We start from the raw sequence: 72,089 nt of genomic DNA, 5'->3' as shown, positions 1-72,089 counted from the left end.
TGAGGGAAAGGGAAATGGAAAGGGATTATCAAGGATGGTGGAATGTGATAGACATCATCATCCAAAGTACATGTATAAAGACATGAATTGGTGTCAACATACTTTATATATGACCAGAGATATGAAAAATTGTGCTGCATACATGTAATAAGAATTATAATGCATTACACTTTTATTTTAAAACATTTTTAAATACTGTTAAAAAAAGAAAAAGAAAATGAGATAGGTGTTGATGGAAGAGTGCAAAAAAGTTGTTTTCTTCAGCAGAGAGACTCACAGGATATTAGGTTGGAAATATTGAACAGGAAATAAAGGAACAAAAATACCAAATCTATATTCTCTGTATAAACCTATCTAAAAAGGTGTCAGAAATCAGAATCATTTCATTGTCATTCCTTTTATGTTTCTATTAGCACATTACAGTTATACATAATGTTGGGATTCATTTTGACATAATAATATATGCCTGGAACACGACTTGCTCCATTTCAGTTCCTAGTACTTCCTAATCATTCCCTCTTCCTTCCCTTTGTATCCCTTATTCTAATCCTCTTATATACCTTTGAGGATCATGAGATCCCCCATTTTTGTCCTCATTTTGGTCTAGCTTCTCTACATAAGAGGATACCTTTGACCTTTGACTTCCCAAAACTGACTTATTTCATTTAGCAAGATATACTCCAGTTTCATCCATTTACAAGCAAATGCCATAATTTCATTCTTCTTTATGGCTGAGTAAAACTCCATTATGCATCTATCACATGCTATCTTTATCCCATTCATCTATTGACTGGAACCTGGGCTGGATCTATAAATCAGCAATATTGAATTCACAATGATCTAAAAATAATTAAATACTTGGAATAAATCTCACCAAGGAGGTGAAAGATCTTTACAAAGAAAATAGAACACTGAACAAAGAAATTGAAGACCTTAGAAAATAGAAAGACCTCCCAAGTTCTTGGATAGGCAGATTCATATTGTCAAAATGACCATACTACCAAAAGCATTATACATTATACATCAATGCAATCCCCATCAAGATTTCAATGACAGTCTTCCCAGAACTAGAAAAACAAAACAGTCCTAAAATTCAACTCAAAGAATAAGAGACCCAAAATAGCCAAAGCAATCCTGAGCAAGCAGAATGATACCTCAAATTATATTGTAGAGCTATAGAAATAAAAATGAAATGGTACTGGTATGAAAACATACATGAAGACCTATGGAATAGAAGACACAGAGCCAAATCCACATAGATGCAGTGACCTGCTACTTGACAAAGGTGCCAAAACCATACATTGGAGAAAAGACAGCATTTTTAAAGGAAAATGAATATTCCTAAGGAGAAGTATGAAACTAGATGCCCATATCCCACCCAGCACAAAAATCAACTCAAAGTGGATCAAGACCCTGGAATTAGACCAACACTTTGCAACTGCTAGAAGAAAATATAGGTTTAACACTCCAACATATTGGCACATGCCCTGAATTTCTTAACAAGACCCTTAAAGTGTAAGAAATAAAACTATGAAGCAATAAGTAGCACAGCTTCAAATTAAAAAGCTGTATGGAAAAGGAAAAAAGTATGAAAAGATTGCATAAAAATGGGAGATTTTTGCCAGTTGCTCCTTCCACAGGGGATTAATATCCAAAATATATAAAGAACTCAAAGCAAACTCCCCAAAAGCAAATAATCTAATCAAAAATAAGCAAAATAGTGGAGCATGGTGATACATGCCTATGATCCCAGAAATTCAGGATGCTGAGACAGAAGGATTGCAAGTTCAGAGCCATCCATCTTCAGCAATTTAACGAGCCCTAAGCAATTCAGTGAGACCTTATCTCAAAATGAAAAATAAAAAGGGCCAAGAATGTGGCTCAGTGGTTAATTGCTCCTGGGTTCAATCACCACTTCCCACCCCACACCTGCAAAAAAAAGCCGGGGAGGGAAATGGGCAAATGGACTAAACAGACACATCTTAAATGGAGAAATACAAATAGCCAACAAACAAATGAAAAAAAAAGTTCAACATTTCTAGCAATCATGGAAATGCAAATAAAAACTACATTGAAATTTCATCTCACTCAGTTAGAATGGTATTCATTGGGGATACGAATAATAAAAAGTACTGGCAAAGATATGGGGGAAGGATACACTCATACATCGTTAGTGGAATGGCAAATTAGTACTGGAAAGCAGTATGGAGGTTCCTCATAAAACTAGGAATGGAACCACCATATAACCCAGTTATCCCCCTCCTGGGTATTTATCCAAAAGAACTGACATAAGCATAATACAGTGATACAGGCATATCAATGTTTACAGCAGCACAATTCATTGATATTATTTTTTTAAAAAACATCAGAAATTTATTAGTTGCTCAAAACATTACATTGATTTTCTTAATAGAGATTAAATCTATGCAAGGATGCTCCTTACAGCTTCATCTTACAATTCTTGAGGTGCTAAGCAAACAATTCACCTCCATAGATTACTAAAGCATCTTTGAAGATGAATTGCTCAAGGTGTGAACAGTTGTGTGTCATTCACCTTGACTGGGATGGTGAAAGAGGAAGAACAACAACAAACTCATTATTCTCTTCCGTAGTTGTTTTGTTCTCAGGCCATAGATAATGGGGTTCAAGGTGGGTGGAATGACCAAATACAAGTCAGCTAACATCACCTGAGTGTGCAGAGGGACTGAGTCCTGTCCTAGCCAGGCTACATAAATGGATGCCATCCCAGGTAGGTAGAACAAAGCCATGACCCCCACATGGGAGCCACACGTGTTTAATGCCTTCCACTGAGCATTCTTTGAGGAGAGACCAAACACTGCCCTGAGAACTAAGATATAGGAGGCAGCAATGAAGACCACATCAGAGCCAACAATAATGGAGGTACAAATCAAACTGTAGAGACAGCTGGGCATGGGGTCAGCACATGCTAACTTGGCCACAGCCATGTGCTCACAATAGGAATGGGGAACCACATGGGAGCCACAAAAAGGTAGATGACTAATCATCCAACTCAATGGGGTCATGGATATAATAGCTCTGACGGTGATGGCCACACTCATCCCCAGCATCACTCTGGGTGTGAGAATGCTCTTGTAGTGTAGGGGCTTGCAGATGGCTACACAGCGGTCAAAAGCCATGGCCAGCAGCAGCCCTGTCTCCACAGCTGTGGCTGCATGGACAAAGTACATCTGAGTGAAACAGGCCTGGAAGCTGATGGAGCTGTGTCCTGAGGAGAAGATGCTCACCATCTTGGGGACCACAGAGGAGGCCATGACGATGTCCACAGCAGCCAGAATACACAGGAAGCAAAACATGGGCTCTTGTAGAGTGGAATCCATGCAAATTACCACCATGATGATGCCGTTTCCTACCAGGGCTGTGGTGTACATGGCACTCAGTGAGACAGCCAGCCAAAGGTGTGAAGACTGCAAGCCTGGAATGCCCACAAGGAGGAAGGTGGCAGGGGTTTCCACTGTGTGGTTGTAGGGTGGCCCCAGCATCACAGGTGAGAATGGTTTTCTATTCATCTAAAAAGTAGTATAAGAAAGGATATAGTCATAACATATTTATTTCACTCTGTGGTATTGGTGAAGTATAATATAGAACAAACCTGCATACATCATAGTCAACAAAACATAAGCTATTTCATCTAAGATAAATTTATTGCATAATTGCTATTTTAAGATACATGTCTAGGTCTTTTCAGTCGTGATTCCAGGAGTTGAATTAAGTAAATACCATGATAATCAGGTGAATAATTATGGATGCTTACCAAAAAAAAGTGTTACTGCTTTACTTGGACAGTTTTTAATTAATTAATTTATTTTAATTAGGTATATATAACAGCAGAATACATTTTGATTCATTGTACACCTTGGACAGTTTTGATAAGGAAAAAAGAAGCTACCCATCTGCACATCCAGAATCTGAGCTCCAACACTTGGTAATTTCAGTTCATTGCTGCTTTTGTTTATATCTCCTCATTCGAGTGTTGCCATGTAATTTGGATGACCTGGTAGGATAAACTAAAAGGTTCATCATGAAGTCATTCTCTGTTCATCTACAGGCTAACTCTCGAGCGTAGGTTTTTTGTTTGCTTGCTTGATTACTTTAAAAAAAATTGTCAGTTCTGTGAAAATGTGTCTTACATTTACTTATATCCCATCTCTAATAACAAATTCTTGGTAAGAGTAGTTGACACCTTTGCTGCCATAGTTTTTACAAGATGAAATTAAAGATAAAATGGAAGTGGGCAATATGAGCATCTTTGATTCAAACTGAAGTGATGCTTCAACTGTTTTCCAGTTACTCTCAGATCATTCCACTCCCCAGAGAAATGGGTAAGTAGCTCAGTCCCAGAAGTAGACTTAATATCTCAAGTGTGGATCAGGACATCTTATGTCTCTTTGATCTATTATGGCAAACACTCATTGCCCTAATACTGCTCTAATACTCTCAAGGCCTCAGCTCAGTAAGCCAGCACGCCAATTGTGTTGACATTACAGCAGTCAGATCTAATCCAAGAACTGTTTCCTCGGTTTCCAGGCAAGCTTCAATGATGGAGGCTTATTTGCTAAGACTGGGGACTAGCCTGAATAAAGTACCTGGACCTCCCTGCAGTAAAGGGTTTCCAGGTTGAGAAGTTGCCACATCCTTACCCTTGAATATTGACTGTCTCCACTCTCAATTTAGACATTTTCCCTGTGAGCCAGGCACTAGAGAAACATTCACCTGACTCAGCATCCCAACCATGTGGCGTACACTTGCCCCTTCCATTTGCTTCTGGGGCTGATCAGTGATGACTTATACCCAGATGCCCTCAGGAGCCTTGTGGGGAGTCCTCAGGAGTTCTCAAAAAAGCCCAATGTCTGAGACCTGAATTCAAACTATGGTCCTCACTTAAACAAATAACAACACAAAAACCCTTAAGAATAAATAAATGCTATATGATACGACAGACTAAATGAAATAATGATCTCTTCAGAGCAGGTCATGAGAAACTTGCTGTGTATCACCACATGATGAGATGCTTTCAGTGATAGATCAGAAGACAGGGGAAGCTTTGCAAGAAGAATACTGGTGACAAATAGAAAAAAATATATATCTGGATGTCCTTAAGACTGCTATGTGAATGATGAATGCCACAAATTTAGAGCTGAGCCTCACTGCCTGAACAGCTGGAGAAGAGCAGAGGTTTCAGAATGCCTATTCTCCATCCACCTCTGATCCAGGACATCCCCTCCTGGATGCTCTGTATAAACACACCTTTCTTCTGAGGGCAGCCACAGTTTACGCCCCACCCCATCCTTCCTCTCTCCAGCCCTACCCAGTGGACATTCCTTTTATGATGTTTGGAGTGTTTTTTTTTTCCTCTTTGTACTTTTGATCTTCATCAGCACTGCTAGAGGTTCACCCATGTCTTAATTCTCCTTAAAGAACAGGGCATTTGGTTTGGTCAGTATTATCTTTTAAACTTTTTATATTACTCAACCTATTGCCACTAAAAATTTTCTAAGATCTCACTACTAAGATCAGCAGTGAGCTCCATCAAAGATCTGTTGCCAGTCTAGTAGTTTCTTTTAGCATCACTGAGTGCTCCCTTATAATTTGGTTAACTCTTTGAAGCATGACATGCATACTTTTAGATGCAGAAATTAAAGGTATACAGCATGATAAAACGTCATAATGTAAACATATGAACACACTTGCTGAGCCACTATCCAATTCAAGATTCAGACACAATGTTTCCTGATTGTTGAGGTCTCTCTTTTCAGAAAGCTCTGGCCAACCTTAGTCTCCTAAGCACATTCCCAGCTCTGTTTTCACCTCTGACTCCAACCCTAAAGAGATACTCACATGAAGACCCAGAGGGTCACTAAAATCTAGCTTAGAGAAGTCATTTAAAAAAATAGGAACTCAGAGTATATATGAGATTTTCATTCCTATTTTAAGGATGGGAAATTCATGACTCAAATATTTTCTTTAAAGTTGAAATACTAATGCATAATTCATTTGAATGGAGCCTTTCTGTTTATATAACCCTGTGCCTCTACTCTCCATCCCAGTAAGCTCCCAATTATCCCTAACTTTGGTTGCTTTTCTCATAGTTCATCCTGAGACCTAAAAAATGTCTGTCCACCATCTCAAGTTTAGACTTACCTCATATTGTCTCTGCTTTCAACCAAAGTTGTCCTATGTTCCTGTCTCCTCTCCCACATTCTTCATCCTTCATCCTCCCATCATTTCCAAAAGAATCTGTTGATGTAGGCCTTACTCTCCAGACCTGGAGAGTAGTCTATAATTGTGTTGTCCACTTGAATCCTCCTTTCCAGGGTAGCCTTCGCCTTAGGACTCCATCGACCCAACCTTTAATCCCCAGGTCAATCATCTGTATCCCTGAAGTTTTCTCTATTCAACTTTCTCTGGTGGTCTATGTCTGGTAGACTACATTTCTGACACCCAGTAGAGGGAGGATTTATACAAGGCCCATTCAGAAGGGGAAGAGCAAGCCAAGGAGATCAAAGATGACAATGCAGAGTCATAATAAGTATTGTCCTTTACAGACCTCCCCCTGGGAACCTTCTTTCCCTGCCAGATACTCTGTTATCCCACCTATTCCCTCCATACCCATTTTTCCTTTACCTCCGCTGAGCAGCCAAACACTGACTCCTGAGACTAGTTCATCCCTGCACCCTGCCTCTGGGGCTTTCTACAATATAGGTTGCAGAAGATGCTTAGTGAATAAAGTGTCTTTGTCTCTTCAAGTCTTCAGAGAATAACTAAATATCAGAGTAATGATATACAATGCATCCTGAAAGGAAAATAAAAGGTTCAATGTTGGTTATGTTTGTTAATGTCTGCTATATGCTTCTCATAGATTGTTCTCATTCAGTTTTCACATCCCTCTGATGTGAGCCATCAGTATATCTACATTTCATAGATGAATGTGAGGTACATAGAAGGTCACATAGCTAGCAAGCCAGAGAATCAAGATTCACATTCTATCATGACAAATTTCACTGTTTTGTACAACTCTTGTACTTAATTGCTACTGTGAAAATGAGTATGTCTCGAAGATCCTGATTGAATGCTTTGAATATATATCCATAAGTAAGATTCATGCATCATATTGTAGTTCTATATTTTTTTATTTTTTGAGGAACCTTCACATTCTTTACCAGTGGTGGCACCATATTATATCTGTATGACACTATACAATTTATTTATATCTTTGCCTACAAGTTTCACTGTTTTCTCTGGTAACCTCTGACCATTTTTTTGTTTCCTATTCCCCAAGGGTTCCCTGCTTCTGCTACCTCAGTGACATAGTACTTTGGTATCATTGGTCTCAGACACCATTGTGGGGTCTACAATCCCACAGGTGGCAGTCCTTTTAATATTTCACATAGAGTTGCTGCTGTGTAGGCCATCATTGACATTGAAGTCCTTCCTGACTTCCAGCAAGCAGTGGGAAGGGGCAACATCAGCCTCCAGACTGACCTTGATGTTCAGCAGGGCTTTGTATGTCCTGGGTCTGGCCTGCCTTTCTGCCTGTGTCTATGCCAGCTCTGATTCCAGATGCAGCAAGACACCATTACGTTATTCTATATAGAAGGTGTAGGAAGTTTACAGCCCCTCATACTGTTCTTGAAACTGGACTTCAGATTTCTCATGGCATCCAAGTAGATCTCCAAGGACTGGGCTATGCATCTCAGCTCTGTGAACATTATTTCAGCTGCTCCAATCTCAGCACACTGCAGAGTCACCACTGTGGTGCTCTCCTTGATGTGCTGGAACCAGTACTTGTTCAGCTCCTCTCAGTTCTTCTGAGCCAACTCATCATACTGGGCCTGGATGTCTGCCATGATCTTGCTAAGGTCCTGAGATCTGGGGGCATTCACCTCTTGGTCAATCCACAGCTGGCAATTTTTTCCATGCCTCCTGATGATTCTTCTTCATGAATAACTCCTCCACCTTTAGAGCCTCAGTTTCCTCTAGTTGAAGTCAAGTGGTACTAGTGTCTGCTGAGAGCCATTGCCAAGTAGGAATGACGCATGGCAATTTCTTTGTCAGCCTACTCCATGTTGCTTAGAGGAAGGACTCTCCATTGTGGAAATGGGCTTGCCTTTGGACCCAGGTCATTTGCAGTGACATTGCATGTATGCTTGAGTAAGGTGACCATGCTCAAGGACCAGGGCGGATCCAGGTTTAGGGTGTATCCTGCTGGGATTAGGGAGTAACCCACTCCTTGGGTTTAGGGTGGTTCCAGGTTTAAGGTGTACCCTGCTGGGAATAGGGCATATCCTGCTGCCTCGGGCGCGACTACTCCTTGAGTTCCAGTTGAGTTCTCATGGGATTCAGAGAGTATTTGGGATTCAGAGCCTGGTGGAGTACGTGGATTTTGCCCAGAACATGGATTTCCCGAGAACATGTATGTAGAGGGCCGGTGAGAGTTCGGGAATAAAGAATTGCTGTTTGAACCTACAGGTGTGAGTGGCTCATGATTTTGTGCCCATCCAGACTGCAGCAAGTGTCATCAATGACCTTGAGGAGCCCATGGATGTCACTGTCTATCAACTGGCACATGGCCATCTCTGTCTCAAAATTGACTCTAATGTCCTCAACAGCAAGATGAAAGTTGCAAATCTGCAGAGAATTCAGATATTGTCCACAAAATTTGCCAAGATCTGAGCCTAAAGCTCTTGATCTTGTAGTAATGCCCCCAGTCTTTTACTTGGGGTCCCTTCTCCAGATGTTCCCAGAGTTTGCTTTCAAGGATCCTCACTCTATCCAGGTAGGAGGGCAGGTCTTGCATGGTCTCTATACTCCGAATTCTTCCCATTTCTGCCAGACCCTTGGTCATCCTCACCACAAGGAAATTGGAACCCCAGCCTCCCTGGAAACTAGGAAGAATGGGAAACAAGCCAAAATCCCTAAACCCAAAAATATCTAATGAAGCCTTAAAAATAATAATTATAAGGAAACAATGAGGTTCAAGAGAGAACAGAAAGACAGATGAACAAAATAGAAACAAAACTCATGATATGAATCAAAAATTTAGCAAAAAGATCTTTAAAAGGAACCAAATAAATTTTTCAAAAGAAGAACTCAGTAATTCAAACAAAAATGTATTTGAAATAGCTAAAATATGAAATCAACACAGATGCCCTTCAGTGAATGAACAGATAAACAACATATGGTATATATGCACAATGGAATATTATTCAGTCACAAAAGTAATGAAATTCTGCCAGGCACAGTGGTGATTGCCTAAATGCTAATGGCTCAGGAGGCTGAGCTAGGAGGATCACAAGTTCAAAGTTAGCCTCAGCAGCTTAGCAAGGTCCTAAGCAACTTAGCAAGAACCTGTCTCTAAATAAAATATAAAAAAGATGGGAGATGTGGCTCAGTGGTTAAGTACCCCCGAGTTCAATCCCCAGTACCAAAAATAAATAAATAAATAAAGTAGAATAAGAAAAAAAAGAAAGAAAGAAATTATTTTATTTTTCATTTTAAACAACATCAATAGAACTGAAGGTCATTATATTAAGTGTAATAAGCCAAAAACAAAAAAATCTGAAGTTATCAGGCATTCTTGTAGAAAACAGAGAGTAAAGTGGTCATGAGAGACTCAAAGGGCAGATGGGAGGGGATCTAATCTGTTAGTCTATGTCTTTTAAAAAAAAAATATTTAATTTTTTAGGTGTAGATGAACACAACACAATGCCTTTATTTTTATTTGGTGCTGAGCATTGAACCCGGTCCCGCCAATGCTAGGCCATCGCTCTACCGCTGAGCTTCAATTCCAGCGCCTAGTCTATGTCTTTTGATTGGTGAGTTTAGGCCATTAACATTCAGGGTTATTACTGAGACATGATTTGTATTCCCAGCCATTTTTGTTTATATTTTGGTATTTAACGTGACTTAGTTTCTTCTCTGATTAGATTTTCCTTTAGTGTAATCCCTCCCTCTGCTGATTTTATCTTTGTTTTTCATTTCCTCTTCATGGAATATTTTGCTAAGGATGTTCTGTAGTGCAGGCTTTCTAGTTGTAAAATCTTTTAACTTTTGTTTATCATGGAAGGTTTTTATTTCATCATCAAATCTAAAGATGAATTTTGCTGGATATAAGATTCTTGGTTGGCATCCATTTTCTTTCAGAGCATGGTATATATTGTTCCACGATCTCCTGGCTTTGAGGGTCTAGGTTGAAAAATCTGCTGAGATATGAAATGGTCTTCCCCAATATGTGATCTGATTCCTCTCTCTTGCAGCTTTTAAGATTCTATCCTTATTCTGTATGCTAGGCATTTTCATTATAATGTGCCTTGGTATAGATCTGTTGTAATTTTGTACATTTGGTGTCCTGTAAGCCTCTTGTATTTGGTTTTCCAATTCGTTCTTTATGCTTGGGAAATTTTCTGATATTATCTCATTGAAGAGATTGTGCGTTCCTTTGGTTTGAAACTCTGTGCATTCCTCTCTCCCAATAACTCTTAGATTTGGTCTTTTGATGCTTTCCCTTAATTCTTGGATGTTCTATTCATGATTTCTTACTATCTTCACTGTGTATTCAACTTTATTTTCCAGATTGTATATTTTGTCTTCATTATCTGACGTTCTTTCTTCCAAGTGATATATAGTCTGTTGGTTATGCTTTCTATTGAGTTTTTTATTTGATTTATTGTATCCTTCATTTCAAGGATTTCTGATTGTTTTTTTTTTCCAGGATCTCTATCTCTCTCTTGATGTAATATTTTTGCTATCTGCATTTGGTCTCTTATTTCATTGTTGGAGTGGTCAATTTTTGCTTGTATTTGCTCATTTAGGTCATTCTTTAATTCACAAATCATTTTAATTATGAACCATCTGAACTCCTTCTCTGACATTTCATCAACTTTGCTGCCTGTGGGTTCTGTTATTATAGTGTCCCGGTTTGTTTGGGGTACTTTCTTCCCTTGTTTTTTCATATTGTCTATGTGTCTTCCTTTCTTGCTATATGGATCTGAGATATTAATTTCTTCCCTATATTCTTGTAGTATCTATGTCTGTACCTCACCTTGATGTTGGGCTTCTAGACCCTGCTGGTGTCCCTCAATGGATGCTACCGCATCCTGTGTCTGAGACCTGCTTAAGTTGGAGTGGGTGGATCTGGGCCACTGGGCTTGAACCCTGCAGTAGTCTGCTGATAGGAAGGGGTGGTCCTGCACCAAAGGCTAGGCTCTGGCAGTGTCTGCACCACCAGGGGAGGGCTAAACCAGGCCTACTGAAATCCTGGATACTGCAAGGGCTCTTGTGAGCTGTCTGGGCTGGATCTTGGCTCTCGCGGTAGTGCACTGGTCAGAAGGGGTGGTGGAGACACTTTAAAACACACACACGCACACACTTTTAAGCCCAACACCTTTAGTGAACATACAAACAAAAGTTCTCAATAAAATAATAATAAATCAAATACAAGAGCATATCAAAAAGATCAGTCATCTGAATCAAATGACATTCAAGATATGCAAATATGGTTCAATACGAACAATAAGCATAATACCCTACATCAACAATCAAAGGACAAAAATCATGATCCTTTCAATAGATGGAGAAAAAGCATTTTATTCAACATCCCATTCATCTAAAATCTATTCTATATTTTATGAATAATGAGAAGGGAGGAGCTCAAAGTTTCCACACATAAAATGATAAGAATAACTAATATTGTCAGCTTCTTATTTGATCACTACACATTATAGGTATGTATTAAAATATCACACTGTACCTCATAAATATGAACAATTTTATGTTAATCAAAATTCAAAAAAATATTTAGGTAGAAATGCTAAATACACTGAATTTAATGACTACTCATACTGATCATGACATGTAATGAATTATCACACTGTATCTCATTAAAATGTACAATTAAAATTATTTTTTAAAGAGAGAGAGAGAATTTTTTAATATTTATTTTTTAGTTTTCAGCGGACACAACATCTTTGTTTGTATGTGGTGCTGAGGATCGAACCTGGGCCGCACACATGCCAGGCGAGCACGCTACCCCAGCCCAAATTAAAATTATAATAAATTAAAATAAACCATTAAGAAAAAAAATTTTAGTTCATAATTTCTGTTCTTGAGGGGTTTTTGTTTGTTGGTTTTAAAGTGTTACTCTATTCTTATTGGATTTACATGCTGCTGTCAAGAAATGCCCACCCACAAGAATGGGGCCCCAATCAGAACAAGATATATCCTATGCTTGAATGATTTTATCAAAGTAAATTCTACTGTCATGTACAACTAAGAAGAACCAATAAAATAAATTTTTTTTAAAAAGCAGTTTAAGCCTGGTTTTACTTTACTTGAACATGACTTAGGTTTGGGGTGTTTTGTTTATTTGCTTTCTGTTTTTGTTCAGTCTAAAGACCAAAGGCAATTTTTGTTATTTTAAATATTTGACAGACTCAAAAATATTATTATCAAGAGTTGACAATTTCAGATAAATATTTCCAGGTGAGTTATTTGAAAATACATATAAAAATAATCTTTAAATTCCTTTAATTCTTAAGTCCTCTTGAGGGATTCCATGGACATAAAAATCTAATGCATATTCATTACACTTCTTTGTCTTCTTATGTCTGTTATTTTCTATTTGATCCCTGTCATCTCCTTATTCTGTTTTCTAGTCCAAGTGTTCTAATATTCTATCTTCACTGTTCCTAATGAAATGTTAATTTCAATCTCTTTTTTCTTTTACCAAAATATAATTATTTCCTGGATATGATTTTGCCTCCTTTAAAACTACATTCCCAAGACCAATCACACTTTTTTTAAATTCCTGATTCTTATTCATTTTTCTTCAAGATCTAAGTTTTTTATGTGAAAAAAAATTGTAAACTACAAATACTTAAGACAAATAAATTCATGTTGTACTACCATTTTCATTATTATCAGATTTTTGTAAGGCTTCCTCCTACTTTGATGGCACTCCAGTAGAAAACGTTCTTGGTTGGTAAAGAAGTCCAATGCTAGCAAAATTTATGGATTATGAGTTTTGTAGTCAACAAATTACTTTGAAAGAGTTATCATATTAGCATTAATTTACACAGGACTAAGTTCCAATCCTAGCACTATCTTTTAAAATTTGTCTAACATTTGTGTAATTTTAAGTACATAAAATGTGTCAAATGTTATGTAATTTTTTCCATTCATTATTTCTTAGAATCTTAATAAGTTAACATTGTTCCCACTTTCCGTAAAAACAACACTTAAGACAGATATTACAACACACTACCAATTGTTTCTCCTTATACTGTCAATTTTAGTACTATTAAAAATTTATATTTAAATTGATATTCAAATGTACCTTAATCAAATATATATGTCTCCTATGTATGAGATCTTTTTCTCTCACAGTGTTGATAACTAGGTTTAAGACTTTCTGAAAGAAAAATAGGTAAAACAAAACCCATGTAAGTATGCAGGGACCTACAAAAGAATGGTGATATTTCAATGTCTTTTTCTATATTGTTGTGAAGTAAACTTTTCATCCCAGAAAGATCCTGAGATGTACCCACAGGAAGAAACACCTAAGTTATATTTGGTCCCTCTTTTCTATGTCTTAAAGTTGAGTGACAAAGAGCAGAACAGGGATCTATCTTGGTGTCAGAGGTGAAATAGAGCTAGACAGCAAAAAAATGTTATCAGCATCATATATCAATAATTGGCTTCTCTTGCTATGATTCTTTTTCCTCTTTCCAAGTTCAAGTGTTGAAAACTGCCACCATCTTTGATCTCAAGTTTGTATGTCCTCGGATAAACTGGAATGCATTGGGGTTGGAAGACACTGGTCTAGGTGTGACCACATGACCCAAATGAGTGGATCGTTAATGGACCAAAGGAAAGGGTCACATAGTAAAAGCTTCCTCCATGTAATCACATGGAGGAGAAAAAATTCTGAGAAAAATCGGAGGATTGGGGGAAGTGTTTTAAATCATTTTTCCTTCAGCAAAGGAACTCTTGAGATATTAGGTTAAAAATACAGGTCAGGAGCTAAAGAAAGAAAAATCAAAAATATATTTTCTATGTGCAAATTGGTTCCTATTAAATACTAATAAAAATGTTGTCAGACAACCAGAATTATTCCATTAACATTATTATTAGAAATTGAAAGCTTTGAAAGGATGCTCTTTATGGCTTCATCTTAGAATTCCTGAGGTATGGGTTAAAAAAAAAATCTCCATAGATGACTAAGATACCTTTGAAGTTGGCTAAAATGTTCACGGTCTGAAGAGTTTAGTGTTCATGAACACTCACAAGTGGGTTCCAACACACAACAGTTTGCGCATTTGTTTGGTTCTCAGGCCATAGATAATAGGGTTCAAAGTGGGAGGAATGACCAAATACAAGTCAGCTAACAACACCTAAGCATGCAAAGGGACCGAGTCCTGTCCTAGACAAGCTATATAGACTGACACCATCCCAGGTAGGTAGTACAGAACCATGACCCCCACATGGGAGCCACACGTGCTTAATGCCTTCCACTGAGCATTCTTTGAGGAGAGACCAAATATTGCCCTGAGAATCAGGATATAAGAGGCAGCAATTAAAACTACATCAGAGCCTACAACAATGGAGGAACCAATTAAACTGTAGAGACAGCTGGCCATGGGGTCAGCACATGCTAACTTGGCCACAGCCATGTGCTCACAATAGGAATGGGGAACCACATGGGAGCCACAGAAAGGTAGATGACTAATCATCCAACTCAATGGGGTCATGAATGACAGCCCTGATGGTGATGGTCACTCTCATCCCCATCATCACTCTAGTTGTGAGAATGTTCTTGTAGTGTAGGGGCTTGCAGATGGCTACACAGCGGTCAAAAGCCATGGCCAGCAGCAGCCCTGTCTCCACAGCTGTGGCTGCATGGACAAAGTACATCTGAGTGAAACAGGCCTGGAAGCTGATGGAGCTGTGTCCTGAGGAGAAGATGCTCACCATCTTGGGGACCACAGAGGAGGCCATGACGATGTCCACAGCAGCTAGAATACACAGGAAGCAAAACATGGGCTCTTGTAGAGTGGAATCCATGCAAATTACCACCATGATGATGCTGTTTCCTACCAGGGCTGTGGTGTACATGGCACTCAGTGAGACAGCCAGCCAAAGGTGTGAAGACTGCAAGCCTGGAATGCCCACAAGGAGGAAGGTGGCAGGGGTTTCCACTGTGTGGTTGTAGGGTGGCCCCAGCATCACAGGTGAGACTGCTTTCCTGTTAATATAGAAAGTGGGATAAGAAAAGATGTAGACCTATAAAATTTGTACCTGTCTGTAGTGATGATAAACCTTGTGAGTATTGACAGTTGGTTGGTAATCTCAGGATCAGAAAACTGACATATGAGAATGTTATTCGGCTTTACCTTCCATCCTTGTTCAAAATCAGCTCTTAGGTTACCTCCTTTGAAAAGTCATCTCTGGTCTCTTTCCCTTTTCCATGGTCATGTGAATTTAGGTACCTTTCTTTTTTCTTTTTCAGTTCCCATGGAATATCCCATACTGACCCAAGAGAACCTAAATTGATAATTCCAATACTCTGACTTTATTATATGCACTCAAGTGTGTATCTCTTGTTTGTGCCTTGTACCTAGTATGTGATCTGTCATGCAATATAAGAACATATACATTCATATATATTCAGTTTATAATTATCACAGAGTGAATAATAAAGTAGAAGAAATTGTCCCTTTTCTCTTAGTTATCAATAATCACTGTTAAAAGAAGCAATGAATTTCTGGAGATCAATCATTTCATGTTTGGTATCCTTGGGGTAGTACCTAAACAAGACCTAAATAAATCATCCCTGTGGCAGGTGAAATTAATTAGTGGGTTTAAGAAAATAAGGGCATTAGAAAACAACACTATTATTTTCTATAGGAGATAATAAACTGCCTGGAAATATTTATAATCCCTACCTTCTCTGCATTTCCTTCTGGATTTCCTATTGAGCTAGGTTCAATTGATAGATTAACTACATAATAAACTCTTGAGACTAACTCATAGTTGCATCCTATAATTAGTTTTATGTTTGTTCATTAGAGCTAACCACTCTTTCATGATGGACCATCAAAACATTACAGATAATAAGTTTTATGCTTTAGAACATAAAGCATATTTTAAAGAAGATACTATATGTTAGTACCCAAAGTATAGTATTTCTGAAAGATATTTCTTCTTTTATAGTATAAAACAAACATCCACCTAGAACTGTCAATATAATTTAAATGACATAAAATATTTCCTCCAGTATCACATCACAAATATGTAGTAAATTGGAAATACAAGTCCAGGTCTTCCAGGTATGACTCCCGTGCATTTCCAACCCAACATTTAAAAAAAAAAAAATCAACCATAAGAAATCAGCTATACATACCTAAGAAAAAAGTGTTGCAGCTTCATTTGGCCAGTATCAACTGCACAACCAGATACTGACCCAACACTTGGAAAATTTCTGTTTATTATTGCCTTCACCTTACTTCTGCCTCACACATGTGTTGCTATTTATATAATGTCTTATGACCAGATGGGGTAAAGCTGAATATAAGGGATCAGCATTAATTACCATTCCATTCTCAGGTGATATTCCTTTAGTTCTTTTCTTTTAGTGTGATTGAACTTCATGAATTCATATGGTGGTTAGGCATGGGTATAAACTTGCAGCACTCTGAGAAGATTCCTTGTAAGAGATCCATCTTTATTCTGGGTATCATTTAGCCTAGGAAATGTGATTAATCTTCTAGGAAGACAAGTTTTTCTTTGAATACAGCATTAAAATCCTGCACACTTGTAATGACCCACTTAAAATGTGTTATTGGTCCTACAGCATCAAGAGGCAGGAAAATAAACTGGCTAAATGCATTGCTTCTAAAGTCATATTCTTTAAAATGAAATACTTACTCTTCCACTACCTAGTTATTTTACCTTGATCATATTATTCTAACAACCCAAGCTTTTATTTCCTCATTTGCAAGCTGGAAATAATATTTCCTCCATTAAGTTGATGTTTAGAATTTCAAATGATAAGCCATATAAAAGTGCTTAGCATGATGCTTGGTAATAGGTGTTCAAAAGAACGAGACTATTTCACTGTTTAATCATAGAGTCCCGAATTATTCTAAATAGCATTCTGAAGTGGGTAGGTATCACCTGGAGGCCAGTGCGTGCATGCACGCGCGCACACACACACACACACTGCCCCCTCTGCGTTGTTTGAACCTTTGTTCTCGTCTTCCCCTGATGCACCACTGAAGACGTCTCCTACAGTGCCTATGCATAGTAAGGATCTCCTGACCTACCGTGAGGATCTCACTCTCTATTCCTTACAGGACATTTCTCAAGAAATGGGGTTTTGTTTAATTATTTTTTATCATCATTTCAGTAACAAGGTCTCTCTTACATATATCTACACCCCATCTCTAAAAACAAACTCTGAGTAGTTGACTTTGCACTGACCATTTAACAGGAATGCCAAAATGAAATCAGATTAAAGATGGAGTGGAAGTGGGTATGACAGGCATGCTTGATCCAGGCTAAATTGCTGCTTTGACATTTTTTTTTCCTACTCTCAGATCATTCCACTTCCTAAAAGAAATGTACATGTGGTTTGGCCCCAGACTTGTGGACTCAAGAGTCCAAATGTGGACCAGACCATATTAAGCCCATTGAACTCCTCCTTCAAACTCTCATTGCCCTATTATTGCATCTCTCAAGGCTTCAGCCCAGTGAGTCAATACCCCAATTGTGCCAATTTAACAGTAGTCATATATAACCCAAGACTGTTTCCTAGGTTTCCAGGCAAGCTTTGATGAAGGAGGCTTATTTGCCAAGACTCAAGACTAGCCTGACTTTAGTCATCACTTCCTGTGCCTCCCCTCAATAAAGCATTTCCAGAAGATCTACCTTGCTCTTGGATAGGCAGAATTATTATCAAAATGAACATACTACCAAAAGTACCATACAGATTTAATGCGATTCCGATCAAAATCTCAATGGCATTCCTCATAGAAAAAGCAATCATGAAATTCATCTGGAAAAATAAGAGACCCAGAAGAGCTAAAGCAATCCTTGGCAGGAAGAGCGAAGTAGGTGGCATCACTATACCAGACCTTAAACTAGGCTACAGAGCAATAGTAACAAAAACAGCATGGTATTGGCACTAAAATAGACTTGTAGACCAATGGTACAGAATAGAGGACACAGAGACTAACCCACAAAATTACAATTATCTTATATTAGACAAAGGTGCAAAAAACATGCACTGGAGAAAAGATAGCCTCTTCAACAAATGGTACTGGGCAAATTGGAAATCCATATGCTTAAACCTCTATCTCTCACCATGCACAAAATTTAACTCAAAATGAATCAAGGACCTAGGAATTAAACCAGAGACTCTGTGTCTAATAGAAGAAAAAGTAGGCCCTAATCTCCATCATGTGCGATTAGGCCCCAACTTCCTTAATAAGACTCCTATAACACAAGAATTAAAACCAAGATCAATAAATAGGATGGACTCAAACTAAAAAGTTTTTTTTCCCTCAGCAAAAGAAACAATAAGTGAAGTGAACAGAGAGCCTACATCCTAGGAGCAAATCTTTACTCCTCACACATCAGATAAAGCACTAATCTCTAGGGTATATAAGGAACTCCAAAAGCTAAGCACCAAAGAAACAAATAACCCAAATCAACAAATGGGCCAAGAACCCAAACAGAAACTTCTCAAAAGAGTATATACAATCAATCAACAAATATATGGAAAAATGTTCATTGTCTCTAACAAGCAGAGAAATGCAAATCAAAACTACTCTAAGATATATCTCACTCCTGTCAGAATGGCAGCTATTATAAAGACAAACAACAATAAGTGTTGGCAAGGATGTGGGGGAAAAGGTACACTCATACATTGCTGGTGGGACTGAAAATTGGTGCAGCCAATATGGAAAGCAGTATGGAGATTCCTTGGAAATCTGGGAATGGACCACCATTTGATCCAGCTACCCCTCTCCTTGGTCTATACCCAAAGGACTTAAAAACAGCATACTACAGGGTCACAGCCACATCAATGTTTATAGCAGCACAATTCACAATAGCTAAACTGTGGAGCCAAACTATATGTCCTTCAGTGGATGAATGGATTAAAAAATGTGGCATATATTCACAATGGAATTTTACTCAGCAATAAAAGAGAATAAAATCATGGCATTTGCAGGTAAATGAATGGCATTGGAGGAGATAATGCTAAGTGAAGTTAGCCAATCCCCAATAAAACAAATGCCAAATGTTTTCTCTAATATAAGGAGGCTGACTCATAGTTGGGTAGGGAGGGTGACCATGGGAGGAATTGATGAATTTTAGATAGGGAAGAGGAGAGGGAGGGAAAGGGAGAAGGCAGGGGATTATCAAGGATGGTGGAATGTTATGGACATCATTATCCAAAGTACAAGTATGAAGACATGAATTAGGTGTCAACCTAGTTTATATACAGAGATATGAAAAATTGTGGTATATGCAAAAGAAACAAAATACATGTATAAAGACATGAATTGGCATGAACATACTTTATATACAAAGATATGAAAAATTGTGCTGTTTATGTGTAATAAGCAGAATGTGTAATGCTTTCCACTGCCGTGTATTTAAAAAAATAAAATCAATAAAAAAATAAATACATGCATACATTAAATAAAGCATTTCCAGGCTGATGAAACTGCCATGTCCTTACCCTTGGACATTGTCTCTACTTACCCTTTTTTAACTCCTTATCAGGGGCCTGGATCCTTCCTGCACAAATTGGATAGATCACATCCAGTGAATTCTAGGCTCATATTCTCACCTGCTGCCATAGACATTTTCTTTGTTAGCCAGGCACTAGACAAACAGTCCCTGATTCTCCATCCCAACCATGAGGCATACACTTGCCCTCCCGTTTGCCTTCTGGAGAGTCAGTGATTGATTCCATACTCAGGTACCTGCAGAGTTCTCAGGAGATTTCCTAAAAGTCAGATTTCTCATACTTTATTGAAACAAGCCAACCATGAAGACACAACCCCTAAACATAAGAAATGCTATATATTGGGACAGAAGAAGGAAGTAGACCGCTCCACGTCATAAGAACCTTATCATAATAGCAATTGGGAACATATCTTCAATGACAGATTGAAGAGGAGTTGGAAATATTTCAAAATAAAATGCTAGTAAAGAACTAAAAAATTCTGAAAATTTCTGGACTGCTGCATAGGTTCTCAATGCCAAAAACTTAGGGTTGAGCATCACTGCCTAAACAGTTTAAAAAAATGACTCAGAGTCCCTATTGCCCCAGTTACCTCTCATCCATGACATCCCCCTCCTGGCTGCCCTGTATAGACACTTTTCTTTTGAGAGTAGCCTCAGTTAATTCCCTTCCCCATCCTCTTTGATTGAGGTACGGCATACATACTGTAAGATGCTGAATTTGAAGATAAACAGTAAATAAACACACCCATATAGCCACTACCCAGGTCAAGACTCAAGACAATTGCTCCCTGGTTGCTGAGGCCTCTATTTCCAGAAAGCTTCAGCCAACATCTCCTAAATCATATTTCCAGGCCTGCTCCTACCTCTGCCTTACATGCAGATCCAGAGGGTCTATCACTGAAAACTAGCTTAGACGAATCACTTAACAGGAGTAACCAACTCACAGGATGTGTGAGGTTTTCATTCCTATTTAAAGGATTAGAAATTCATAACTCAAATTATTCTTAAAGGTAAAAGTACTCAATTTGAATGGAGCTTTTCTGTTCATGGTAAGCCTGTGCCTCTATCCTGGTATTTCTCCTCTCCATCCAAACACTCTCCCAATTTGCCTTACTACTTGGTCTTGGTCTTTTTTAATAACTCTGCTTGTCCCCTAAGAATTGTCTCTGAACCATCCTACTGTTGAACTTATTTTCCCTTCTTTTCTCTGCTTTGAACCAAAGAAGTCCCATATTCCTGTTCCCTCTCCTGCATCCTTTACCCTCCCCTTACTTTAGAAGTTCTTGATCTCAAGAGGATTCTCTAGATCTGGCCAGTCCTTTATAGTTGTGTTGAGGACTTGAATCCTCTTTTCTTAAATGATCCTGGCCTTGAGTCCTACCATCCCAATATTTGATATCCAGGTCAGTTACCCACATCCTTGGAGTTTCTCTATTCATCTGGTGATCTATGCCTGGTAGTTCACATTTTTTTTCACTCAAAAGACAGGGGATTGATACAGGATCCTTGAAGAGGAGTAGTAACAATCACAAAGATAATGTAGAGTCAAAGTGACTACTGTGCTTTTCAAAGACTATCTATGGTGAGTCCTCCTCCCCAGTTAGATACTTTATTATTCTGCCATTTCCTCAGACATGGTAAATTCCCTTTACTCCTACCTGGAAATGAAAATTGTAATTTCTCCAGGGACTAGTTTTTCTGAGCTATGGCCCCTGGAGCTTTCCAGATTGCAGGAGGAAGCAGACGCCTAGCAACTGAAGGGATTTGTTTCTCCAAATCTTCAGGGGATACTGAATGCTACACTATTTATGTAAGGTGCATCCTGATAGGAAAAAAAAAAGTTCTAAGTTACAGTAAATCTGTGAAAGGCTGCTATGTGCGAGACACACTGATAAACATGTTTCAAGAATTATCTCATTCACTTTTCACATCCCTTTGATGTAGCTCCATCATGACATGTACATTTCATAGATCAATGTGAAGTACTTAGGTCACAAAGCTAGTAAGTTGGAGAATTAAGGTTCAGATTCTAGCATTGTAGTGCATTTCACCTTTTTTGTACAACTACTTAATCTCTCAAATTGCACTTTATTGTTCCTCTTTCTTCCTGAGGATGCACGGTAGGCTCTACAGATTTAATATTTCACATGACACTCTGTGTAAAATCCTGTGTGAATGCAGAAGGGAAATGGGAAGAAGGAAGATATACTTTCCATACTGAGGAAAGGACTCGGCAGAAAGGAATAATAAGGGAAATGTCCTCCAAAAGAAAATAAACAACTTGTTATTTATTTCTGATGCTTTCCTGCCAAGATTTCCCAGAAGGCCCCTTCAGTAGGTAGCAACAGATGGTACCCAATGGTCTCCTCTGGTATTCATGACCATGTGAAATTCCCTCATCCCGAGTGTGGCCTGGACATCAGGACCCACTTGTAATGAATATGATGCTGCAGAACTAATGGTACTTCACAGTCTACATTAATTTACAAACAGACTGTGCTTTACATCTTGCTAATACTGTCTGTCTTTCTTTTAATCCTGAGGTAAGGTATCTGCCATATTATGAGCTACTGTGGAGAGGTGGATATGGTAAGGAAAGTATGTCTTTGACTAATTGTAAAAAAGAACCTAATGTTTAACAACAGTAATGTGAGAGAACATAACAGTGTATCCTATGAGGCTTCTGACACCCAAATTTGTTGACCCAGATGTGAATCTCTTTAATTGAGCCTTTAGAATGACTGTAGCCCTGGCCAACCCCTTGATGGTAACCTATGAAAGACTTTGAGCCAAAGGCAATTAGCACCTGGATTCCTGCATCCCATCAACTATGATATACTTTTTTGGGTTTTTGTTTGTGTATTTATTTGAAGCTACTAAATTTTGAAGCAATTTATTAGAAAACAAAGTAATAATTCGATAGCTAACCACTTGCCTACAGTTTCATTTTAACAACAGTAATAAAAATTGATGCCACCAGTTGCTGGTCACTTTTGCTATTGGGAATAATTAACCTGATTATGAATGTTCTGGAGCTTCTGACTCTTAAAACTATATGAAAATCTCTAAGTTAAGACAACCCTGTTTTCTAACTGTTAACTATCTGATAATGCTGTTCCACTAAAAATTGAGAGACAGATCTCAAGGCAATGTTTCTTATGTCAAGAGTTTTCTTACAATGTTCTACGCCTGGAACCCATGTATAACCCATGGATGAACAGGGGACACATGTAATCAATAGCCTCCAGGTTGTTCACTTAAATCACCTCTCATCCTGTGTGAATGCAGAAGGGAAATGGGATGAAGGGAAGAAGGAAGATATACTTTCCATACTGAGGAAAGGATTCAGCACAAAGGAATAAAAAGGGAAGTATATATTGTTCCTGAAGCGCTTAGCCACACTCTGAAAGCAGAAAGCAGACTATTTTGGGGATATCCATTTCTGCTACACTCCCAGTGGAAAATACTGTCAGTATCTAAAACAGATAAGGAGTTAACAGAGCCTAAAAGAACTTCTGGAATACTATAAATACAAGAACAAATAGAAGGAAAAAACATAGAATAAAATATTATTCTGATAGAAAATAAGTCAAGCTACAGAAAGGGTACCTTTAATAGCTAAAACATGTCAAGATATAAAAAACTAACAGTGAGGAAACTACAATAATAGCATTTGTCAATAACTGAGAAAAAAAAGTTGGATAACCCCACGGATTTCTGGGAATATGAGGATATGGGAATTTTCAGGCACAGAAATTCAGAAGTGTGTTAACACATCCCAGGGAACTTCAACAGCTGATAGATGGAGCTTCTGGTTAATACCTTGGCCTCCTCACCCCTCATATGCAATATCTAGGGCATGTACTACATAATTTCTCAAAAGTCTTCATCAGGAATGACCCTTTCTCGCCCAGTGAGCCAAAGTATAACCTACTCATTACACAGCCTTGTAATAACCTTATTTCTTTACCTATATATTACTCCCAACTATCCTACCTTTACTTCCTAGGGTGACTTCTAAAATAAAATACTTGCATTCAAATAATTGATTCAGGATCTGCTTCTGAGAAAACACACTACGTCAGTGTGTATTCATGCCATTTTTCTAATCTTTCCTACTCTTGGAATGCTTTGCTACTTGTTCCTTAAGTAAAAGGAACGAGGTATACATAGAAATTATAATTGCTTTTTTATTTTATGGAGTATTGTATGAGTAATGGGTGTTAAAGGGCCTTTTGTACATCTTTTGAGAAAACTGTATTATCTTTTGCCTTAGATCTTTTAATATGATTTGTATCAAAGGATTTCCTAATATTGAACCATATTCACATTCATGGAACAAGTCCCACTTGCACTGACATTATTTTCTTAACACAATTGGACTCTGTTTGCTGACATTTTCTTTAGTATTTTTTAATCAATACAAGACATCAACCTCATTCCTTCAAGCCCCTTCATAATTGGCATTAATCTATTCATAGTGGTAAAACCTCATAACCTGAGCCCCTACTCCCACTGGGCCCCAATTCCCAACACTATTATGTTGCAGAATAAGTTTCCAACATATGAACTTTGGGGGATACATTTAAACCATAGAAGTAATAATGCTCACTCCAAAATAACTAGTGCAATTATGTTATCCCCACATCCCTTTCCACTCCCCCCACTCTCTCTCCTTTCGTTCCATCCTACTATGGGATGATGCACCATCAGATCTCCTACCACAGCTGGCACCTTCATGTTGGAATTGTCAGCCTCCTGAATTGCAAGAAATAAACATCTAGTCTCTAGATGTTAAAGAGGTTGCCAGTGTATGACCAAGTAGTTAGTAAAATTAGAACATTTTTTGTTGAAATTCATAGGAAAGCTTGTCCTCTGTAAAAAGACTTTTGGATATGGATTTGTTCGACCATCTCTAAGTGTTACATATGCCTGTACTTGTCCACTGGACTGAAAATAGAAGGAAATGAGGAGGGAGAGGTTCAAGGACAAAATGGTCATATTAGACGATACCTCATATTTAACCATTGCTACGCATGCAATTTTATTTACCAGTGCTGTGTGAATAGTGGACAGGGTCTTATGTGGAATATCTAGTCCTTCTATATATTTAGAAGTGCTTGATATATTTAAAAGTAAAAGTAGTAGAATTGAAACTTTTTGTAAATAGCTTTTTAAAACCGATGAGAAATATTGTGTTTGGAATTGTTAAACCACCTCTTAACAGAATACTGTCTGTTGTACTTGTTGATTGGTTTGAGGGAGGTGGGAGGGAAGAAGTTGCAAAAGGTGTTTAACATTGTTAGAGTGTGCTAGAAAACTTCAGCTTACCCATTGCCTTGTACCATGCATTTCATTTAACTTTGCTGTACTGTATATATTGTATATATACTGGACAAAGGAGTCCTAATTTTATAATATCTAGTCTCTAGATATTAAAGAGGTTGCCAATGTATGACAAAAGTAGAGTTAGTAAACTCACACATTTTGTACACTTTGTGTTAAAATTCATAGAAAGGCAGTCTTCTGAAAAGGACTTTTGGAAGTGAAATTGTAACATCATATCATGTGACACTCAGATGTGACACATGTGACAACAGGAGAACGAAGTAGAAGAAATGAAGGATTCTAGGCCAGAATGATCCTACTTAGAAGACACTTTCAGATATAACCATTGTTACATGTGTGTAGTTTATTTAATACTACTATGTACATAGTGGACAAACTTAAGTCCTTATTTGAAACATCTAGTCTTTCTAGATGTTTAGAAGTACACAAAGTATGTTAAAAGTAGAGGTAGTAAATAAAACATTTTGTTATATATCTTTTTTAAAATTCATGAGGAAATAACTGTCTTTTGGAAATGGAATGATCAAAACACTTCTCTGAACAGTACATATTATATCTGTGCTGGTTCAGGGAGGAAGAAGGAAAAGAAAATATAAAGGGCTTTATACCAGTGTATTTTCTGTGAAGCAGAGTTGACCATTGTCCCTTATATTTGTGGGTTTTGTTTTACTATTCTGTGTAAATAGTGTATATAAAGGACAAATGAGTCCTAATTTACATCTAGTCTATCTAGATGCTAAAGTGTGTGACAAAAGTAGAGTTAGTAAACTAACACACCGAGTACATGTTGTTAAATTCATAGCAAAGACTGTAATTAAAACCACTTAGAAAGTGAAATTTGTTAAAAGTCATCTCTAAGCATTACAGATGCATATACTGACCCATTGGTTGATAAGACTAGAAGGGGAAGGGTTCTAGGCCAGAATGTTACTGTTTGGAAGGCACTTTCAAATTCTAGCCTTTAAAAAAAAGGGGTGGGGGGAGTTTTGCTTCAAAGTATAGCCTTTGTTAAGTAAGTGTTGCAGTTTATTAAGTGCTACTGTATGTATAGTTGGAAACTTAAGTCCTTGTTGGGAACATCTAGTGTTTCTAGATGTTGAAAAGTGCACAACACATGGGAAAAGTAGAGAGCTAAAGTAATGCCCTTTAAGTATGTTTTGTTACTACTTAGGAATGGTTGCCATTTAGGGGAATGGAATTGTTGAACTTGATGTCTTGGAGGGTAGGTTGAAGGTTCACTGGGTGGGGGGTAGGGGAAGGAGAAAGTATGCATAGAGAAGCAATGGGTGCCGTTTAGATTAGTTTGGATTGTCTAGCCATTGTGATATGTGCATTTTAGTTAATCTTGCTGGGTATTAAAGGATAAGTCCCAATGCTCAAAGTTTGTTAACAATAGCAAAATAATCCCTATATAAATGTTCTTTTGTTAGTTTTTAGAAAGAACTGTCTTCTGAGAGTGACCCTTGTTAATCCAGCTCTTGGAGCTAGGGATAGTCCTGAATTTAGTCACTGGAGTGGTGAAGAGGGAGAAGAGGAAGGGGGAGGGGAAGTGCTCTTTGCTAAAGTCTCCATATTTGGAAGACAGGTTTAGATTATAACCATATATCTATATGTACATTTTTGGTAAATTGTGTTTTTGTGCGCAAAGTTCATACTTCGTTTCACAATATCTAAGCTTTCTAGATGCTTGAGGTGACAGTGAATCATAAAAAGTAGTGCTAGTGAATTAGCCAACTTGTAAATATCTTTTTGTTATAATTGATAGAAAAGATGCATCTTGGACATGGAATTGTTTTATCTCTGGGCATTGTGTATCAGGACTTGTTCATTAGGCTGGCAGCAGAGGGGCACAGGGAAACACAGAAAGATGGAAGCAAGTGCTCAAAGATTTACATTTTGATGTAAGCCACTGGTGTGTGTGCATCTTCTGGCTGTACTATAGGAATATTTTAATTCACTGGGAACATGCATTCTTGCTAATATTTTGGTAGTAGAAATCTGTTAATGAAACAAGCTTGGTGTATTCTGTTGCTGTTTCATTTTAAATTGAGCATTAAGGGAATGAATTGTTTTAGTTGTAACTCTGCCAATATGTCTATCTAGAGGCCTGTTGCCATTTCTGTCTTCAGTGAAATTTTTGTCCCCAAGAAAGGATAACAGATTGAGTTGGTGTAGTGTATTCTTGGTTATCAAAAAATACTCATGTAGCTTCGGGATTTTGAATTGGTGAATATTCATGATGTGTGGAAAAGCACACACCACAATCTCAATCACACAAAATGGAATATTGTATATATATGCACACAACCTAGAGGGACACGTCCAACTAAGCTTCTTGTGACTGGATGACTTTGTTCTTTGCTTGTGTTTTTTTTTTTACTGTAATGTACAATTTACTTTTAAAAAATAAAACTTATTTTAGAAACCAAAAAAAAAAAAGAATTGCAAGAAATAAATTTCTTTATAAATTGCCAGTTTCAGATATTCTATTATAGCAGTACAAACAGACAAAGGCAAGCTACTTCTGGAGAGATAGAAGCGACTTTTTATTGATTTGAAAAGACCCCTGCATCCTGCACTTGTGTGATTCAGTGCTCTCATATTTCATTCTCCACCATGCCCAACCACAATTAACTTAAGCATATCACACAAGTGAACGTGCATTATCATATCATTCCCTTTGTTGTTTTATGAACTAAGGAATGTTACATTTTCTGATTCAAAAGCTAAGCAAAATGACCCATGTACAAACAACAGGGAAAATTTTGGTAACTGAGGTTTTGCTCCTGTACAAAATAGAATTGATTCTGTTAGATATTACCAATGGCCATACATTGTCTAGTATTTCAGGTGATGTGCTGAATCATGACAATGACAAAAATAAATAGATAAGAACTAATATGAACTTTTAATTGTTTAAGTACTTTGATTTGCAAATGAAATATTCAAGTGTTATTCATTTCTATGAAGATTTTAATGAAACTACAGAAAACAAACCCACTGTGCTTAAATTGTCAATCATATATATGTATGTAAACCACATATTTGTGTGTTCAAGCATACATATGTATTATTCAATGTCCATAGAAGGGCTTCTATTTCTAATGATAGCCAGGCCTCCTGATTTCCAATGTTTGAGGAAATATCTATGTTTAACCTGATTTAAACATTATACAATATATTCATTTTTCAAAATATTATGTGTACATTCACCATGTACAATTTTGTTTTTATGTATCAGTTAAAATAAATATAAAAACAAATGTCTCCTAGAGTGAGCATTTAACCTAGTCCCCCCTTGCCAGACATATTGGTTTGATATACCCTCTCTGAGTTTTTAAAAAGTAAAATCTATAAACCTGTCATTTAAACAATAAAAAATTTATTACTTTCTAACCAGATCATTTAACTTCTATCTGAATTTCCTCATTTGTAATTTGGAGATCCTGAACAGCACATTATTTACTACATCATTTTAAAAAGTAAATGAGTTAATAGTACCTGTGCAGAGTTTATCATATTGCCTAGCACAAAGTTAATTTCTTAATAAGCATTTATTGCTATGGTCACCAACTAAAATACTTTTCATAAATGGAATAGTCTTTGTAAGTGTTGAAGATGAGATTTCAGTCAAGTTTCAGAAATAGCCAGGGTCTTTTAAACCATTATTACTCAAGGTATGGTGCTTAGAAAAGTAGTATATCACCCAAATGCAAAATTTTGTCTTTTGCCCCTAACATACTTAATTAGTGCATTTTAACAAGACTTTCCAAGTGGTTTTCATACATATTAACATATGAGAAGCACTATTCTAAGCCATAATTAAAAAAAAAAAAATCACTGCCTCAGGCATCAGGAATATTGTAGTAAGGCCCAGAGTAGAGTCAAGGATAGTTAGAGGCTGACTCTAGCTAATAAGGTTACATGTAGGTCTATATTCAGTAAGTCTAATGACTCTGACTTGGATTAATTTTATGGTGTTTTTATAAATTGAAATATGCCGCATAAAATTGCCTAGGGTATACATTGAACAGCTTAAGAAAGTATAGCATGAAAGTAAGAATGGAGGATTAGTGGAAGTCTTCAAACGCCTGCAAGCATTGCAACCTCAGAAGTAATGTTGATGGGCTTATCTACCATTCACCAAGCCAAATCTTTATTTGGATGTGCCACCTTGGCATAAAGACAATATTAGGCTTATGCATGCAGGTGTGTTTGTGTATGAACAAACCAGGCAAATTACCTGAATAATTTGATACATAAGTTCCATTTCTTTTATTAGTTCTAAGCAGTTATACATGACAGCAGAATGCATTCCAATTCATTGTACACAAATGGAGCAAAACTTTTCATTTCTCTTGTTGTATACGATGTAGTGTAGCACCACATGTGCAGTCATACATGTACCTAGGGTAATCTCATTCCAACATCTTTCCTGCCCCAATGCCCCATCCTCTTCCCTCATTCCCCTTTGCTTATTCAAAATGATGATGGATCAGCATCCACTTATCAGAGAGAACATGTGGCCTTGGTTTGGGGGGATTGGCTAACTTCACTTAGCATTATATTCTCCAGCTTCATCCATTTACCTGAAAATTCCATGATTTTATTCCCTTTTCATGCCGAGTAATAATCCATTGTGTATATATACCACGGTTTCTTTCTTTACTCATTCATCTGTTGAAGGGCACCTAGGTTGATTCCACAGTTTAGCTATTACGAATTGAGCTGCTATGAACATATGAGTTCCATTTTGATCTCAGAGAGCTATTTGATTGAGATAATTTTCCTTAGAACCCTATAGTATTTTCCAAGGGAGGAATTTCATTTTGTGCCATCAAGAGTCACCCATAATGCCACCTGGTAAAAATGTCCACAAGATTCTAGTTACTTCTTCTTAAATGTATCTCTTTATTATAGAGTAGAATTTTCCAAACAGTGTAATACTTCTCCTTAGGGTCATATTAGTTTAACAAGTCTCTTGAGGCTTGTGTTCAGCTATAGATACATCAAATACTCAATGCCTTTGGACTTCTACCAGAAGAATCTGACTCTGGGCTCCCTACATCATCCTTCCTCAAGGTCTCCATTGCTAGAAAGTTAACCAATAAACAAACACATTTTAAGTGTTTATTTCATTTTCCCAATTTATCTGTTTCATGGTTTTATTCTAATAATTTTGTCTCTTATTATGAAATAAGAGAATGGAATAGAAAATAATCAAAATTAAGGTAAATGTATTTTTGTTATGTCTGTTTACTTTGTATCTCATTTTTTAAAAAATTTTTATCTTGATTGTAGTTTATAATTAAATTCAATTTCATTATAAACTACAATCAAGATAAAAATTTGTATCTGTTTTATGACCTCAACAAAGAGAAACTGATAACAAGTATGGAATGACAATGGGAGTATCCATTCTAGAGCCAGAAAAACTTTTTTGTTTGTTTATATATGACAGTGGAATGCATTACAATTCTTATTACACATATAGAGCACCATTTTTCATATCTCTGGTTGTATACAAAGTACATTCACACTAATTCTTGTTTTCATACATGTACTTTGGAAAATAATGATCATCATGTTCCACCATCATTTCTAACCCCATGCCCCTTCCCTTACCCTCCAACCCCTCTGCCTACCTAGAATTCATCTATTCCTCCCATGCTCCTACTCCCTATCCCACTATGAATCAGCCTCCTTATATCAAAGAAAACATTTGGCATTTGGTTTTATGGGATTGGCTAACTTCACTTAGCATTATCTTCTCCAACTCTATCCATTTACCTGCAAATGCCACGATTTTATTCTCTTTTATTGCTGAGTAATATTCCATAGTGTGTATATATGCCACATTTTTAATCCTTTCATCTACTGAGGGGCATCTAGGTTGTTTCCACAGTTTAACTATTTTGAATTGTGTTGCTATAAACATTGATGTGGTTGTGTCCCTGTAGTATGCTGTTTTTAAGTCCTTTGAGCATAGACCGAGGAAAGGGATAGCTGGATCAAATGGTGTTTCCACTTCCAATTTTCCAATAAATCTTCATACTGCTTTCCATATTGGCTGCACCAGTTAGCTGCCATTCTGACTGTATTGAGATGAAATCTTAGCATGGTTTTGATTTGCATTTCTCTAATTGCTAGTGATAATGAACATTTTTTCATGTATTTGTTGATTGCATATCATCTTCTGAGAAGTGTCTGTTCAGGTCCTTGGCCCATTTATTGATTTTTTTTTTGGTGTTTAGCTTTTGGAGTTCTTTATACACCCTAGAGTTTAGTGCTCTATCTAATGTGTGGGGGTAAAGATTTTCTCCCAAGATGTAGGGTCTCTATTCACCTCACAGATTGTTTATTTTGCTGAGAAGAAACTTTTTAGTTTGAGTCCATCCCATTTATGGATTCTTGATTTTAATTCTTGTGCCACAGGAGTCTTATTAAGGAAGCTGGAGCCTAATCCCACAGGATGGAGACTAGGGCCTACTTTTTCGTCTGTTAGACACAAGGTCTCTGGTTGTATTCCTAAGTTCTTGATCCATTTTGAGTTGAGTTTTGGCATGGTGAGAGATAGAGGTTTAATTTCATTTGATTGCATATGGATTTCCAGTTTTCCTAGCACCATTGGTTGAGGAGGCTATCTTTTCTCCAATGCACGTTTTTGACACCTTTATCTAATAAAAGATAATTGTAATTTTGTGGGTTAGTCTCTGTGTCCTCTATTCTGTACCATTGGTCTACCAGTCTGTTTTGGTGGCAATACCATGCTGTTTTTGTTACTGTTGATTGCTCTGTACTATAATTTAAGGTCTGGTGGAGTCAGGGAAACTTTGAGGGTTAACTCCTTCACTCTCAAGTCACCACAGATGACTAAGCAGTCATGCACTTTCCTCAGTAGCAGGCTATGCAGCCCCACACTTCCCCCTTCAGAACACAAGCACTCTTTTGCTCAGCAGCTGGGATCTTGTCTTTGCAAGAATTGCCTAGACAAAAGGGTTGCATTAAATTTAAATGGAGTGATTTGTTATATGGCAGTGAACTAATACAGAAGGTAGCTGCTTCCTATCATATATTATGTCCTGGCTTGCAAACATGGGCTTTGCCATATCAAGTTTAAGAGTATCAACCTTCCAGACTGAGTGAAAAATTGCATGTTTATAACCATATGTAAATATGACTTCAGGGATAGGATAATAGTGTCATGTTACTGGATTTCCTTAAAAGTTGACTTCAATCATTTCTGTCTCTAGAGTGTCATTCATTTCAGAAAAACAAACATGAAAACAAATCTAAGTGGCAAGAGAATTTTTTAATCCTTTGAAAAGTCTAAATATGCAGAGAAGTCAAAATAGGATATTGAATACCTACATACCCACTACCTAAATACATTACTAACATTTTGCAGTTTGTTTTCAATATACAAATGGACATGTACATATGACTGTGTGTATTCACTACATATACACAAGACATACATGATGAGGCTTTACCTCTAAATATTCCAACATGAATCTTCCATATAAGTACACTTTTCTACATAACCATAGTACTCACTTCATATTTAAGTTTTTCCAGTTGTCCTAAGGACTTTTTAATATTTGCTTTACTTTTTTGAACTAAGAGTTATTCAAGTTTCACATATTCCACTTAATTATGTCACTTTCAGTTTTTTAATCCAAATTCATTTTCCTCACCTTTTCACTTCATTACCTTTTTTTGAAACTGTGAAACTGTTTATATTACTTATCTTCCTTTTAATTATGAAACTTTTCAGCAGATAAAATATAGGACATACTAACATGTCATATGTTGACACATAAAAACAGTAGTGTGTAAGGACCGTCAACTACTCATTGCCCCTTCAGCTTCAAAAATTAGTAACTGATGATCTTTTTTTTTTCATTTACACTTTTGTTTATATCTTATTACCCTTTCCTTACGACTATTTTTATGCTTGTTAACATTTTTTTTTTTACAGAAACCCTTTTAAGTCAAGGAAACTCCACCATCCCAATCCTTCTGGAAAAAGGGCAAGACCATGTGCACTGTGAGAGAAAGTGGCTCTGGGGCTTCAGGGGAACAACTGCAGCTGAAACTTTGGGGACCACTTCAGGGCACTTTTCACCACCACTAGTGTGGCTGCTCCTAGGGCCACCATCAGCACCATCACTACCAGTTTCACAGAGTGGTTGGTCCTTGGTTTGGTCAGACATCTTTGTTCAAGTCTCAGGTCCCAGAAGTCCCCAAAACCACTGTGGCAGCACCATATCGTCCTCTGTTGGGCTGATACCAGCTGAAAGTCTTTGAAGGTAGATGCTTCCTTCTCTAGACCTGCTGCTGGGCAAGTTCAGAAGGGGGAAAGTGAACAAAGAGGTCCTCTGCTCTACTGATTAGAGTCCCATAGGACAGGTCCTGAGGGATCTGGGGTCCGTGAGGCCATGTCACAGTCACAGTCCAGAACTTCCTGCTCACAATACAACACAATCACAGATAAAAAGTAAATGGGCATCAGCAGATGGCAAGCCAGGAAGAAATAACCACAGGACATGCCTGAAGTCAGACAGAACGTGTCCAAAGCAGGTGATAAGCCTGCAAAGGACAAAGACGGTCCCTACCGCAGCACTCTGCATGAAGTCATGGAGCTCTGGGTTCACCTGGTCTAGGATGGGCAACAGGTAGTTTACAATGGGCCTGGTGTTGTCCATTATGGGATCCATGAAATCCCTGAGGTGATGGGGAGACAATTTTTCTACCAGGGATTTTGCCAGCCTACCACCAGCAGAAACACGATCACAATGTCATGGTAGCCCTGGTAGTTGTGCAGCTGAGGGTTGTACTCCAGTGAGGAGGAGGATGTCAATGAGTTCTTCCTGGAGCCTCTCTCTCTGTTCATCTGGCATGCCAGGAAGGAACCGCCCTAAAGACTGCCAGATGTCCAACAGCACTTGTTGGTAGTTCTTACTTATCTGCCCTAGGTTCTTCCCTGATATAAGAGGTGTCATTCATATTGACATTGGGGAGCTTGGGCCACACTGATCTCATCAGTTTGGAGATCTCCTTCGCTGATAACCATGTGTCTGAGGGCAGCCACATCAGTGGGATCACCATTCAGAGCCTGAAATATCTCTGGCACTTTTTCCTTTTGGCATTAAAATCTGCCTTCTGGGTGCCATAGATCCAGCAACTGGAGTTGGGGCTGTACCCCTGCCCAGCCAAGGGTCATGCCCTGGGGGCAGCGCCCCCAGCCTGAGCTTGGGCTAGTGGTGGAGCCTACGGAGACAGACTGGCTACAGGATGCTGCACCCACAGTGTTTGTTAGCATTAAATATTGTAATTTTTTTTCTTAAAATAGACTTGACACATATTGAAATGTGCAGATATTAGCTGTTCAGGTTAAGGAGGTTTAATAGGGTTTATAGCCAATTACTACCATCCCAATGAAAATACAGAATATTTCTACCAAAGAAAATTTATTTGTCCCATTTTATATTCAGCTTCGTGCAAAGGCAACCATCCCCATAAATAATTTTACTTGTTTTCAAAATTCATCTAAACAAAATCGTAAGTAATTTTTGTATCTGATTTCTTTTCCTCAATATAATGTCAGTAAGATTAGCATCACAATTTTCTTATCCACTCAGCCATTAAGGCCTAAGTGGGTTACTTCAGTTTTTGGCAATTATGGTAAAATCATGATCATTTTTTATGAAATCATTGAATGGATATGTTTTCATTTCTCTTATACAAATACCCAGGAGTTCAATTGCTATATGGAATGCGTATACCTATTTTACTATGATGTAGGTCTTACTAACTTGTCAGCTTGATAACATATCTTTCTTGAGAGGAAAATTCAATTTCCTCATAGTAGAGAGGAGAATCTCAGAGTGTAAACTAGTAAAAATAATCCCAGGGAAAGGTAAGAAGAGAACAATAGGTTAAGGATAAAAAGATAGGGTGCAAATGTGGCTCAGGCAGTAAGAAGCTTTTGTTATCTTAGTCCACCTGTGCTGCCATAATAAAATACCTGAAAGTAGGATAAAATTATACATGACAGAATTTTTTTTGTAATGGGGATTGAACCCAGGGGTGCCTTTCCACTGAGTTATATCCCTAGTCCTTTTTTATTTAATTTTGAGACAATATCTTACTAAGTTGCTGAAGCTGACCTTGAACTTGTGATCCTCTTGCCTCAGCCTCCTGAATTGTCAGGATTATGGGTATGTGCCACTGCACCCAATTTTTAAGGACAGAAATTTATTTGTTATAGTTTGGAAGTCTGGGAAGTCCAAGATAAAAGGACCAGTAGGTTCAGTATCTGGCAAGGGCCTGGCCTCTGCTTCTAAGATCACACCTTGAATGCTGTGTCCTCAAAGGGTAGAGAGAGAGAAAAAGGCAAATAGGGCCTCGAGAGTGCCCTCCAGCCCTTTGACACTGGTTTAATCCATTCACAGAGGCAGAGCCTTCACAACTCATAGCCTCCTTACAACCCTACCTCTTAATAGTGTCACACTGGAAATCACGTTTCCATGTGAATTTGGATAGGAACATAGACATTCAAATAACAGCAGCTATCATGGGGAAAGAGTCACAGACCCCTGAGGGGGGCAGCTGTGACAACCAGTCCACCAGTCCTGCACCTCTGTGGTTTTCTCTAGGTCCAAAACTCAGTCTGAGAGACTAAAGCAAGAACTTCTACTAGGCTCAGCTTCACGACCTTCAGACCCCATGAGAGGGTGCCAGAGAAGAGGGTGAAGCCGTTTATGTATAATATGTCAAAATACATTCAACTGTCATGTATAACTAAAAAGAACAAATTTTAAAATGTAACCCAAAAAAAAGAAGAGGGCAAAGAAGACAGCAGCACCGATGCAAAGAGGAAATCTGTACTGCAGAAACAGAATTCTGAAAAGCCCAGGAGTCTCATCTGGAGGCACCACTTATAGAAAGTAATGAGAAAAGGGTTTCCAAAGCTCATTCCCTTTTTAACCCCTGACTCATCACAGCTGGGGAGAAGACACTTGGTAAAGAAAGGGCTCAGGTGAGTAGACAGAATAGCAATGATACCAAGAACACAGATCTACAAGGTAAGTATGCTTGGAGGGGTTACAGATGGGTAATTAATTACTCATCACGAGCCATGCTTGTTTTTCACAAGCATCTGGATTTTTCTATAGCAAGGACTTCATTCTCAATAAACTTTTTGTCTGTACCTATCTTTGATACACAAGAGATACTTGAGTGCCCACTTATCATTTATTGAATAAATAATTCATTGAACTAGTAATGCTGGAATTGCTTGACTGCTCCTTTTGTCACTAGAATCTTGAAAGAAAAGAATGCTTGTAGCAGTAACCTTAAGTTTGATAGAGTTTAAAAGCCTTATCATATACTGGGGAAATGGAGGTTCACAGAAGAGGACTTTTCTTGATACATCAGAGAAGCATCTCTACCTTGTTCCCCCAAATATAGAATTTTTCCCCTGCTCTATGATACCCTCCTTTCAAGATTTTCTGTACCTTGTGTGAAACCTATCTTTCTGTTGTTTTTAGAAGTTTCTAAATTGTTCTGAATCTGGGCTTTGCCACTTATTAGTGCCTAATTTTGAGCAAATCCTCAGTTCTTTGCCTGTAGAAGGGTTATAAAAACAGCTACCTCAGAGGGATCACACAAGGATGTCAAATTGTTGATCCTTTGCCATCACTGTAATTAGTTCTCTAAAAATATTGACTGTGAGGTTTCCCAAAGTCAGTAGGCTATAGTGGCCTGAGAGTGATGAGAGAGGCCTGGAGTAAAGATTTGAGAATCACCTTCAGTTTGCAGAAATGACAACTGAACCTGTGACTAAATAAGGGAGTTGTTCCCAACCTTGGCTGTGAATTGAGACTTTTACAAAAGCAACATCTGATGTCTACAAAAACAGTACAGCCCCAAATATTCTGAGTTAATTGGAATACAGTGTGCCAACTTTAGCATGCAATACCTGAAGGCTTGCTAAATCATGGGTAAATTGCTAAATCTGAACCCTGTCGTAAGAGTTTGTGGTTCAAAAGTTCTTTAGTGGAGCCTAATAATTATTTACATTTCTAACATATTTCAGATGATGCTGCCAGCACAGAGGCTGGAAAGATGATTCATAAACATGAATATTCTCCTGGCAGCATATGCATTCTTTTCCTAAGGTTGTTTCACCAAGGGAAAAACAATAATTGTATCAATTAGAGATTTCATCTTTTCTTTCTAAGCTCAAAGCCAAGAGTAAGGATAGATTGAGAAAAATTCTAAGACATGACAAACAGGTATTGATATCAAGTGTGGCCAACCAGTGGAACATTTGAGAACACGAAGTAACTAAACTGTTCTCGTTCCACTATCTTGTTTTGCCCTGACATGATTCTGGAAGGAGAGGATTGGGATTGGTAAAAGAGAGCCTGGAAAAAGAGGGAGCTGTCAATGGTTTCTGTTCACATGGAAAGTGATATGACTTAGCATTTCCTTCTTTTAAAAATATAGAGGAAGAGCTTATTTTTCACATGGAGTGATATACATTTCACAACTTTCAGAGTTCATTTTCTTTACTGTCATTTAAGATTCTAACCCATTTCTGGTAGTTGCAACTTTTTTTTTTCCCTGGTGAATCCTGATTTTAAATGTTGGGAGAGTGAATTAATATATCTTGCTACAAGTTACAGGTGGACACACTCAGGGTCTCTCAATTTAACTTTCAGCACCATCCCTCAGCTGTGACTTTTCCAGATTTGATTGGATTCTGGAGGTTCAGTGGCTCCACCCAATTGGGACTTCAACTCTGACCAATCGCATTCTCCCGCCTTCTACTTAAGTCAGCCTCAGGCCCCCATCCCGTCTTTAAGCTGGTGGCTGAGGGAGGATCGGATCTGAGGAGTTTGGGTGGGGCCTTGGAGCCGGGCAGTCGGGGTTTCTCAAAGTTTCTGTTTTCTGTGGGCTCTTCCCCGCACCCTCTCTACTTTTCTGTTTCTGTTCCTTCAAAGAACGAATTTCCTGCTGTCTAGCTGGAAGAAAGGCAAGAAAATAACCACCTAGGATTAGTTTTGTATTGTTTCCTCCCTCTCAATTACAGGATGTGCTTAAGAATTCAGAGACTTGGGCAAGGGGCTCAACATTCTTTGGCTAACAAAGATGAAACTTGGTGCTGAACTATAGGGGGAAAAAAAACAAACTTTGGACTAATGAAATAGTGGAAGCTATAACTTCAGTCAGGCTAAGCTTGTTCCTTCTGTCCCCACTCCCTTTCCTGGGGCTGCTAGAAAACCCAGACTTGAAACCTCAGTACTTAAAGGTGGCCTCACAAAAGGGCTGGGATGGCACATTAACTCTCCTCTGATTAGGAAGGGTGTTTCTAATTCTTATCACTCCTTCCAATGGAAGGATCTAAAAGAACTTTGTGTAGCTGGCTTACCCTTTAAAAACTATCCTGAATCCCTTTTGCAAGGGAGGATGGTGGGCTGCTGTCTCTCTTGTTCTCAATTTCCTAAGTCAAACATCTGAGCAGGCCCCAAGGAAGTTACTGGGGAATAGAAATATATTATTCCTAATGCCCTTATATTCCTCATATCTGCCGTTGCTGTCCCTCCTTTGCATTTCAAACGGTTGTCTATCTCTTTCAGAGTATGCCTATATGACCCCTTTAGCCTATACTAACCTTTTCAGTCCTGAGACTCTTCTGACTCGGTTGCTTGTTTGGGGGGACCTTTACTGTCTCTAAAATTCTATACAACCATTATAACCTAGCTTTAAAACCAAGTAACGATTTCCGTGTGGAACCCTAGACCCATAAGTTCCTTTTCATATTTATGTGCAACCTGCAGACATTGCCTTCAAGAATATACTTCATTACCCATCTTGTAACAAGTTTTTCTACTAATATTCCACAGCCTACAACTAAGAGGTCCTTGGTTAACCTAATGTCTAAGCAACAAGATCCCTGAAGTGTGTATGGACTAGGGGATGGAATTGAGCCAATAGGCTGACACTTAATTTAGAAATTCTATGTGCTACTCCTACTAAGGAATGATGCAGGTAGTAGAAGCTACAAAATGCATTGAGACACTTGGTGAGTGAGCTCTAAGTACACTTCCCATACAATTTTCCTATCTAAAGATTTCAAATTTTTCTTCCCTCGTCCTGATTAAGGCACGAGCTATGTCGTTAATTCAGAAGATCACAGATGCTTCTCATCACTAATGAAACTGGTCCACCTGTGCCTGCTTCTGACAAGTTTATCTTGATCCAGTGGGGAGATGACTTTTTAGGTTGACTCGTGAGGAAACGATCTAAGATGTTCTTACCAGGTTTTTTAACACAGGCTTTGACTTAGATGAGAAGGTTATACCTGATAAACCACTCACTGGTAGCACTGGGTCATGTGGTGACAAGCAGTAGCAACCATACCCTTTGTGGAAAGGTAGTCAAAACCTGGATCATAAGCTGAGGAAAGACTTACAGCAGGGAAAACTAAGAAAGGCCTTCCAGGCTCAGAAAAACTCTTACACTGGAGTGCCACAGGTGTCTGTAGCTACAAGCATGCCCCTCCAGGATCTAGCTAAGAAACAGGAGCTGCTGTCTCAAAGTACTTCAGCAGCTGATGTGCGACACTAAATTCCAGTGGAAGTCTTCTAGCTTCTTAACATTACTTTGCTCTTATATTGGGATAGTTTATCCCAGAGGAACTGAAGGCTGGTAACTCGCCAGATCTGCATTCTTTAATGATTCTTTCCAGCTAATTAGTCAGATTGGGTGAAGGTCCCTTTCAAAGTTCTTTTATAATGGCTCACCTCTCAGCTAAGGTGAGTGAGTTCTGCATGTTAGCATAAGTAGAGATCTGCTTCCAAACTGGGTTTGCAGAAGCTGCCCAGGTTGGGGCGCTCTTTCCTAAGAGCATGGGAAGTTAACTCTATATCTCACTGTTATCTTCTATCATTGAAGATCCTAAAACATACTAATTCTTGGAGACTTGAAAATCAAGAATCACTCCTCCTGAGTGGAAGCAGTCCCTTCTAGGAATAGGGGAAGTCTGGACTTGTTGCACATACATACTATATTGAAGGCTTATCCATGGTGATTCATAACTCCCATAGTCCGGACTAGCGACTACAGTGCAAGCTCTAATGAATTCATTTCTAGCCTCCTTTCCAATAGGCTTGGTTTCAGGCTACACTGAACTAAAACAGGAATATTACCCTTTTGTACTTGTTCTAAGCAGACTTACTACTGGCTGCCTTATCCCAAGATCTTTATGGAGATGGTAAAATCAATAAGTCTGTTAGTGGGGCAGGGTGGGGGAACATTGGATGGCTTGTGAAAGCTGTCCACTAGTCCTCCGGATGCTGTGTGGTTTAGACTAGTTTCTTAGAAAATCTTATGATCTTGTCTATAATGAAGACCAACTAAGTTTAAAATCACTATCTGACTTGACAACTTTAAACATGCCACTAACAAAGGACCTCTTGTAAAGTCACCTACCCTGTCATTGGCTGCCTAATGTTTCAGAATGCTTCCTCATCTTGGCCCAAAAAGGGAGTTTTAGGATTGAATTGGGTTCCTTTTAAAACATTTTTTAACCCAAAATCATGATTATTGACCTCCAGTTCTGGATCCAGAAACAGTAGGAGAGCTCTATTCCTGCTAGCTTCTACTGCTTGACGAATGCTTCATGATCTCCCTGTGATTGTGAAGGGACATGTCTACCCCCCTGTGGAGAGCAGTATGGGAAGAAATGCTTCAATCCTTCATCTTACTGCCCTTAAAGGGATGCATATTGATTCCTGTACTAAAGGAGAAAAGCCAATATTTTTCTACAAAGGGATCTTTAATTCTGGGGCCAAAGGATCATAACCTACAGAGGGGAAGCAGGTGATGGTTTTTCCACGAAGCTAGCTAATATCTGTTCAGTCCAGTATCGCCTTGGGTTGAAAATAGGCAGATGGTGGCTTTAGGTCTCTTACATACTCTAAACCAGTCCAAGGCAGGGTCTCAATTCCTATGTTATGGTAATATAGACTTCTTAAACGGATGCTGATGTCGTACTCTGGTCTTGATTCAAGTAGTTGCCAGTGTCCTTTGAAACCTCTCAACCTCCCTGCTCCTCAGGGTTTCATTGTCTATGAAACGAAACACTGAAAATACAACAGACTGAATACAACCTAAGATCTGTTGGCAAAAAATTACTGCCATCTGTCAATTCTTAAGCCTCTGAAGTGCCTAAACTGTTTTCCACGTGGGACTCAAAGCTCTGGGGAAATGTGGCTTCCCACCAAGTCTAGGGCCTAGAAGGGTTTCTGATGCCAGACTTCTCCTAGAATATCCTCTCTCCTGAAAGGTTGGAGAGTAACTGGTCCCTTGGTTATACCTTAACTACAGCCCTTCAAAATTTGTCATGATCATAATGCTATAAACATTCTATGTGTAGCTTTGGGGGATGACCCCAGGATATTAGCCTAAATTATAGACCAGGGCTATCTTCCAATTTGGAATTACATGGTCACACACGTGTATCCTTAGGATGTGTACCAATCTCTAAATCCCTTCTTCCAGAAAGCCCAGCTATGAGCAAAGGCATTTAGGAGTCACCTAGACAGCGTTGCATTCGTGTTTTACCATTCGGCTGCAATTTTATCCATTCACTTGTCTAAAGATGCTGTGGGAACACTCTTATTAAACCTGGGAGGCCATGAACTGCACCAAGCCAAATAAACCAAATCAACCGTTTAACCATAACTTAATCGTTGACTCTGCTATTACTGCAGAAAAGTCTGTAGCCAGTTAACTGACTTCAGCTGTAACCTAGCTTTATAATCAGTGTACTAAGCTATAGCAAACTAGGTTTTCTATTACTTTTAGTCTATAAATACTGATCATATTGTTAGCTGGAGACTTCAGAACCTAGTATCGTTGAGAGCTGCCTGGTCAGCAAAACTCTGGGCTCTCTGCCTCAATAAGCTCTACATTTAATGGGCCTAAAGAGTTTCTCAACACTACAGATACCTACTTTGGAGACCCTATGTCTCGTCAGGCTTGTGTTGAACTACTTAATGAGTAATATCCCAATTGTAAAAAGTCCATGTCAAAGCACCTTGTCAGGGGAAAAACTCGGACTATAGGTACTTGAACTCAATGGGGGGGGGGGGGGTTAAGTCTAGAGTCACAGGCTCAAAGGGAGAAATGAAAACTGAGGAAACACTACATGGGAATGAGATTTCCAGAGCAGGTATGTCACTTCATTTGGACTGCTAGAATCAAACTGGATAGCTTATAAACAGCAAATTTATTTTAGTTCTGGAGGCTGGGAAACCTAAGATCAAGACAGATGAGATTGTGAGAGCCCAATTTCTGGCTTAGATAGGATCTTCTTGTTCATAGGAGACTTAGAGAAAGATTCTCTGGGGCACCTTTTACAAGGTGACTACTACCAGTCATGAGGGCTCTGCCAATCACCTCAAATGTGTCACCACCTAGAACAAGTTGCTCAAACTACTGAACTTAACGTTGACGATATCCTGACATAGATGTTCTGACCATAGCATGTAGATGCCATAAACCTCAAGCCTGTTGCCTTTTTTCTAAGAAACTGAGTAATGTGTCTCCCCCTTCCCTTGCCACCAAACATGTGGTCTCTTTGAAGAAAAGGAAATCGAGTTGCTAAGACCACAAATTGGTAGGGAATTCTGGGTTATAGAACCTCGATTAAGAAATCTAGGGAAGGGACTTGGAAAACGGGACTCTGTGGACATGCAGTGAAAGGAGTTACATGCTGTTTATCAGTTTTTCAGATAAACGATGAGATGCCTGTATAAAGACCTATTACAAGGAAATGGCTCCCATAACTATGGAGGCTAAGACCTCAGAACTGCAGATATCTAGCTGAAGAGCCAGGACAGCTGATATTGTAGTCCCTGTCCAAGTATGAAGGATGGGGAGCCAGGTAGACTCTCTAATCCAAAAGCCAGCAGGTTTAAAACCAAAGGACAATCTCTTCCATCTCTTCTCCCTCTGCAAACTTTCTTCTCCCTTTACCACATGAGAGAGTATCTCACCATTTTTTTTGGGGGGGGGAGAAGTGGGGGGTCTGGTTTATTTTACTTAGCATGATATTCTCCAGTTCATCCATTACCAGCAAATGCCATCATATCACTCATTATGATATGAAGTACTGACCTAAAGCTTCAGGACAATACTCTTCTGCAGCTTCAGTATATAAGTCCCAGACGGAGCTCCACTCAACTCTTTAGACCCAGGTAGAGTGCAGAATACCAAAATGGTGCTCCTAGATAAATCTGGAGATGTCGGACACCACTAGTTGTCTTTACCCAATAGTTGTGAAATGGCATCCTATGTGCAACAGGATTTAACATGCAAAAATGACTTTCTGAACACGAGGGGACAGGTTCTAGCAGGCATCTCGTACCTCAGGTACCAATGAGTCTCACGACAGGGTTAGGTGTCCCTAAGAGGCCCAACAAATATACAAAGATAAAAAGCCATTATGGTGAGTTGGATTTGTGTGTTATGCCTTTTTTTTTTTCATGTCCCACTTCCTGAAGCTGTAAGGTTTTGCTTAAGCACTGCTCTAGTACCCCTCCAAGTCCTTGCTATCCTTAGCACATGTCTAGTGGAATCCATTTACATCCTGAACCTGAGCTCATCTGGAGAGCAGCGTAATCCCAGCTTCTATTTGACTTATCAAATTTCTACCATGTTCTCTGGCCAATGGCATACTTGTGTTCAGACATAGCTACTACATATTACTGTCTTTTTCACTTGTATAGGGAATACCTGGCACCTATGGCTCCTAGCTGAGTCTTCAACAGACTTCTCGGTGCCCTAGCCTTTTTGAGCACAACGGCAATACCATGGACATTGATAGACCTACATCCACATTTAGTAACTGGTAGTAATCTTACTCATTCTGGCCATACTGTTCTTTTGACTATTTAAAGATGGGAAATGGGAGGGCTATTTCAAACAGCTGAACATTGCCAGGATATTAACATAGCATCTACTTGGTTTAGTGCATCTTTCCTGGGAGACGAGTGTTACCATGTACCATGAAGACACTTGAGTTTACTTCCATACAGCCATCCATGTGTATCTACTTCACATCAACTTGTCACAGGTCATCAATTTTTCCATTTCAGGCCACTGACCAGCCAAGTCACTTTCCACTGCCCATCAGTATATATACTGACAAATGAGTTTTCATCACACAACTGACAACCACATTCTCTACCTGAATCAATACCCAAATGTCTTTCAAGCTTATCCTTAAACAGGGTTGTTCTGCAGTTAATCACTTTGTGCTTGCTTGTACCCCAAGTACATCCATCTGCCAACCAAACTTGGGCACTAGTGTATATTCATTGCTCTAGAGTATGAGCCTCAATGACATCAACTCATTACACTTCAATGCTCAGTTGTCTAATGGGCACTTGGTGGACATCTTAATCTCCTGATGTGTTCTGCTCTGTACTACTCATACTATTTTGTGACAAAGTGAGCTTTCCCTGGGGCAAAACTCTTTGTCTACAAACCTCTTCCCTTCAGATGAGGTAATCTTCTGAGTATATGGATGACAAAGTACTTGCTAAATAGATGCATACCACATGATGCTGTTGGCTTTAATAGACATCAGAGCAAACAACTTAATTGGGACTGCTAACTGGCCAAACTTGGTAGTTTCAACCTTTTACCCAAGATCCATCTGGCTCTTTCAGGTTCCACATAGGAATTGTTCATGATGGGAACAACTCTTATCTCTGCATCCTCAAAGTCATTTTAAGTATCACCAACTTCATCCCCTACAAAACTTCAACCAACCTGTCCTGGAAAGGGAAACTTCAGCCTTTCTCTTGGCCTTCCCTCCCTACCCTACCACCCACATCCCACATGGGCAGTGGGAATGGGGTTCCCCTCAGTGGAATGGGCTGGGAAATAAAAGCTAAGAAAACCAGAGAGGCAGGAGAAAATAGAATAATTTTTCTAAATGCGAGGGCAAGATGATAAAGCTGACCAGACTGAGCTTCTGACAATGGAGCCCATTCCTGCTTTATATGACAAAGATTGTATAGAACATAACTTTCTAAAAGTTAAAGGTGGGCTGTTCAGTTCCTAATGGGTTATGCTCCTCTGTTACTATGAGGAACCTTCCTAGCAGAGCAGTGAGAAGTCGCATGCATTGGGCAATTTATTGCCATGGGAGACCATAGAAAGTTCCCAATGACAGTCCTATTCCCTGGCTTCCATGCCAAGAGAAGGTCCCCATGTATCTGGATGGCTTCCTGCACTACCCCTCAGCCATAGGTCAAGATTCTGAGTAGTCGTATATCTACTGATCATACATTCAGGGAAGCAGAATGTGGACACGATGCATCTCGGCACCAAAGGACCAATCATGAACTGGCTATACACTATATCCCCCATGAGATTAAAATTCACTACCTGGTTCTCTTCCCCCATTGGAAGCCATAATGAATCTTTAGATTTCTGGATGTCAATGCTATCTGAGGCTCAGAATAAATACTCCTCAAATGATCAGGTAATTATATGCCAGAAAACAAATGGCCATAGGTTTCCTTGGGAAAGACTGGATGAATCATTAATAGGCTTTCATCACTAGGCTTTGCCAGGTACTTCCTCAAAATACATCTATGTGTCCCAAGTGTGAACACCCGGACCTAGGATTATGAATATCTAATGGAAAAACCACTTGGCAATTTCACTAACCTTATTTATACATCGTTTGTATTGTTAGTATAATAGCCGTTTGTAGAATACAAACAATCATTTCCTTCAATACCGTATCCCAATACAAAAAAGTGACGTCTAAGCTTACATGGGACCGCTACTAGGGGTTCTCTACCACCAGGGATGAGGTCCTTATCAAATGGTCAGAAGGTGTTAGAACTTAATGTGTGCTCTCCAAGCTCACAGTAACTGTTGTGCAGGATGTTAAGTCCCTTGTGCATTATGATTAAGGAACGTCCTGTAGAAAGAAGCAAAAGTAGGCAAAATCGAGCAGTGATGGCCTTGGCCAAATGTACCAGGAGCTCTGGCTTTTGAATAGCTACTGCCCCGACTTGGCTCACATTAATCATGTTTTTCTAATCCCATGTTGATCACCATTACCCATGGACTTCTCTAGAATGTGACCTTAGCTTCTTCAGTGATCATCTCAAGTTAATGACTGAAGCCTGTCCTAAGTTAGGGCAAAAGTCCATCAAAGTCCAAATTGACACAACAGTATCGCTCCACCTGGTAAATAAACAAGTGGAAAAATCGCTAATTTTGAACTTCACTTTCTGGGTTTCTAGAGTCTAGCCAATTCCAAGTTTTAAATGTAAATTTATAAATTGATAAGTGAATGGAAGACTTTATAGGTTATTTACCACAGAACTTTAAACCTCAAACACATGAACCTTTAAAGACAACTACTAGGTGCCTGTAGAGAAGTAACTTAACTGCTGGTGCATATAGAAAGGAAATAATCTGAAATATTGTCTCTGTCCAGACAAAGTTCTGGTACAACTAGGCCACGTTGGGCCCCACATTTTTTTCTTACTAAACTTATAAGTCTATGCTTGTACTTTCAGTTAACATGCATCCCACTTTGGGTATCCACACTCTGCCTTTTGTGCACTCACTTGTCTTTAGGCTAAACTTTTCTCTAGTGCAGGGTCTTCTGACACATCCTGAAATTTCTCTTCAAGGTAACCTCAACTCAGCCCAGGCTGGCTCTTCATGTTTATCTTCTATTTGGATTGACTTTCTTGGACCCCTGTCCAGTTTCAACTTAAAAACTTCACTTTCAGAATCCTAACTCTAACTCATTGACTAAGCAATCCATACCTGGTTGGAAAGGATTCCATAAGATAAGTCAAAAGTAAATGTTCAAGCCAGTGGGTTGGCTCCTGGTCTTAGTATGCAGCTGTTCAAAGTCCTTCAAAAATAACCTAATATGAACTGCAGCAAACTTGGGTCTTATCTGCAATAGGACAAGCATGTAATTCCAGTTATCCAAAAGGCTGAGGCAGGATTGCTAGTTTGAGGCCATACTGAGCAACTTGATGAGACTCAGTTCTTCAAAGGGAGAAGGGGATGAGATAGCATCTCGGTGACAGTGCCCCTGGGTTCAATTCCCCAATACCACAAAAAATCTCCTTGGCCTGTGGTTAGCCCCTTATTTCCTTCTCCATAAAATAGTTCCTCCTTCCCTACTTTCTCTCAATCTTCTCAGATTAAAGAAATGGCTATGTGACAGGTTGTCCCACTACTATCAATATGGACCATGGGTTAGGTGAGAGGAATGGGGATAAGACGAGCTTTTTCAAAATCCAAAAAAACCTCTCCATCACCTCAAGGCTCTTCTTAGCCAGTCTGACAGACATCATCTTGTGTCCATTGATAGCATTAACCATACCTGAAGCTTCTGGAAAAATTAAACTCGGTACCTGTCTTAGTCTTCCCTGGACCTACTGCTAGCTTTCCTTAAAGATTCTTTAACATTTTTACTCATGATTACTTAATTTACCTGAAGACTCGGCTGATACTTGTGACTTACCTATTATCTAGGTACCCTGAACCTGTTGATTTGATTTCTTTAATGGAAATGTTGGCAAGCAAACGCCTGCCTCGTGAGCTAACGTGACGATATGTAAATCCTCAGGTTGAGTCCTTATTTTAACATGCCGGAGAATCGGCCATCTCGCATCTTCTGGGTCGAAAATTTCTCAGCCAGATATTAGAAATACAAAATGTTTCCCTCCTGAAATGCATCCAAATTTAAATCTGTCACAAGGATGTCAACTAGTTTAAAACGGACTAATATTGAGTTGAGCTAGGAAAGCTATTATCCAATTGCAGAATCCAGGTGTATTTGAAGTTATTTGATATTTAATACTGACTAGTATGTATTCAAGTGGCAGTGTCATGTTTAGGAAAGAATCCTTCAGGAACTGGAGATGTGGTCACAGGGAAAGCTATGGAAGCACCCTGTCAAATGAATCTCCATAGTTATCCCTCCTTCACACATCAACACACTTATAGCCACCCTTCAAGATAAGCATCTACCTTGAGGACTGCCCTTCTGGAGTCCTATCTCCTAAGAGAAAATTGTCCCTGAAGAAATATGTAAACTTCTGAATACATAGAAATGTCTTTTATAGTATGCATCTTGGACCTCTGGGTATTTCACACTGCATGTTCATCATGGAACAATCCCATTACTCTGATCTTATATAGCTTCATTCAAGTCCTCTGTAGATACTATCATGAAGTAGGCTTTCAGAACAAACTGTCCTTTTTCCATTGAAATAAACATAATTCATGTTCCTCTTCAAGATTAAGTATCTGATAACATTCTCCAAAACAACACTAATAGTGTGGACTCTTAAATCAGTGGGGTTTGTTTTAAAGATCTCTGCCACAGCTAACAACTTCACCTTCTGCATGTATACCTGTGGGAAAAAATGAAGCCACATACTGTCCTCTAGTCCTTAATCACAATTCTTGACTCCTGCTCTTCATATTATACTTCCCTATAATCATTTAGTCTTTACTGATAATCATGGTTGATTGTCAGTGAAATTATATGTGAAAGTGTTTAAAATGACAGCCTTGACTGAAAACAGCTTGGGCCTCAAAAGCAATTTGTCAGTTCTTGAACTATGGTAATCCTAGGTACAAGGAAATTCCAATGTGATTCTGAAGTAAAAATTTTCACATTCAAGTATATTATAGCCGCATTATCTATGGGAATCTAGATCTTTGAGGCTATCATTCCATGAGTCTTCTTTTTATAAGATGAGGTATATTGCCTACTAGCCTCCTAGATTGTTCTAGGCTTAAATCTGTAGCAGGTAATTGACTAATTTTAACCAAGGTGAGGGAATGGGTTCACTCCACAGATGGATGGGGATGGGGTAACAGAGACCATGAAATACAGAACACATAGATGCTGCCCCACCCACCGGCTCTGAAACAAAAGGTAGCCCATGCTTGCCTTATTTATACCAGAACACATCAAAGAAATTCTATGGAAAGTTCTTCACCAGGATAGAGGTGGGGGCAGGTAATCTGCTGGGTTCCTAGATCTCCAGTGCTGCATGAGACCATTAGCAGAGCTGAGGGGGAGTTCACTTGTATTTGGGAGATCTTACCCAGTGGGACTGCCGCGGGAAGTTCCAGTACTAGACCTACCCTCTCACTGGCTCCAATGCTGAAAAAAGTTCCTCTTGCATTTTATGGATGGCTTCCTGCAGACCTTAGGGTTTTTAACTATAAAGGGGTATGTCAAGATTACTGTCATGTGTAATAAAGAACTGAAAAAAATAAACGGCAATTAGAGCCAATTTTTTGCCTCTACTTGGTACTTTCTTAGTAAAACTTGGACCTTTTATACTTGTATGCTTAAAGCCAATTAAAGGGAAAATGTTTTTGATTTTTAAGTTCACTTATAGTGTCCTTGCTTTCCATCAAGTCACTTAGTTTTCCTATAAAATGCTTTGAACTAAGTACCTCAGACACAATAAAAATATGCATTATAAACTTGAAGATACAACAAAGACTAAACATTGCCTTAGTAAATGATTTTAGATTCTCCATTCAGAGGTGCTTATCACATCACAATTATCCAAAGACTCTTCAAATTTTTGCCAGATTCTTTGTTTCCTTGAATTGGGCTAAACAAATGTGCTAATCCCAGCTATTAAATAGGCAACTTTTCTACTGGGGAAAACATGTGACAAACACATCTTGTGATTAGAGCATTCCACAAGACTATATCATACTCTGACAACTAGTATGTCCATACTATGCTATGCTGATGGCCCTCTGAACATCCAGACTTGCAAGTCTCTAGAAGGACTTGCAGTACTACCATCATACTCATGGTTATGGCTGATACAATATAAGAACTGGATATTAACAATCCCTTAATCTTTGCCACTAAGATTTTCAAATAACAATGTTACTTTGATATGAAAAGCTCTTATGCTTCAGTGTTCAAAGACATATCGGTTTCCATTTGTATTACAACTAAGTCCTTAACAAGCTTTCTACTTGGGCATGTTACTTATTGCAATCAATTTGCTAGGATCATTGTTATGGTTAGATATGTGGCATTCCCCCAAAAGCTCATGTGTGAGACATGCACAGATTTAGAGGTGAAATGATGTGTTTGAGAGCCCTAATCCAATCATGTGCAACCGATTAGATTAACTGACCCTAGGATGTGGGTCATTGTGGACCTGCTTTTGGGATATTTTATATTGTGAGGTGAGCTTAGTCTGTTTCCTGGTGTGATGTCTTAAGCCACTTCCACATTTCCTCCACCATGATCAGAGTGGAGCCACCCATCTATGGGTTGAGACTTTTGAAATTGTGAGCCCCGAATAAACCTTCCTCTAATTGTTCTTGACAAGTCTTTTTGGTCACGGGGGTGAAAAAGCTGACTAAAACGCATGTAAACAATTAACATTTTTCTGAATAACTTTCAACCTTTATAGTACTAACAGTTTTTCCAAAAAGGAAACCAATGAATTAGGTTTTTACAATGTTGCTTACTACAGCCCCATGTTTCCTACTTGAGAAATGTGACTGATCACTGACTGTTCCAATGGAAACTGACTCGTGTAAGGTACTTTTTAGAATTGAATAAAGTACTAAATAGTTGTCTTTTGGACAACTACTTGAACTTGTGTTTTATCAGCGCTTATCTAAAGTTTCTTAGGATTGTAAAGTAACTAGACTATAGTTTTCATTCTCAATTTGCATTGCATTGAATACTTGAGCAAAATTTCTACCAGAACAATGTAAAACTATGAATGCTAATACAATAAACAAAATTGTGAAGCAATGTTTTTAAATTTAAACAAAACAAATAGAACTAAGAACAAATTGTGATCTCAATAGGCACAGAAAAGGCTTTAATAAAAGTTTTTACTAAAAACTGCAGAAACTAATGGAGAAAGGAATTGGTTTTTTTTCCACAAACACAACATGTGACAAACCCAAAGCCAACATCCCCTTAAAGGGGGAAAAGCAAAGCCTTTCCTCTATTCTGGGAATAAGCCAAGAATGTCCACTCTCACCATTCCTAGTCAATATAGTACTTGACAGCTTGGCCAGAATAACTGGGCAAGAGAAGGAAATAAAAGGGATACAAATATGAAAGACAAACTGTCACTGTCAAACTGTCACTGTCTGCAGATGTGTGTACTTTATCAGCTCTAAAAGCTTATATTTTTCTAAGGAATTTGGCAAAGTAGCAGAACATAAAATCATTGGTATATAGCAGAGATTGGCTTTTTAATACTCGCTGAAATTTCTTAAATCTCATCAGAGCATAATGAAAGTCAACAGCAAGAAACTGCAGAAATAATATAAAAATTGAAGAATATACTTTTAGATGAGCTGTAGATCATGGAAATCGGAATCGATAATGGGGTGTTTCCATTTTCAGACTCTACAGGACATAGTAGAAGCAGTTAAAAGGAAACTCATAGTTAAACCTTCGTTAGGTTATTTGAGACCTGGTTTTCTATGGATGCATCTAAAAGGATTTAGCAAAACAAATGAGACCAAGATCAGTGGTGCATGCCTGTAATCCCAGCAGCTCAAAAGGCTGAGGCGGGAGGATCACGAGTTTAAAGCCAGCCTGAGCAATGGTGAGGCTTTAAGCAACTTGGTGAGATCATATCTCTAAATATAATACAAAACGGGACTTGGGGATGTGGTTCAGTGGCTGAGCACCTCAGTTCAATACCTAGTACCCCAAAAATGTGAACCATACATGACTTAGTAGGAAAGATCAGAAATAAGAGACTGAAAGAAACAGAGGATCAATAAATTGTTTCTCTTGGCTAAAGGCCTATCTTTCTTCAATCTGAGCCAAATATTAGAAGTAGAAATAAAAGGGATATTGCAATAGATACCATTGAGGGTCATTAAGGAAATCCAGAGGATCAATATTAGAATTTTTCAAAATATCCCCTAAACAAAAATCTAGAAACTGACAAACTCTAGAAACATGGTCTACCAAGATTGAACCAAGATATAAAAAGCCCAAGTTAAATTTCTCCCAAGAGAGCTAAAGCAGGGAGCCTTAAACATGAAAAGGGAAAAAAGAGGGACAGAGGTGGCAGTGCCCTGGCAGAGGAGCAGAAGGGGGATGGAGATAATGCTTGAGTATGCTGCTCCTGCTCCAAGTGCTGCTCAGCCCCCTGTCAATCGGGGCTGAATCCCCACAGGATTAGTTCATGAGTGCCAACAATCAAAGCTACATAGATCTCACAGGTCACTGCCATGGACAGTCTCAATACTGCAACTGCTACTGGGCTCTTGGCATCCCAGTGTCTAGGTTACTGCTGGCCAGCCTTTTTGAGTCTCCTAGGAACACTGAGTTCCAGCTGGTGTGAACCAACATTCTGAGTTTGCTGTTCTGCATTTGCTACCATTGCTAAGCCAATCGCCACCTTCATGGCAACATGAAATCAACCTGATCATTTACCAGGAAGCCCACAATCGGTGGGCACTGCCACTTTATTTCAGGTTTTTGCCAAACTGGTTACTATGAAGTGGTAAAATGATCTCCAACTCCTTCCCCACCATACGGTGCCTTCCAGGTACAGCAACAACAACTGCCACCTCAGTGTGGGCCACCAGGTACCAATCCCACCAGGGGATCTCGGGGCAGAGCAGCCCCTTGTCTGGGCCCAGTAGAAGCAGCACAAGACGCCTAAGAATTGTTGATCCCAAGCACTCTGTGCCAACTGAGTAGCCATTAAAGCTCCTGAAATGGAGCCCAGTAGTCAGCCTGGAGATCTAGACCTAGGGTCCTTCATGGACAAGGATTCAGAATATGACTCCTCCTCTGAGCATGCAGCACACTTCCCAAATGTGTAACCTGGACCACCATGACAATGACCTCAGAGTTTGAGGCTCATTGATACTCTGGGCTGCTAGACTTCTGTGACGGCTGTCATCTAAGGCCTCCTGGCAATGAGGAAGTGCTCTGCCATTCCTCTGAAAAGCAGGCTCAAGAGCCTGGGCACACTCGCATGCCACAGCTCCCCATATGCGTGCTGCTCAACACCATCGATGAGCAAGACTTCTAGAAAAGTGGCTCCTCCAGCTAGACTATGCTCTGCCTGCACCCAGGGACTTGGCAAAGCAACCAGTCAGGGAGATCCAAGACAAACTTTGACTTTCAGAGAAAGTAGTACAGCTACTTTCCTCTGCTTTTTTTTCCTACATCTCCAGGTAGTTTGGGGTACAGATGCCTCTCCCCAAAAGTGTTTAGGAGAGCTAAGAAGTCGGTTCCATGACTCGCTCCTCATCCCCACCTTGTCTTCCCCCTTTTCAAGTCATATCTCACCTGCTTTGGTCAGATGTGTTTTTAAAAGCTCCCAAGCAAGGGGACTGGGACTGTGACCTGACATAATTCTTGGCGATATTGTGGATTTCTGCTCTAGTTGTAGTTTGAAAACTTGGTCTCAGTCCATATAGACGAATCCAAGGCTGCAAGGTGAATGTTCAACATTACTTTGGATTTCACAAAACCAAAATTAGTGTATACACAATGACTCTGAATGACCTATAATGTGTCTGTGTGAACCCATGCCCTATTTTCCTTGAAGATACTTAGAATAGCGACCATCCTGTTCACGTTAACCTTAACCTTCAAATGTTTGTTCAGTAAACACAAAATAACCAAATGTCTGTGTACTCAGTGTATCTGGCAGCATTGTCAACAGCAGTCCCCTGTGTTTGAGATGCTGCACTCAAGGCAGAGGTTGCACTCTGCTCATCAATCTGCACACTGCTCCAAGGACACTTGGAGGCCTGTATTGTAATTCCGGTTAATGGAAGTGTGCTCTGTAGCTTCTCTCTGCTACTCTTGTCTTCAGTCTCGGCACCCAGAGGATGTCTACAACTTCTTGGGACAGAAGGGAAAAGTAGAATTCCAGAAAGAAGCTTGATTGGCTCTTTGACAAGCTTGGACTTGCAGTGATCCAGACAGACTATCCAGAATTTCCGGGAGGCATTGGCAGATGCCACAGTGCCATAGCACTGTCCTCTGCCAAGTTCAATGGACACAGGCTGGCATGTGTACCAGAGCATAGCAGCCTCAGATACCTGCCTTCCCACCTTCCTTTTGAAATAGCAACTCGCTGAAGGGACTCCAAGGAGAACAAATTCTACCAAAATGAATCCTTCATTCAACTGATCAAATGGATAAATCTGACCCTCAAGTTTCTTTCCCCATCAGGGAGCTGGTCTTAGTATTCACTACTGGCTTCACTGCACTGACTAACCCTGAAGTTCTAAGCCTAGCGAGGCCTCTGCTTCTTAAGTAGTGAGCACTATCTGGCCACAGCTGCTGGAGGCTTCCCTGCTCAAAGAGGGAAATGGGGAATTCAAGAAATAGTCAGGAGGTCGGAAACTTAGTTGAGTCTGGTCTTCCACATGACTGAGAAAGGGTTGGTTTGCAACAGTCCAAAGACTGGCAAATACTAACAAATTCCTGGGAGGCACATCACTATTTTGGTTATTGTGAATTCGTACTTGAAGCAGTAAGATTCAGCTGGTCAGATTTTTTTTTTGAGCAGCCTTAGTGATGCATTTCCTGTGCTATGATTGTTCTGAAGTCGGTGCCTCTAACCACTTTGAGGAGGCCTGAATAAAAAGTTTAATAGTTGACTTCTCTTTGTTGGCAGACTATTTTGGGAGGATAAGCCAAGAGGATTATGGTCAAGACCAGACTTTTTTGACCTTGAGACAAGCTCTTGCCAAAAAGACTAAGGCTCTACCACTTAGGGCCTCATGGGTGCTAGGCAAGGTAACTGAGTTTAAGCCTCAGTACACACATAACCACAAAAAGCACCCAAGACTAGATGGATTCTCAGCCAAATTTTATCAGGCTTTTAAAGGTCTAATATGGATGCTCCTCGAGCTAATCTATAAGATAGTTTGAAAGAGTTCTTGCCCTTTCTATGAAACCAGCATTATACTGATCCTAAAACCTAATAAGGATCAATCAAACTACAAATATCCTTGACAAACAGATGCAGAAAATACTCAATACTTGAAGTCAAATTCAATAACATCAAAAAACCATACACCATGATAAAGATGTTATTCCAGGGATGCAAGTTTGGTTTAACATCCAAATAAATACAACACATAAATGGAATCGGGAGGGGGAAAAATTACATGGTTATCTCATAGCATTCATCCCTTTGATAAAATTCATCCCTTCATGATAGAAATTACGAATAAACTAAATAAAAAAACCTAAACATAATGGCTATGAAACTTATAGCCAACATACTGTCCAATGTACGAATGGAGAAAAAATTGCTTCTAAAATCAGGAGCAAGACTAGTACCATATCCTATTTGATATGGTACTGGAGCAAGTAGGTAAAAGTATGGATAGGAAAGGAGGAAGTTGAATCATCTGTTTTGCAGATGATTCCATACCTAGAAAACCCTGAGGAGTCCACCATAAGTCTTTGAACTGATCAATTCTGCAAAGGTAGCAGGATACAAAAATCGACATGCAGTAATCAGGAGCTTTCTTACATATCAACAACTTATTGAAATAAAGGAATATGATCCCATTCATAATAGCGCCTCCTGATACCAGCTCTGGGTTCCCCTCTCTGGGAGAGTATCTGTGGGAGGGGTTTGCCCCCTTATAGGAAAAGAGGTATCTGAAATCTGAAAGGCAGGATAAAAGCCACCTGGGGGTAGTCCTGTGTTGAGAGGAGCGATTTCCCCCAGAGGTATCAGTAACCTTGAGGAAGGGAAAGGTGCTCTGGAGGTGTTAGCACTTCATTTCCTTCTCTTGGAACTAGCACTCACCTTCTACCAGATCACTATCTACATTGGCTACCTGTCTCTTGCTACTGTCTCATTCCCAAAAATTAAGCCTCAGAATGACCTTCCTTAGTTATGTTTAAAGATCTTCACTCAACGCTCCCCAATATTGTAAAGAAACTGGAAACAATACAAGATGGAAAACTAAGCCTTTTACCCAGGTTTGTTTCAATTCCCAACAAAACAATGACATTCTCTACAGAACTCAAATACATCGAAGCGTAAAAGACCCGAATTGCCAAAGCAATCTTGGGCAAAAAGACTAAGTATTGTGATGCCTCTGTTAAACTATAGAGCTATTGTAACAGCATGACTTTTCGCACTAAAATGGACATCTAGACCAAAGGAATAGAGGACCCGGGAATAAACCACAGCCATCTGTTTTTTGTTAATGAACGAACCAGAAACATACACTGGAGAAGACATGCTTCAGCTCCTAGTGCTGGGAAAACTCTACTTCTACCTGTAGACTACTGAAACAGAATCTCACCCTGTACAAAAACCAACTCAAAATGGATCAAATACCTTTTTAAGACAAAACCTCAACTACTTGGAGGAAAACGGGAAATGCTTTAAGATAACGAGTATAAGATGGCTGCTGACTCATGCTGAGTTAGACCAGTGAATAACATCTTGGCAAGAGATTGTGATGGGAAGAAATGGCAGTCTTTGTTTACCCTAACACAACTGGCTTACACAGAAAGGGTTTTAAGCCAACATGCACAAACACACCTGACATGCCATGACGCAAGGTCACTTCAGCCTATTACAGCACACAGCAGACATTCACTGGTGCTGCTGAAACAAGTTCACCAACATAAAAAGCATTTTTACCTTTTAAAGCACTAATGACTAAAAAGCACATAGCATATAATACTTTGATCTTTAGGTGGATAATTATGGAAGTTCCAAGATCAACAGAAGACAGTGTTACAAGGACCGTGTAAGTTAAGACTAGGAGTTGACTTTCACACATACCTTCTAGGTAAAGGATAACCTCTTGGTGGACCCCACAGCCAGACATCCTGTGATCGGAGGAGACACAGAAATAGGACAGGCAGCTGGCTCCAGTAGCTCCCTAGATAAATACTCCCAAACAAAAACACCATTGAGGGTGAAGGACTGAAACTATGACCCATGTTTTAAAAAAAAAAAAAAAAGTCTGCACAAAGGACTCATGCAAAGCCTGCTGGGAAGAGGAGGGTTCATGGTTGTGGTTATGCACACCAACATGTAGCAGGGAAGGGCCCCCAGGTGGAATGGCTGACCTGGGCCTGATGCCAGGAGCCTGACCCAAGCACCTGAGGTGACTAATTGGGGAGGGGAAGAACACTAATACAAGATGGTGTGTCAGGAGAAATGGGTCCAAAGGTCAGGTCATGTTTCTGACCTGTCAATACTTAACACAAACCAAGGGCTGCAGAACAGTCTTTCTGAGATGGAAGCTTCTGTCATTAGCTGTAGTCTGAGTCTATCAGACTGATGTCCAGAATGTTCCTGTTCACTGCCTGGACATGGGACCTAGTGCCGCAGATTGTTCTGGGAAGATGGCATAGAGGATGATTTGCACAATGAAGTCGCCACTAAGCCACTGCTTAAGTCCAGTCCCCAGCCTTCCTTTTCTGCTCTTTAGTCCAGAAACACTTCTTTAAAAGCCAGAAAATCCATCAATGTGAGCAGCATGTCGCACATGTCACCAGCCACTTCATCTTGATGGTGCTGTAATGTAGCTGTGAAAGTCGCCATGTTAAATCGGGACTCCGCTCCAGCAGCTGTTCTTCAATATACTTTTCCACCAGAGAAATATATTCGTTAAAAATGGGTTTATTCTCTTCTGTATCTTCAAACTCCTGGTAGTACTTGTCCATGAAGTTTCTCTGTAACAACTGGAACTCATCATCCATGAAACATCCTCTAGATATCCAACCACAGCATCAAATTCTGCATCGGATGCAGAGAAGGACAGCACGAAGCTCTCTTCCTCTGGGGCGTCCATCGCTACTGCGCCAGCAGCCACCTGCGCAGGCAAACGGGCCTGTTGGCCTTCTATCCCGCTCGCGGCCCTGGGCCCAGCCTCCGTCCCGCTCTGCGGAGCCTATACCCTCATCAAGCGCATGGCAGCCCGCCAGCCGGGAGGACACCTCGCCGCCCAGGCCACAGGCCACCCACGGCCTCGGCGCTCAGCGCTCACCCGGGAGGCCCGGCCTCAGGCTCCTGGCCGCAGCTTCGCACCAGCTGGGCCTCCTCACCCAGCGAGGCCAGCACAGCCACCTCCTCAGATCCAGACGTCGGTTACCGACCTGAAGCTCAGTTCTTAGAGCAGAAAATAAGGACAGAATTACCCCCAAATCCGTACCAGGGTGAGTGGAGGGGGAGAGGCAAGAGGGGAGGAAAATCGCATAAGCTCACTTCCTTAACAGCTGGAAAGAAGTGCAAACCAAACTAAAACCTGACAAGAAAGCAGTCGGGGAAGGAAATCAAACAACTTAACACACTGTGGACATGCCAGACATGACATCCATTTTGAGTCCAGAGCTGACCAGCCTTTCTAGGAAAATCAACACGGCTTATCCCCTACTTCCAGATCACAAAATTGGGACATACCACTGCAGAGGTAATTCCATTCTAGAAGGAACTTCTAGAGATCTCTACTAGATGAAAACTTACTGAAACTCTTTCACCATGGACAAGGGGGAATGAGGTGGAACAAACCCAGGAGCTGGTCACTTCCAGGAAGTGCTGGCCTAACATAGCCCTGCATAGTCTCCATGGGAACTTGGGCAGAGATGGGAGGGGATGCCCATGATTTATTGCCAAGGTCAGTGAGGGGTTATTACATCCAGGAAAAACTACCATAGTCCTTCCTTGCTAAGGGGAAATTTAGAAGAGGAAGATTAATGGAATTAACTATAAACCTTGTCTCTTAAATATCTGAGCCACAACTATTACTACTCTCCTACTACTTGGAGTTCCCTTCACTCAGTTGTCAACATTGCAAATAATTTTGGCTTACCTGTAGTGACGCAAACCTTCATATCTGAGCAGGATGAACCTGTGGTAATATCATTTTGAGAATGTTATACATTATACTAATAGTAACAGTGGGGCAGTGGAGTACCAGACAATGTTCCAGACGATGTTCAAGTATGACCTGGTTTTGGTACATGTTTAATAGTCTTCCCTGTGTCTACTACATAAAGGCAACCTTTCATCTTCCCCACTAATCAAGGCCAGTTGGTGCTGGTGGTATGACTCAACAGTTGGTCTGACATAGCTGTCGTCAGGATACTGTGGACTACTGTTTAACTTGTAGCTCAATGGGATCCTTGTCCTCTTGACCAGAGTGAACCACCTTTGAAAACCAGGAATTCCAAATCTGAGTCAAGGGCTTCAGGGGCAGGAAGTAAGTTTTCTAGTGGCTCATTTGAGAATGAGATTGTTTCAACCCCTTTGTTCCTACTTCAAATTTGTCCAATTGGATACCTTAGCATTATTTTGAGCATCATAACTAAATGCACATACTACAGCATCAAAGATGGTACTAGCCTCTTGTGAAATGTTGCCTGAGCTGCTTTATGTGTTTGGAAAGTTAAACAGGCCAGCTGCTTCCAGTTGGTGAGATAATGAAATGCCATCAGTGAATTCCAACATTGTAATCTCTACATGGCATTTTGTATAGGACGTCCTTCTTTCTTTATACTACAGGCAAGGGTTCCAACTTGTCATAGATAAGATGTTCTTGAGGCCCCCAACAGGAGTGCTGGCCAAGGATCTGGACAATAAAGGCAAATTCACACCCTGAAAAGGTACATCTAACAAATATGAAGTACTGGCTCCAAGAGGCCCGCTGTAGTCAACTAGCCATCAAGCAGCCTCTTGGAAGAGTAATGTATCTGGGTTTCAGCATTGATGGGTTGGACACTGAAATGTGGCAGCAGTAGCCAGTCAAGTTTGGCCAGTCAGCTACTGATTGGGCCCGCACATGGTCTCCTTCAATGTCTTGCCACTCCATACAATAACCCGTTTTACCAGTCCTGAAGTGACCATTGAAGGCTTACTAGTGGCTCTATTAGTTGCACTACTTCAGCTACTTTGTCTCAGTACCTCTTCTGGAAGGTGGCTTCCTACAGATGGTTCAGACCCAACTCCCATCTGCCTCTATGCCCCTCTCCCAGACCTCCTAATCTAGTCTTGGAGACCCTGACCAGAGCAAAAAGATGCCACTGCCCAGAGACTTCAACTGATTCTTATCTTGGGTGCCTCATGGGAAATATACAAACAGGTATAGTAACCAAAATTCTTTCAAATTCTTCACTTTCCTGAATGCATCTGCCATTCTTCTTAGGCCAGGACATGCCAACACTTCTGTACAGTTCTGGCCTTTTCCTCCATCTGGCTGTGTAAGGAAAACTGGTGCAAATGTTAGATGACCTGAGTCGTGGATACCTGCTCCTGTAACTTAACCTGTTGCTCCTGTTTTATCCTAGACAAATTACTGCAGTTTTAAAAGACTACTGGACCCATCTGACTTTATGATGTGATGGGTAAGATGAACCCAATTCATAAATGGATAGTTCTAGATACATAATTGCTTGGTGCTCCATGAACCAAATTCCAGGAGTTATTTCTCAAGACCTATGTAGTTCCATGAGCTCCATCCTTCATCTTTTCCCACCAGTAGTAACTCCAACACACAAGTCTGCCAGTTATAAGTAGTAGTGATATTTACGTCTTCATAACAGCCTGGACCTGCTAAAATAATTTTTCTTGCTCTGGATCCAGGCAAAATTTGAAGTCTGACTTCTGGCTTATGGGCCAAAGCAGAATTCTTACACAAATACTGTTACCAGCAGAATCAAAGGTTCACCAGGCCTTATTAACAGACACAAGGTCTTTTTTCTTGGTGTAAACACCCTGGTATAACCTTTACCATTGGGCCTATAAAATACTAAAGCAGTAGGTGCCTGAAAATTATTAAGGTTTGCCTCACACTACCCATAGCATGCTTCCCTGTGGCCTTCACTACACAAATCACCTCTTGCTGAACCCCTACCAACAACATACCATTGATAGATCACTGTTCTATGGAGTAACCTATAGTACATGGCAGGATAGTTAAAATTTTCCTGAAACAAGTGGTAATTTTTCTGTCCCATAGAAAAATAGTTGTCATCCCACTTGGGATGCTTTTATTTTACTATTTTGGTGGGGAGGGCCATTTCAGGTCAGAAATCTCATGAAAATGACAGTATAATAATTCTAGCTAAATACTAGCTGACAAGAGAAATGACCACTGGATGGGGGTGTAAAACAAGAATACAGTGAGTTCTCCAACACTATTCTACCTGTATTCTAGAGTCCTTACTTCAGTGGAACTATGCAGAAATACCATATTCATGATATCAATATCAACTCAAACTGTTCAACAATCTTTTAATGTCTTGGTAATCATTTCACCCATAGTACAATGGCATGGGTAAATGACCATGGGTAACTTTGGAGAACTAGAGTAATGACTATGGTATGATAGGCATGGCTTTTCAAGGTCCTTCTACTTAGTGATTCAGTTTAATCTTTAATGACTTCTAGATACAAAAAGAACAGATTCAGAAAACAAGAGATTGGTCATGCCAATGAAGTTACATTCTTGCACCTTCTGATAAGCAGTCTTGCTGGCCGCCCATCTTTATGTTGTTCATTTCCCAGCTTAGTATTCCATTTACTAATTCCACAATCCTGGATTGAGCCTTCTTGATATTCCCTTTTGACCTTGGCAGTTCTTAACCCCAAGAAGTTATCCATGAACTAGACAGTGCCCAAAAGACAGCACTTATGACCCCATCATACTCCAGTTATCAATGTACCTATGTCTGACTGCCTCTGCTACCATGAGTTATAATCAGCAGAGAATTGCCAGTGAACTATTTAATGGTGTTGGTACCCATGTCCGCAGATCATTCATGAAGGCGGTTGGGACTGTCATGACTTAATTCTCCAAAGCATCTTCTGTCCTTGCATAACATGTTATGTATGTTACAATATGCCCCTTCCATTTCTTGTATAACAACCTAAGCATTTTTGCTTTGCCAACCACTAGCTAGCTATTGCCACTTTTTTTTTTTTTCATACCCTAGCAGTGAGTTTGTTCCATTTCCTAGGATCCTTGCCAGGGTAATAAATCCCATGTCCCAAGAAAGTGCCTCCTAAAGTTCACCTAACTTTTTTACTTGGTCTTAACAATCTAGTCCCCTTGACTGATCCTCAAAATCCAATCCTAAGGATTCTTTTCTCTTGCCAGCATGCTCATGAATTCTAAAACGGATTCCATTATATGCTTACTGATCAGCCCTCCTTATCTCCTTAACCCTGCTTATCAGGCTGGCAGCCAGGAAGGAAGATGAAAGCAATAGCAACTACTGAAGAGGATACTTTTTGTCTCACTAAAGTGTGTGTTTTCCTAAGGAAAGTCCAAAGCATTTGGACAGTTTTTTTCCCTGCTTCCCACAAGGCAGTCACTTCCTTCATTTCCCCTCATTGAGTCAATAACTTGCCAGGCCACATTCTCTCATGGGTGGTGTTGCCATACCTAGTAGGCATGCAGATCAGTCTTCCAGTACACTACAAATTAGAATAAGCAGTTTTAGCAGAATTCCAATTGCTAACATTAATTCAATCTTAGTTTGTAAGATTTACTTTAAAAAAACTGAAAGTATATAATAACATAAGCCTCCTAACTCGGTGTTTGTTGAAAACTAAAGTAACTTTGTGGTTTATAAAGCAAGGGTCTTGTCTCAGGTTTACATATATAAAACATGAACAATAATACTTGATGTCAGGATACTTGGAAGAACTACATTAGAAGTGCTGGAAAAACGTGCTTATTACTGGTGTCATTCTCATTGCTGGTTGTCTTTGTGGTTCAACTATCCTCTGATCCTGACACACATCTTCTTAGTATTTGAGTTTACAACTCTAAAAGTTGGGCCTAATATCTGACTTGAGTTTCACAAACGGGAAGTGGTCCTCCATATTTAAACGATGCCTCCATGAGTATGAGAGGAAAGAAGTAGCAATTATTTCATCTTAGTTCCTATCTTTAGGATTTGAAAAATCCTCTCTCGGATCTGCTTAGTCCGGACAGAATACACAATGGGATTGAGGATTGGGGGAATGAGGAGATAAAAGTTGGCCAGCAAGGTGTGGATTGGAGGAGGCACTTGGTGACCAAACCTGTGAATGAGGGAGGAGACGGCAATGGGAACGTAGAAGATCAGGATGGCACTAATGTGAGAACCACATGTCCCCAGGGTTTTAAGCCTGGCCTCGGGGGTGGCCAGCCCCATCACAGCCCTGAAAATCATCACATAGGAAGCAGCAATAGCCACAGAGTCCACAATCAATACCAGAAAACCAATGGTCAGTCCATAAACATTGTTGATTCTGCTGTCACCACATGCCAAGGTGACCACAGCCATGTGTTCACAGTAGGAGTGGGAGATGATATGAGTTTTGTAAAGAGGTAGCCGCAGGCGGATCATCAAAGGTAGAGGTCCGATGTAAAGAACTCCTCGGAGGAGAGCAGCCAGCCCCAAACGACCCACCACTGAGTGGGTGAGCACTGTAGTGTGACGTAGTGGGTTGCAGATGGCTACATAGCGATCAAAAGCCATGGCAAGGAAGATGCCTGACTCAACAGTGGCAAAGCAGTGAATAAGGAACATCTGGCTTAAGCAGGCATCCAGGCCAATGTTGCCAGCACCAAACCAGAATATTCCCAGAAGCTTGGGTATAGTAGAAGTGGACAGAACCAGGTCAATAATAGCCAGCATGCACAAGAAGAAGTACATGGGCTGATGCAGGCTACGTTCTACCCTTACCACGGCCAGGATGGTGATGTTCCCCACCACAGCCACCAGGTACATGGAGCCAAAGGGGATCGAGAGCCAGATTTGCAGGGACTCCAGACCTGGTATGCCCAGGAGCTGGAAGGAGCTAGGCACTGAGCAGACATTATGAAAGGTGAGCATGGCTATTCATAAACGAATCTTCTCATTTGTGCCCTAAAATACAGCAGGCCATTTTCCCCTGAAAGAAAAAGATGATAGTTTTCTTAGGTCATGTATCAAAAAAAAAAATCAACTAGATAAAACTCTAAACGGTAAGTTTAAGAAACCAAAGTATCCTACATTCACAAATGCCTTTTGCACTACAATGAATTTAACTCAAATATTTGAAATGCATATTTTGTAGCATGACCCTCAAGGAATGGTCTTGTCAATAAGTTGACCTAAGATAATATGTACCCATTTGTTCACTTATCTCTGTAGGTATGCTCTGAGGGGGCTATTGGGATCTAATATGCTATAAAGTGACAGCTCCTTAAACATACTGAAGCTGAGATACAGGTCAACATAGACTCCATGGTGAACTATACAGGGAAAAGTTTGTAGTCTTATATTGGTTTTGTTAAGGATAAAAATACTATCTGTGCCTTGTATGTTAAAGGGACTGGAATGCAGATAAGGAGCACATAAGCTTTGAGTACTCTCTAGCCTTAAGAAAACAGGATAATATACTCAAGTTCCCAGGGCATATTATCCTATTATAAAACACAACTAACCTCACTTCACAACAAACTTTAAAAGCTGTGGCCCAGAGACACTGTCCTGAAGACTGCATGCAGTGTCTGACGGTCATCTAAGCATCACTTCTTCAGTTGGGGGTCACATACAGAACCAAGACTCTTTAGTAAACACCAGAGAACTTCGAGCTGCATACCACCAAGGACCCCTCTTGATCCCTGATTGATACCTGCAGAAGGAGACATTTACAGGATATCAGATTCCCCTGTCCTCTTATTTCCAATTAATCCAAGAGAATGTGAGATACCAGCAGGAGGTAAAAGTACTGTAAGCCTGATTTCTAATTTATTTCCCAATTCCCTTCTCACCAGGCATGTTCGGCAGCATCTTCTACCAAAGGTGCCAGCTCCTGAAAAGTGACCTTCCCTGTGTTCTGGTAACCACACCTTCCCTTACCTGTTAGGGCTGGGTTAGGTAACACTGCTAGTCCTGGTACTCCACCATCCTGTCGGTTTCCTCCATACCACCTGTCTCTGCAGATGGTCCTTTCAGTTGTCCCCATAACACTGTCACGAGTTCTTGTGGGTACAGACCAGATCCTAACAGTACACAATCTTTTATGCAGTATTGTCTCCCCAAGCAGGTTACTGCCTTAGCAGGACAGTCTAAAGTTAGACAAGTCATAGAACTTAAAGAACCATATTCCTATGGAAATGAAAGGCTAGATAAAATTTCTCCCCACTTACAGAAAGTCTCCCTTTATTATAAATTCCTATTTTGCCTCTACTTCTAATCAAATAACTTTTGTAACTTTTGAACATGTTAGGCAAAGCTATAATGTGGAAAATAATAGAAAAGAGAGTCCCTTTAAAAAAAAAAAAGGGACTTGCCAAGTGAGTTCTTCTTCTGTCCTCATAATTCCCCTAGACAGCTGTTACTAGTGTTAGTGAAATTGTTTTGGTATCTTCCAATGCCATTTGAGTCCTTTCACTACTGGCCTGTTGGGAGGCTTCCTTCTAGGTTTGGGTGGAACTATTGTGCAATAGGATCACAGACCCAAGTCACAGATGAGGCAGAATGTGTACCTAATGAACTATGGACAATGAAGGGAAGGGATTGTGAAATCCAGCAACCTCTCCATCTCAAACCATGTTATAGCTAAGCACAAGGAAAAGTCCTCGGTCCTATAGACTGACCTAAAGACCCGGAAAGGTAGACTCGATTTTCCTTTGTACCTAACACCCATCTGTTTTCCTCATGGATATTCCACCTTCATTTCATCTCTATCCATCTCTGAACACATCAAGAAACTGGAAAGGGCACCCATGTCGGGAAAGGCACACCTCATCCTCTGAGGGTAGACTGAGCTGCTGATCTTTCCCTGAGCTCTAACACTGTTCTTATGCCTCCCCAGTCAGAAGCAGCCTTCGTAACCTAAATATACTATGAGTCTGCAGCAGCTCCTGTGCACCAATGTGTAAAGAGTCGCTGCAGGACACCCTCCCCCTGAGCTCCCTATCCACATACATTCACCAAAACCAAATGAAGTTCTTGCCGTTCCTCACCCTTACTACCTTCCAACAAGACTGGGTGTTTCTTAACTGTTTTCATTTAACAATTACCTAGGTTTTTTACTGGAATGTCACTATCTTCACCTGGAAAATTTTTGCACATCCACCTTGCCACAGATAATCATATGGAAGCCTGACTTAACCCTTAGTATGGTACCTGCTTCTATATTAGTTCTGTGAATGGCCTGCTGATGTGCATGTTTCCCCAGATAGGTACTTATTTTCTGCCTTGCTTGCTACAGTAAGCATAGTGCTTGGCTGTTGCATAGTAAAATACCACGCCTCTTTCACACACCTGGAGAGGTTCCTATCTTATATGTTCACTAGTAAACTAGAAGCCTCTTCAAAATCTTTGGCTCTGTATAGACTCCTCCTCTTAAGTCCCTTTACAAGAGAATCCCTTCCCTCTGGGTCTTATATTTTATATAGGAACATGAACACGATCTAAAGCTGGCTGCCCAGGAATCCCAAGCCTATTCATAAGTTGGGAGTCCTCCTGAAGACCCTGTTCCTTTTCTAGATTTCTCTTCATTGGATTCTTACCTGGGCTGGTCATGTCAGAAGAGCCTGGGTCTCTAAATGCCTCAGAGACCTTGCACTTATAAACATTCTGCTCAGGAGTTCAGGGAATTAATTCCATTTGAGAGAAGCTAAAGGATAATAGCTAACCTTGTCTCAGAAGGATAAGCACAGAATCGGTGAGCACAGCTATCCCCAGCATGTCAAGATTGGTCCTGCGGGACTACATGGAAGGATAGACCTTGAGTTGTAATCTCTTGGGTCCAGATCCTGCTCTTGCTCCTCCCTGAAGTTGGCAATTATTCTGAGGACATCAGGTGGAACTTGGAAAGGGCTTTCTGGGATAGTCTTTTTGACTTGGATATAAGAGATTAGAGGTCAACCTGGTTATAAATGTTTTACTCCTTATTTGACAGTGTAGTCCTGAATTAACACCAAGGCATCTCAATGGCAACACCCCCAAAAAATACTCCCTCCCACTTGTATCACAAGAAAAGGACTCCGTGAACTTACAAAGATGCACCTCTCCACCCACTTTCATGCAGCAACCATTCCCAAACACTCCTCTCGAGAGAAGCCAAACTGTCTCTCCTGCTGACATAATGGAATGCTCATGGGTTGGTGGCATCTCATACTCCCTGGATATGACAAGATGGTATTTAAGATGCCAAAGACTCAAGTCTGCAAATCCCAGGCCAATTATACACTACCTGACTTCAAACTATCTCATCTTCAAGTATAAAATGGAAACAATATTTACTTTGGGTAAATGTTGTGACTTAGATATGGTATAGACACAAACACGGATGTCTGAACGGCACATCATCACTGCCATTGTTTCTGCATCTGCAGAAAGGATGTATCTCCCAGGCTTATGAAAACTAACCCTTTCTCCAGATAAGGAGCAAGTATGATGGGGGAAGGTGCTCATGTACTAAAATCATTACAGGAAAGTTTCATATTCGCCATATTTCTTTCAGAGGCTATTTCCATAGAAGACTCTCAGGAGAAACTGAGAAACTACTTCCCAACCCTAAATTTCACATTCTATGTAGAATTGCTCCTGCCAAAACGTGCATGGTTCTTCAGTTCCCTGCCTGCTTTATATGCTGTTCCTTTTGCCTAGTAATGAATTTGTAAGGAAAAACTAGTAGGTTTGTTCCAATCTAGATTCTAAGACTTGGTTCAGCATTTACCACCTCCGATGGATGAGCTCTGCCTTGCATAAACTTGGAGTTTGACTACAAGTTTTTGTGACTAGATGTTTTATGATTTAAATTGAGTGAATAATAGGTATGTTTCACCCCTTAATCTTCACATTATCAACTGTCAACATTTTTATTTGAGATGCATCAGATATGCAGGTCAGCATTAAAGCATCTTTTCCCTGTGGTATCTTAAATCTACTAAATAACTCAGTGAGTTGAGCCTTGGAAACGGACCCCAGTCAGAAACATTAACAGCATACACTTTAACACTGTCCAGGAGAGGGCACCCAGTGGCAGACTAGGCTCCCAAACATACGAGAAAGGATTGTCTTCATCTTTCATCTGTAATGATTTTTACCTCAGCTTTGGTTTTATGTAGTCAACTGTCATACAATTTGACTTCCCAAATGTACATCAAAGGTAAAAATGTGTTGCTCAAGCCAACAATGATACTAACAGCAGTTCTACCTAAGTTGAATATTAGACTTCTGGTTTTAACTTCTGGTTTTAACTATCAGTGGGTTTAATGTTTATCTGAAATGTTTATATGTAACTTAGGGAGCTTAAACCCCCTCCCCCATCAGATGTTAATTTGAAATTTGAGAATAAACACTACTTTAGTGCATATAGCTGAAGACTAACTACCTAATCCATAAGTGAGATACTGATGGTAAGACAAGCCTAGAAGATAACATTCTGTGCCTAGATGGTAGAACCAGAATTTAAGGTCTGGGCCAGACTTGACCAGCTGTTTCCCAGGAGGGAAGTTATATACAAGGACTGGATAGATGTCTATGCTACACTCAATTTCCACTACCAACACTTTCCAAATGTGTTCTTGTCAGTTATCTTTTCTACTCCTTCCACCCTGATACCAACTCCTGAGTGTCACTCTTTTGTGATGTTTTCCAACATCCTTTATCCCACATATAAATTTATAACTTCTGATCCTCAACCCATCCGATCCATAACCTGCCTGCCTGTCCATAGCCTGCCTGCCTGTATCTATCCATATACTAGGCTGTTGTTGGTCTTATTTTCTGTGCCTTCCAACATCTTTTGTTAAGAGCCTGAAGCAACTGGGAGAACTAGATGAGGGAATCCCCTTCAGATTCATCTGCGTAGGCACTGAGATTTGGCTATATAACAGGTATCTTGGTCAATCTGGGTGGCAGAATGACTGAGGGGAAATGTATGTTACCTCAAAGGATTTTTTTAAAATGTATTTAAGCCTTTGACACCTTAAATCATTCCCCCAGTATTAAGAACTTTGACATGCTCTCATCCTTTTGCTGCCATAAGCTGTTAGTCTAGTTACCATCTCTCCAACTTTTTCTTACTATAGAAAGAATCCTATGAGATAACCTTCATAATCCCCCACTTTCCAGATCAGAACCAAAGCAGACACACTAAGCAAATTGCCAAATACTTATTGGACAAAAGCAAGTGTTCATACACTCCAGGTTCAAATTCTCAATCTTCCCTACACTAAGTATATGGTATACCAAAGTTTTTCATTCTTATATAAATAGTTCTAAAATGGTAAACACTCAGGTAAAAACAAGTTTCCCTTAACGAGACAACACTAGCCGATTTCATAACCCAAGTACATCTTGATTACCTTTTAAAGTGCATGATCACGTGGCATAAACTGCAATTAAAGTAATAATATTCATTGTGCCTTTCTATTTAAGAACCTATTGAGGCTTGTGGAACAAAACCCTTAAATTTTTCAACCTGAATAAACCTTGTACTTCACCCAAGTTCCTGGCATCAATGGGGAAGTCTTTAACTAGTGGATAAGTCATTCAACTCCTGACTAACTTCTGGATCTTCTGATAGCTATCCCAATTATCTGTCACCTAGTTCTTTGTTTTTTGAGGACATGCTTCATGATTCCTATTTGCCTAAAATTCAGGCATGTCATGACTGAAGCAGTGGTCTAACATAAACATTGTTATCTCAAATGTGTATTCTGCTGTTAGATGTTCTATAGATGGCAATTAGACTACCACCTTTAATCAACTCTGTCCTTATTTTTTCCCTCCCTCTTTAATCTATTCTCTACTGCTATTGTGGAGACTAATGCCCTTCTAATAGTGGACTCGCCCATTTCTCCATACAGTCTTGGGCACAAATTTTGATCATAAGGAATTTACACACTAAGAATTGTTTTCAGAAACTTGAACTCATCATCAATACCTATATGACTAACTTCCTTGCTATGAAGTCTGCTTTGACAGTAATGTGGCTACTCCAGCTTTATTTTTACTGTTGCTGAAGTGAAGATATACTATGCTTTTGATACCCTTATATTCAAAAAGTCTGTTAAACATGCATGTGGGTCTTGGAAGTCCGCCTTTAGGAAAGGCAATCAGTTGAAGTCCTGACAAAGTGGGTAGAACTCGTCTGCTTTACTGAATATACCAACTTGGTATCAATTTATTTCAAATGGCATCCCATAGAAATAACTAGAATGTTTGACCATATCTGAGCATCCTGTGACCCAGTCAAGGTTACTCAATGACAAATCTACCCCTTATTAACTTGTTACCCATAAACATCTTTTAAAACCATATTTAATTTCTAAATAAAGTCATTCTGCTTAATACGACTATCTATGTATGACAAGATGATTGTATGACATCTTCTGAAGAAATAAAGTCCTTTGAGTAGTATTCTTTGACACTCCATAACTTAAATATTGCGAAGTACTTAAGCACTATCATGTTAATACATGTTTTATCATAGATACAGAAAGTAAATCTTGGCTTAACATACCTAGACATATTCATAAGAAATAAGAAAATACTCATGACAACTACAGTCATCACTTCTAGATCACATAGTTATAAGCGGGTACTCATAAACATCTACCTCTTCTGAATTACCCTTGCCTTCAGCAAATACTTTGGCTAGTCACAACTTTTTTCCTGGTAGAATGACTCAAACCCACATTCCCGAAGGGTCTGGGCCACTGGTAGTCCTACCTGAACAGCATCATTTTCTGCTTACCTCCCTCTCGGGAGGTAACCTTTGGGTTATACTAACACCCAAAAGGATTTCATGTGTTCTAGACATATCCTTCCTCACCTCCATTAGAGTAGCTCCGTGATTCTTACACACTTGAGGAAACTAGTCATTCATCACTCCCTCCTTTGCCTATTGAATCAGAAACATGAACTTGGCAGCCAGGTGGCCATCTTAACTTTTAGTTCACTGGAATTGCTCCTGCAAGGAGATAAAACATTCTTCCCTTTGGAGCCAAATCCTCTAGGCCAACAGACTAAGAAATAGTGAAACTTGGATCATGAGAGTTGGCAGTGGTCACTCCCACTTCACTTTGATTCATTGACACATGAGTCCTAGCTGTGGCGGAAATGGCACCATATGGGAGATCCTGACTCAGTACGTGTAGAACCTTGCCCCTGCCCTTCAGGATATTACCACCTAGGTGTTGTAGCTAAGCCTTCAAAAGGGTATTTTGTTCTAAGTCTGCTATTCCAGATTGCGGAGGGGAGATGGTAAGAACAGTGAATTCCATGTATAGACCAATTGTGCTTCGTTTGCTGTGAAGTGGGTTACTTGATAAGTGTAGAAGACTGTGGCAGTAAATAAGATGTTCTCTAAGTCCAGATGAGACAGTACAAGTCCATTTTTATCTTCTGGATCATGTGAAATGAGTAAAGAGCAGCTTGTACAAGAGCCAAAGCCTCTGGCAGAACTTGTTTTTTTTGGTCACCTGGTAAATAAGATGAAATAGTACATCTAAATGAAGGATGTGTTGCTTCAAACCTAATAGGCACACTAGGTGTGTTGCCCCTCTCATAGTAAGGGGAACCAAATTCGATAACTTGCCTTTTTTACTTTAAGGCTGTGTAAATATGCCTCATGTCACTGGACCCCCCTAGAAACCTCACTGAGTTGCAAGGCTCTTGAATTTCAGATTTACTTCTCACCATCTGACAAATGTCTTACCAATGAGTCTAGGAGTAATTGCTATATCTCCCTAAGTCCAATCAGCAGTGTTACATAATGAACTAGTGTGGCCTTGTAGAAGGGAAACAAGATCCTGCCAAGTTTTACCAGAGTTGGAGAGCTAATATCGCCTACAGTAGGATTAGTGAAGGTGTATTTCTGTCTAATCGGATG

General features: G+C 39.7%; 2 protein-coding genes and 3 pseudogenes across 5 annotated transcripts; all 5 read right to left on the bottom strand.

Moving 5' to 3' along the window:
- Window positions 1–2,546: 2,546 nt before the first annotated feature.
- LOC308641713 (olfactory receptor 52I2-like) lies at window positions 2,547–3,521 on the bottom strand (the record flags this gene model as incomplete). Its single annotated transcript, XM_081280324.1, has 1 exon — window positions 2,547–3,521. One exon carries the CDS (start codon window positions 3,519–3,521, stop codon window positions 2,547–2,549), a length of 975 nt encoding a protein of 324 aa, XP_081136450.1.
- A 10,797-nt stretch (window positions 3,522–14,318) lies between these two features.
- LOC308641712 (olfactory receptor 52I2-like) lies at window positions 14,319–15,261 on the bottom strand (annotated as a pseudogene). Its single transcript has one exon. The product of its transcript is annotated as an olfactory receptor 52I2-like (transcript).
- A 17,956-nt stretch (window positions 15,262–33,217) lies between these two features.
- Window positions 33,218–37,968, bottom strand: LOC308641711 (TBC1 domain family member 20-like; annotated as a pseudogene). The gene is made up of 2 exons: window positions 37,960–37,968; window positions 33,218–34,308 (listed from the first exon to the last, which is right to left on the bottom strand). The product of its transcript is annotated as a TBC1 domain family member 20-like (transcript).
- Window positions 37,969–57,578: 19,610 nt separating this feature from the next.
- On the bottom strand, window positions 57,579–58,053 carry LOC308642141 (ADP-ribosylation factor-like protein 2-binding protein; annotated as a pseudogene). The gene has a single exon. The product of its transcript is annotated as an ADP-ribosylation factor-like protein 2-binding protein (transcript).
- Window positions 58,054–63,130: 5,077 nt separating this feature from the next.
- LOC308642064 (olfactory receptor 52M1) lies at window positions 63,131–64,084 on the bottom strand (the record flags this gene model as incomplete). Its single annotated transcript, XM_081280666.1, has 1 exon — window positions 63,131–64,084. One exon carries the CDS (start codon window positions 64,082–64,084, stop codon window positions 63,131–63,133), a length of 954 nt encoding a protein of 317 aa, XP_081136792.1.
- Between the last annotated feature and the right edge of the window lie 8,005 nt (window positions 64,085–72,089).

This window comes from Spermophilus citellus (genome assembly GCF_964194105.1).
Source record: "Spermophilus citellus genome assembly, chromosome: 2".
NCBI classification, from domain to species: Eukaryota; Metazoa; Chordata; class Mammalia; order Rodentia; family Sciuridae; genus Spermophilus; species Spermophilus citellus.
This window is presented reverse-complemented; position numbering and strand designations above follow the sequence as displayed.